At 37.4% G+C, this 72089-nt stretch overlaps 1 pseudogene; it reads right to left on the bottom strand.

Annotated features, from left to right (window-relative positions):
- Positions 1-15071: 15071 nt before the first annotated feature.
- Positions 15072-35057, bottom strand: LOC145713731 (glyceraldehyde-3-phosphate dehydrogenase-like; annotated as a pseudogene).
- Positions 35058-72089: the final 37032 nt, after the last annotated feature.

Genomic DNA, 72089 nt, shown 5'->3' with positions numbered 1-72089 from the left:
CAAGCTCCATGCTGACGGTGCGGAGCCTGCTTGGGATTCCATTACCCTCTCTCTCTGCCCCTCCCCCGATCGTGCTGTCTCTCTCAAAATAAATAAATAAACTTATAAAAAACATATATGGCAAAATTGGTTTCAGGTTTAGATTTTAGTGATTCACCCCTTACATATAGCACCCAGTGCTCATCACAAGTGCCCTCCTTAATACCCATCACCCACTTAGCCCATCCCCCACCCACCTCCCTCCATCAACTCTCAGTTTGTTTGCAATAGTCTCTTATGGTTTGCTTCCTTCTCTCTTTTTTCCCCTTCCCTATGTTCATCTGTTTTGTTTCTTAAATTCCACATGTGACTGAAATCATATGGCATTTGTCTTTCTCTGACTCCTTTGCTTAGCATAATACATTCTAGCTCCATCCACATGGTTGCAAATGTCAAGATTTCATTCTTTTTGATGGCTGAGTAGTATTCCATTGTATATATAAACCACCTCTTCTTTATCCATTCATCAACAGATGGACATTTGGGCTCTTTCCGTAGTTTGGCTACTGTTGATGATGCTGCTCTAAACATCGGAGTGCATGTGCCCCTTCAAATAGGTATTTGTGTATATTTTGGGTGAATACCTAGTAATGCAATTGCTGGGTCGTGGGGTAGTTCTATTTTTAACTTTTTGAGGAACCCATACTGTTCTCCAGAGTGGCTGCACCAGTTTGCATTCCCACCAACAGTGTAAGAGGGTTCCCCTTTCTCCACATCTTCACCAACATCTGTTGTTTCCTGCATTGTTAATTTTAGCCATTCTGACAGGTGTGGTTTGGTTTGTATTTCCCTGATGAGTGATGTTGAACACCTTTTCATGTGTCTGTTAGCCATATGGATGTCTTTTTTGGAAACATGTCTGTTCATGTCAAATAATTTTATTTTTAACAGCTTTTATAATATTTCATCATAAAAGCAAACCAGAAATTTATGTAGCTATGTTACTATTATTGGATTTATAGTGTTATTTCCACCCTAATTTTCCCTTATTATGAGTAATGTTGCAGTGTATAGCTTTGTGATTAAACTTTTGTCTACATTCCTGATCATTCCCCTGGAACACATTTCAAGAAATATATCAAAGAGAACAAACAATTTATATATTTTCTTCCAGAAAATGGAATAATTTATTGTTCCATTAATTTATTATTCCAATAATTAATAATTTGTTGATTTTTTTCTGGTTATAGAAGTAATACATGCTTGTAGAAATTTTCAGGAAGTAGAGAAAAAGTAGGAGAAAGCAAGCAAAAATCACCCCAAATCCCACAACCTGTCCTAGAGATAACCACTTTTAATATCTTGGTATATCCTTCCATGAATGTGCACAAATACAAATAAAGATTTAAAAATGAATCTATTCTTATTACTTACACTTCTTTTTTAATAAATTGAGATATAACTGACATATAACATTGTGTAAGTTTAAGGTGTACAAGGTGTTGATTTGATACATTTATATATTTGCAATATGATTACCACTGTAACATTAGCTAACACCTCCATCATGTCACATAATTATCATTTCCTTTTTTGTGGTGAGAACATTTAAGATGTAGTCTCTTAGCAACTTTAAAATATATAATAGAGTGTTGTTAACTATAATCACAATGCTGTGCATTAGATCTTCAGAACTTACTCATTTTCTAACTGTATAACATACACTTCTTGCTTAACAACCTGCTGAAGACATCTATAAACCACTGTCCAGTAGAAGTTTTTGGAATGATGGAATTGTTACATTAGGCACTATCCAATACAGCAGCTACATACCACATGTGGTATGATAGTTTTACTAAGGAACTGGATTTTAAATTTTATTTAATTTTAATTAATTTAAATTTATGTAGCCACATATGCCTAATGACTACTATATTGGACAGCACAGGTATATAATACCTACATATTCATTTTAATAGTTTGCAGAGTACTTAATTGAATAGATGCACCACAACTTATTTAGCTTATACCTAACTTGTAGACATAAGTTGCTTGCAGTGTTTGCTATTATAAACAACACTGATGAATACTGTAAAGAAAGAGGTATGTTGAAAGGATACTAGTTCACTTTTCTGGTGTATTATCAATTCAAACTCTTTTGTCAGTGCCGTACACAATTTGTTTGATTACTCTTGCAATTCAGTTATGTAAATATTTGATGTACTTGGATAAATGTTTCATAACTAATGTTCTGAGTATTTCCTTTTGGAAATGGTTTTACGTAGCCTTAGAACATGACTGAAATTCTCAGAGAACCAACTTTGTGTGATGCACTTTAACATATTTTTCCTTTGTAGGGTAATAGTTTTACATTTCAAATTTTTCTTAATTTTGAGAATTAGCCTACCTGCAGAAGAGTGTATGGAAAATTATGTGTACAGTTGATGGAAAAGGTAGAAATCAACATCTATATACGTACCGCTCAGTCTAAGAAATAGAATATTACTACACCCCAAAAGCACATGACCCTCTGTCATCATATTTCACTCCCATTTTTCAAGAGGTGAACATCTGAATTTTGTGCTAATCATTCCTTGTTTTCTTTAAAATTTTAACACTTAAATATGTATCTTGAAAAATGCATTGCTTAATTTTGCCCGTTTTTGAACTTCATATACATGAAGTCAAAAGTGTGTATTCTTTTATGTCTGCCCTTCTTCTACTTGAATCATGTTTGTTATTGATGTTTTATACTGAGACATAATATACAGTAAAGTACATAAAGTACACTAATACTTATTATACATCTATTGCTTTTTAGAAATTTATGTATACAATCACATACCCATCACCCTGACCAAAATAAAGTTTTTTTTTTCAGCACCCTGTAAGAGTCCTGTGTGAGCTTTCCCTATCATTAATAGTTAGTTTTGACTGTTTTTTGACTGTTGTTCGTATGAATGCAGTCATACAGTATGTGATCTTTTGGAATCTGGCTTGTTTTGTTTAAAGTTATATGTCTGTGAGTCATTCACGCTGTTTTGATACCATTAGTGTGTCCTTCTGTTGTTATTCAGTAGTATTGCATTGTATGAATATGCCACAATTCTTTGGCAATTTTTTCGATGATGAGTATTTGGGTTGGTTTCAGTTTGGGCTATTATAAATAAAGCTGTTATAGGCAATTTTGTACATGTCTTTTTGTGGATATATATGGATTCATGACACTGGGATTTAGGCCCAGAAGTGAAATTGCCAGGTCATGGATTATAGAGTAAGCATATGATTAGCTTTGGTAAATACTCTGTTTTCCAAAGTGGTTATATAGTTGTGCATTTCCAGAAGGAGTGAATGAGAATTCCATTTCTTTTTTTAATGTTTATTTTTGAGAGAGGTGGCAGGGGAGGGGTAGAGAGGGAGACAGAGGATCCAAAGCAGGCTCCACACTGTCAGCACAGAGCCTTATGCTGGGCTCCAACCCACAAACCGAAATCTTGATTTGAGTGGAAGTTGGACATTTAACCAACTGAGCCACCCAGGCGCCCTGAGAGTTCTCGTTTTTCCACATCTTTGCTAACAATTAGAATTATCAATATTTGTAATTAGAGCCAGTCTGGTGGGTGGTATTTCACTCTGGCATTAATTTGTATTTCACTGAGGACTACTAATGAGCACCTGTTCACATGCTAATTTTCATTTGTGTATCCTTTTTTGTAAAGTGTCTCTTCAAATTTGTTGCCATGTTTTTATTGTTTTCTTGCTTTTATTAATTTGTAGGGTTTAAAAATATACACATTCTGCATGAGTCATTTGTCAGATTTATGCATTGCAAATATCTTTTGCCATCCTCTAGCTTGCTTTTTCATTTTATTAAAGCTATATAGTTTTTAAAGTTTATTTATTTGTTTTGAGAGAGGGGGAGAGTGCAAGAAAGGGAGGGGCAGAGAGAGAGAGAAGAGAGAGAGAGAGAGAGAGAGAGAATCCCAAGCACACTCCGTGCTAGTAGCAATCTGGGGCTCGATTTCACGAACCATGAGATCATGATCTGAGCCAAAATCAGGAGTTGGATGCTTAGCTCACTGAGCCACCCAGGTGCCCCTAAAGCTGTATTTTTATTTTTATTTTTATTTTTTAAATTTTTTTAAATTTTTTATTTTTTCAATATATGAAATTTATTGTCAAATTGGTTTCCATACAACACCCAGTGTAAAGCTGTATTTTTAAATAGCATTACTGAGATATAATTAACAGACCACACAGTTTACTCATTTGAAGTATACAATTCAATAGCTTTTGGAGTTGTGCAACCATTAACACAACACATTTTAGGACATCACCCCAGAAAGAAACCTCTTACTCATTAACAGTCACTTTTCACTGTAGCCCAGTACCCCCAGCCTCTGACAACCACTAATCTGCCTTCTGTCTCTACAAGTTTTCCTATTCCGGAAATTTCATATAAATGGAATCCTATAATTTGTGGTCTTTTGTGACTGGCTCATTTCACATCGAATAATGTTTTCAAGTGCCATCCATATAGTAGGTATCAGTACTTCATTCCTTATTATGATTGAATAAATTCACTTGTATTAATATACCACTTTTGTTATACATTCATCTGTTGATGAACATTTAGGGTGTTTTTTTTTTTTGTTTTTACTATTATGAAGAACACTGTTATGAACACTCACAGTACATGATTTTGCATGGACATATGTTCTAGTTTTTCTTGGGAATCTATCTAGAAGTGAAATTGCTGGGTCATAATTTAACTCTATGTTTGACTGTTTGAGGAATTGCCACACCATTTTCTAAATGGCTGCACCATTTTACATCTCTGTTAACAGTACATGTGTGTTCCAGTTTCTCTATATCCTCACTAGCACTTGTTATTGTCCAGTATTTTTTTGATGATAGCCATCCTCGTGGGTGTGAAATGAAATCTTGTGGTTTTGATTTGCACATGTCTGATAGCTAATGATGTTGAGAATCTTTTCATGTGCTTACTGGCCATTCGTATGTGTTCTTTTTTTAAATTTTTTTTAATGCTTTATTTATTTTTGAGACAGAGAGAGACAGAGCATGAGCAGGGGAGGGGCAGAGAGAGAGGGAGACCCAGAATCTGAAGCAGGCTCCAGGCTCTGAGCTCTCAGCACAGAGCCCGACGCGGGGATCGAACTCACAGACCGTGAGATCATGACCTGAGCTGAAGTCAGACGTTTAACCGATTGAGCCACCCCGGCGCCCCTTGTATGTATTCTTTTAGTATTGGTTTCAGGAGTAGAAACCAGTAATTCATCTCTTACATGTGATACCCAGTGCTCATCCCAAGAAGTGCCCTCCTTAATGCCCATCACCCTTAACCCATCCCGCCACCCACCTCCCCTCCAGCACCCCTCAGTTTGTTCTCTGTATTTAATAGTCTCTTATGGGGCACCTGGGTGGTTCAGTCGGTTAAGTGTCCGACTTCTGCTAGGTCATGATCCTGTGGTTTGTGAGTTTGAGCCCCACGTCAGGCTTTGTGCAGACACCTCGGACCCTGGAGCCTGCTTCAGATTATGTGTCTCCCAATCTCTCTGCCCCTCCCCTGCTCATACTCTATCTCTCTCTGTCTCTCAAAAATAAATAAATGTTAAAAAAATTAAAAAAGAGTCTGTTATGGTTTGTCTCCATATCTGTTTTTATCTTATTCTTCTTTCCCTTCCCCTATGTTCATCTGTTGTGTGTCTCAAATTCCACATAAGAGTGAAATCATATAATATTTGTCTTTCTCTGACTGGTTTATTTCACTTAGCATAATACCTTCTAGTTCCATCCATGTTGTTGCAAATGGCAAGAGTTCATTCTTTTTCATTGCCGAGTAGTATTCCATTGTATGTATGTACATCCATCAGTGGATGGACATTTGGGCTCTTTCCATAATTTGGCTATTGTTGATAGTGCTGCTGTAAACATTTGGGTGCATGTGCCCCTTTGAGTCAGGATTTTTTTATCCTTTGGATAAATACCTAGTAGTGCAATTTCTGGGTCATACAGTAGTTCTATTTTTATTTTTTTATTTCAGGAACCTCCATACTGTTCTCCAGAGTGGCTGCACCAGTTTGCATTTCCACCAACAGTGCAAAAGTGGTCCTCCTTCTCTGCATCCTCACCAACATCCATTGTTTCCTGAGTTGTTAATTTTAGCCACTCTTACTGGTGTGAGGTGGCATCTCATTGTGGTTTTGATTTGTATTTCTCCAGTGATGAGTGATTTGAGCATCTTTTCACGTGTCTGTTAGCCATCTGGATGTCTTCTTTGGAAAGGTGTCTATTATTGTCTTCTGCTCATTTCTTCACTGGATTATTTGTTTTTTGGGTGTTTAGTGTGATATGTTCTTTATAGATTTTGGATACTAACTCTTTATTCAGTATATCATTTGCAAATATCTTCTCCCATTCCATTGGTAATTTCTTCAATTCTGTGGATTGTCTTTTCACTTTCTTTATGGTATCCTTTCATGCACAAAGGTTTTTATTTTTTGTTGATTTTAATAATAGCATTTTGGCAAACAAGACAGTTTTTGGTGTCAAGAAAATCAAGTTCATAATTCTGTAATTATTAGTGTGTTTTGTGTCCTATTTAAGATTTTTTGGGGGTGCTTGGGTGTCTTAGTCAGTTGAGGGTCCGACTCTTGATTTTGGCTCAGGTCATGATCCCAGGGTCATGGGATTGACCCCTGCATCAGATTCTGTGCTGACGTGGAGCTTGTTTAAGATTCTTTCTTTCATTCTCCCCCTCTGCCTCTCTCCCACACTCTCTGTCTCATTAAAAAATTTGAAAAGAGAAATTTTTGTCTATCTAAATGTCATAAAGGTATTCCTTTATGTGTTCTTCTAAAGCTTTTTTGTTACATTTTATATTTAGAAATACCATCCTTTTTGAATAAATTTTTTTCTATGGTGTGAGATAGTCATCAAGGTTGTCTATTTCTGGATTCTATTCTCTTTCATTGATCTTTGTCTATCTTCCTGCCAATACCACTGTCTTAATTATTGTAGTTTTATTGTAAACCTTGAAAACTAGTAGTATAAATCCTCCAATTTTGTTCTTCTTCAAGATTGTCTCAGTTATACTAGAACCTTTGCATTTTTATACAAATTTTAAAATTAGCTTATCAATTTCCACAAAAAATTCTTCCTGGATGCTTTATTTGGATTAAAATGTATTCATAGTTCAATTTGAGGAGAATTGATATCTTAACAACGTTGAGAATTCCAATTCATGAACATCATATAACTCAATTCATTTATGTCTATTCTCAGTAATGCTTTGTAGTTTTCATCTTAAAGCTTTTATACATCTTTTATGAAATGTGATCCCAGCTATTTGAAACTTTTGTTATATAAAATAGAAATAGCATTTAAAAACATTTTTCATCAGTTGATGGACACAGGGGTGCCTGGCTGGCTCAGTCAGTAGAGCATGCGACTCTTTTTATTAAATAGTCTCCATGCCCAGCATGGGGCTTGAACTCATGACCCTGAGATCAAGACCTAAGCTGAGATGGTGTCAGATGCTTAAATGACTGAGCCACCCAGGCGCCCCTGAGCATATGACTCTTGATCTTACAGTTGTGAGTTCGAGCCCCACGTTGGGTGTAGAGAATACTAACAAAATAAAAATTAAAAATAAAGTTTTTTTCAATTGTTTGTTTCCAGTTATAGAAATACAATTAATTTGTGTAGATTACGTGTTCAGCTACCTTGCTCAGCTATATTCTTTATCTTAATGATCTATCTATAACTTCTTTTGCATATTTTTGGTATAGTATATTATCTGTGAATAATGACAGGTTTGTCTCTTCCATTTCAATCCTTATGCATTTTATTTAATTATTATTATTCTTTGCCTATTTATGCAGGCTAGGTTCTTCAGTACAATGGCAAATAGAAATGATAATACTGGGCAGTTTTTATCTTGTTTATGATTTTAAAGGGGATGTCTTCATTTTTTTTATGAACTAGCATCATCTTTTTGCAGGTACCCTTTATCAGGTGAAGAAGCTTTCTCCTACTTTTAATTTTCTAAGAACTTTTCTTACAAATGGGTGTTGAATTTTATCAAGTTCTCTTTACATCCATTGAGATGATCACTTGGTTTTTCTTTTTAAATCTTTGATGTGGTGAATTACATTACAGTAGTTCCCCCTTATCCCAGGGGGTTACATTCCAAGACCAGCAGTGGATGCCTGAAACTGTGGACAGTACCAAATCCTATGTATACTATGTTTTTCCTATACATATTTGCTTACAATAAAGTTGAATTTATAAATCAGGCACAGTAAGAGATTAATAATAATTAATAACAATGGACTCTAATAAAAGTTATATGAATGTGGTCTTTTTCCAAATTTCTTATTATACTGGACTCATGTTTATTCTTGTGACAATGTGAGATGATAAAATGCCTATGTGATGAGGTGAAATGAGATGAATTCTGTAGCCATTGTGGTGTAATGTTAGGCAAACAATGACCTTCTGACGATACATATGCTTCTGGAAAGTGGTTGACCACGGAGAACTGAAAATACAGAGAGTGAAACTGCAGATAAGGAGGTATTACTGTATTTGGTATAAAAATAGTAAATTGTTAATTCTTTGAATAAATACCTTCTTTCCATGATATGCTATTTTTTACACAATTCCAGATTTGATTTGGTAATTTTTAAAAATGATTTTTGTGTCTTGGTTCATGAATGAGATTGACTTTGCCTGGTTTATGTGAGATTGGAATTCTTTGTTCTTTGAATGTGAATTATTGTTCACTGATAAACCTTGTGGAACTAGACTTTTTTTGTATATATATTTTTGAATAATTACTCATTTACCTAAAGGTTATAAAACCATTCAGTTTTTCTATTTCTTTTCTTTCCAGTTCAATTTTTGCAACATATACACACACACACACACACACACACACATACATACACATATAATCTTTCCAGTTCGGTTTTGGTAAGGTATATCTATCTATGGTTTATACAGATTGATACAATTTATTGGCATAATTTTATTATATATTTTATATTTTTTTGTTTCTGCGATATCTATAATTAGGTACCCCATTTCATTCCTAATATTGTTTATTTCTGTCTTTTATCTTATTTTTCCTTGTTCAATCTTGACAGTAATTTCATTAGTTCCATTGGTCTTTTCAAAGAATTGTCTTTTGTTTTCATTAATTCTCTATTGTTTGCTTTTGTCTAGTTCATTAACTTATGCTTTTGTTCATTATTATTTCTTTCTATATTATCTGGGCTTATTTTGCTGTTATTTTATGAACTTAAGAGATATATATTTGAAGCTGTTTGGAAGTACACTGTAGATATAATGACTATTTATCCTTAAATATTTGTATGTATTTTCATACATTACCACACAGCAAATATAAAAATTAGGAAATTAACATTGGCTCATTCTGTAATCTAATCTACAAACCTCTTTCAAATTTTGCCATTTATGCTAATAATGTCATTTATAGAAAAAGATTTTTGTTTTCCGGTCCAGGTTCCAACTCAGGATCACACATCACATTTATTTGTGATGTCTCTTTAGCCTCCTTTAATCTAGAATAGTTCCTTATTCTTTCTTTGTCTTTAATGACCTTGATACTTTTGGAGAGTTTAAGCTAGTTATTTTTGTAGAATACTGTCAAAATATGTTTATTTTTTTTTTCCATGACTAGATTCAGGCTACACGTTTTGGCAGGAGTACCACAGAATTAATATTGTGTCCTTCTAAGGTGAGGTGTCAACAATGCTGGTTTGTCCATTTCTGTTGATATTAATTTTGATTTATTGGATAAGGTAGAATCTACCAAATTTCTCCACTATAAGTTTCCCATTTTTCAATTTAATTTTTTTAATGCTTATTTATTTTTGAGAGAGAGGGAGACAGACAGACAGACAGACACAGAATGCATGTAGGGGAGGGGCAGAGAGAGAGGGAAACAGAATCCAAAGCAGGATTCAGGCTTTGAGCTGTCACCACAGAGCCCAATGTGGGGCTCAAACTCATGAGCTGTGAGATCATGACCTGAGCTGAAGTTGGACGCTTAACCGACTGAGCCACCCAAGTGCCCCTAGCTTCCCATTTTTCAATTTGTAAGTAACAAATATGTTAGAGAGAGAGATTTTGAAATTATGTAAATATCCTACTCCTCCTTAAACTTTCACCCACTTGTTTTAGCATTCCCAGGAAATTCTTACCTGGCCAATTATTACCATGATAGTTTGGCTTCCAAATTTTGATTTTTAAATGCATAATTCCTTCTACATTCATTAATTGGCATTCTAATGTAAAAATATATTTTGCTCTTTATGTATTTATTTACTTATAGTAGTATGCATTCATGTATTCTTATTTTATTTGACAGGTTATAATTTATCACTCTCATTATGTATTTTGATATTTCAACAATCTTAGATTTGGCTAGTGAAAGCCCTTTCATCAGACGCTTATATCCCTTTGCCATGTGCTTATTATTATTTGAGCACTTCCTTGCTTTCTGACTTTATGAGATACTCCAAAATCATTTTTTAATTACCCAGCTCCTGCTCTGGAATGAGCGAGCCATTTCTTCAAGGAGTTCTGTGTTACTATGTGTGTTCATTGCTACTGCAGGTGTCTTTGCTTCCAGGTCCTCTGTATGTATATAGGTCAAGCTACTATATATATAGAAGTACAAAGTACATAAGATGCAAATTTTTTATTTCAATTTATAATGTTATAATATATAGTGGTAAGAAATGAAATATATATGCATGTATTGTATATATAAATTAATTATCTGTATGTATATATAAATTATATGTGTGTGTGTGTGTGTGTGAAAATCCAAGACTTCACACTGAAAGCTTTAATTCTAGTCCAACACCACAGAGCTGATTCTAGCTTTCCCACTTTTCACAGTTGAAACTCCTTTTTCCAACAGTGAGATATCTGGCTCCCATTATCCATAATATAATTACTCATTTGCTCAATCCTAGAATGCAGAGGAAGCAGTTTTATGATTGCCAACCCATTTCACTGTGAAACCACCCCCCCCCCATAACTTATATTCACTATTTGTTTGCAGGTTTTGTTGTTGTTGCTATTGTTGTCATTGTTTTTAGTTTGAGGACATGTAGTCAAAACACTATGTTCAAACATTATTTGAGTTTATTCTGCCCCTTCCTTCAGCTTTGTTATAAGCTAGGTTCATTTGTTTCTATTTTCATTTTATTTTCTGTTTTTCCCCATCCTTTTTTTTAATGTTTATTTTTGAGAGACAGAGTGAGAAGGAGCACAAGTGGGAGAGGGGCAGTAAGAGGGGGACACAGAATCTGGAGCAGGTTCCAGGTTCCCAGCTGTCAGCACAGAGCCCAACGCTGGGCTTTAACTCACAGATCACCAGATTGTGACCTGAGCCCAAGTCCGATGCTTAATTGGCTGAACCACCCAGGTGCCCCCGCCCCATCCTTTTTGAGTTTTTTTTTTTTTTTTTTTTTTAGTATGTGAAACATTGATATGGTTCCCAAAGTCAGAACCATAGAGAAAAGAATACTCAGAAAAGTGTAATTACCTCCATCCTCAATTCCTCTCCCATCCCTTATCCTTTCTGCACCACCTGCACCACCACTTGGCCATAGTACAAATCTCATTATTTCTGCTTTCTATGCTCTATGCTTCCTTTTGCATATATATATATATATATATATATATATATATATATATATATACATATATATATCCTTTTATATTTATATTTATCCTTCTTTCTTACACAAAATATAATTTACAATACACTTTTACACTTTGCTTTTTCCATCTACTTAACAGTATGTCCTGGAACTAATGTTAAGAGATCTTCATTCTTTTCTTAAAATTATAATTAATAGACCTTTTAAGCAATTTTAGGTTTACAGAAAAAGTTTTAGCCAAAGGTGTAGAGAGTTCCTATATGCTCCTCATTTCCCTGCAGTTTCCTTTATCTTTAACATCTTGGATTACAAGGTCCATAGTTGACATTAAGGTTCAGTTTCTGTGTTGTAAATTCTACAGGTTTTGATAAATGTATATTAACATATATCAATTATTAATAGTATCATACAGAAAGTTCACTGCCCTGAAAGCCTCCTGTGCTCCAACTATTCATCTGCCCATCCCCTCCAAATTCCTGGCAACCACTGATCTTTTCACTCTCTCAATAGTTTTGTCTTTTCCAAAATGTCATATAGGTGGGATCACACAATGTATAGCCTTTCAGGTTGGCTTCTTTCAGTTAGCAGTATGCATTTAGGGTTCTTCCATGTCTTTTCATGTCATGATACTTCATTTCTTTTTATCACTGAATAACATTCCATTGTATGGATGCTTTGTTTATTCATTCACCTATTGTTTCCAATTTTGGCAGTTGTGAATACATCTTCTATAAACATTTGTATGCAGGGTTTTTTTTAAGATTTTATTTTTTAAAAATAATCTCTACACCCAATGTGGGACTCAGACTTACAACCCTGAGATCAAGAGTTGCATGCTCTACAGACTGAGCCAGCCAGGCACCCCTGTGTGCAGGTTTTGGTATAGAAATAAGTTTTCAACCAATTTGGGTAAAATACAAAGGAGCACAGTTGCTGGAAAATATGGTAAAATTATGTCTGATTTTGTAAGAAACTGTCAAACTATCTTCCAAAGCAGCTGTACCACTTTGCATTCCCACTAGCAATGAAAGAGAGTTCCTATTGCTCCACATCCTCTCTAGCATTTATTGTTGTCAGTGTTGTGGATTTTGGTCATTTTAATGGGTGTGTAGTGGTATCTCAGTGTTCTAATTTGCATTTCCCTAATGATATATGACTTTGAGCATCTTTTCATAGGCTTCCTGCCATCTGTATATCTTCTTTGGTGAGGTATCTTGTGAGATATTTTGCCCATCTTAAAATTCTGTTTTTTTAATGCTGTTAAATTTTAAGAGCTCTTTATATATTTCGGATACCTGTTCTTTGTCTGATATGTTTTACAGAGATTTTCTCCCAGTCTGTGGCTTGTCTGTTAACAGCAACTACTGTAGAGCAGAAGTTTTTAATTTTAATGAAGTCTAACTTATTAATTTTTTCTTTTATGGATTGCGCTTTTGGTATTGTGTTCTATGAAGTTATTGACAAACCAAAAGCCACATAGATTTTCTCTTGTTATCTTCTAGGAGTTCTATAGTTTTGCATTTTACTTTTAGTTTTATAATCCATTTGGGGTTAATTTTTGTGAAAGGCTTAAAGTTTGCATCTATATGAATATTTTTGCATGTGAGTGTCTAGTTGTTCCAGCACTATTTCTTGAAAAGATTATCTTTTTTACACTGATTGTCTTAGCTCCTTTATCAAAGATCAGTTGACTATAGTTGTGTGGGTCTATTTCTGGTCTCTCTATTCCATTGATCTATTTGTCTATTGTTTTCACCAATATTACACTGTCTTGATTAAAGTAGCTTTATAGTAAGTCTTGAAGCCAGATAGTGTCAGCCTTCTGACTTTATTCTCTTTCAATATTTTGTTCTCTTTGAGAGAGCACATGTGCATGCACACACACAAGCAGGGGAGGGGCAGAGAGAGAGAATCCCATGCTGACAGCATGGAGCCTGGTGTGGGGCTCTATCTCACAGTTTGTGAGATCATGACCTGAGCCAAAACCAAGAGTCAGACACCCAACCAACTGAGCCACTCAGGCGCCCTAACTTTTACATTTTCATATAAACTTTAGGATTAGTTTTTTTGATACACATAAAATAACTGATGGGATTTTCATTGGGATTATATATATATATATATATATAGATCTAATCTATAGATCAAGTTGGAGAGAACTGATATCTTGATAATATTATTTCTTCCTATCTCTGTAGATGGAATATCTTTCTATTTAGATATTCTTTGATTTTTTCTATCAGAGTTTTATAGCTTTCCTCATATAAATCTTGCACATATTTTGTTAGATTTATACCTTGCACATATTTTGTTAGATTTATATCTAAGTATTTCATTTTCTTGGTGCTAAATGCATTGTGTTTAAAACACTTTTTTAGGTTTACTGAGGTTTACTACAAAAAAATTGCACATATTAAATGTATATGTCTAATGAGTTTGGGCATATAAATATATTTGTGATACTTATCACCACAACCAGGGTATTAAGCATAACCATTACCTCCAAACATTTCATTGTGTTCTTTTGCATTTTGTTTTGTTTTGTTAAGGGTACTTAACATGGGATATATCATATTCACATATTTTAAAGTGCATGATACCATATACAACAATGATATTGTTGGTTTTGTTTTTTTTTAAGCAAGTTCTACATACAACACGGGGCTTGAACTCATGACACTGAGATGAGGAGTTGCATGCTCTTCTAACTGAGCCATCCAGGATCCCCATTATTGTTTTTAATTTCAAATTCCAATTTGTGCCTTTTGTGTTTTATCCTTGTAACCTTGCTATAGTTGCTTCTTGGTCAGGAGCCTTTTGGTTGATTCTTTGGGTTTTTCAACACAATCATATCATCTGTGAACAAAGACAGTTTTATTTCTTCCTTCCCGACCTGTATTCCTTTTCTTGCCATATTGCATTATCTAGGACTTTCAGTATGATGTTGAATAGGAATGATGTTGAATGGTGAGATGGGCAGCCTGACTTTGTTTCTGATTTTAGGGGAAAAGCATCTATTTTCTTACCATTAGAGAAGATGTCATCTATTGGCTGTTGGTAGATGTTCTTTATCAGGTCGAAGAAGTTCCTCTTGACTCATACTTTGCTAAGAGTTTCTATAATGAATCGTGTTGGATTTTATCAAATGCTTTTTCTTTTTTTGGCTGGGTACAGTGCACTTTATTGATAGTACACGACAAAGTTGGGCTCCCTAAGTTTGTCCCTTTCTACAGGGGTTCTGAGATTGAAACTTTATTGAGCTTGGGGATTCTCAGTGTGTTGAGGGATGAGTTGGGGCAAGGACTCTTCAGTAGCTGAGAGATTCTCTCTTCCTCTTGTGCTGTCACTGGGGCTGGTAGTTCAGGGGGCTCTTACTCCTTGGAGGCCATGTGGACCATAAGGTCCATCACCTGGTTGCTGTAGCCAAATTCACTGTAGTACCAGGAAATGAGCTAGACTAAGTGGTCATTGAGAGCAATACCAGCCCTAGCATCAGAGGTGTAAGAGTGGGTATCACTGTTAAGGTCACAGGAGACAACTTGGTCCTCATTGTAGCCTAGGATGCCCTCGAGGGGGACCTCTGGTGCCTGCTTCACCACATTTTTTATGTCATTGTATTTGGCAGCTTTCTCCAGGCAGCAGGTCGGATCTATGACTGACACACTGGGGATGGGAACATGTAAGGCCATACCAGTAAGCTTCTGATTCAGCTCAGAAATAACCTTGCTCACAGCCTTGGCAGCACCAGTAGAAGCAGGGATAATGTTGTGGGCAGCCCATCAGCCATCACACCACAGCTTTCCAGAGTGGCCATCCACAACCTTTTGGGTGGTAGTGATAGCATAGACTGTGGCCATGAGTCCCTCCATGATGCTAAAGTTGTCATGGATGACTTTGGCCAGAGGGGCCAAGTAGTTGGTGGTCCAGCTATAATAGTGGATTCATCGATTTCTCCTTGAGGTTCTATCAGTTTTTGCCTTACATATTTAGACACTGTTGTTAGTTGCACACACATTAAGGATTGCTATCTCTTTCTGGAGAGTTGAACTTTTATCATTATGTGATGCCCTTCTTTATCTGTAATAATTTTCCTTGCTCTGAAGTCTGCTTTGTCTGATATTAATAAAGCTACTCTGACTTTCTTTTGTTTACTTTTAGCATGTTGTATCTTTCTCTGTCCCTTTACTTTTAATCTATATATGTCTTCACATTTAAAGTGTCTTTTTGTAGACAATATAGTTGGGTCTTGTTTTTTGATGCATTTTGACAATTTCTGTCTTTAACTGGTATATTTAATCTATTGATTAACAGTGATTATTATTATAGTTGAATTTGCATCAACCACATTTGTTATTGTTTTCTATTACTTGCCCTTGTTCTTTGTTATTTTTTTGGTCTTTCACTCTTTTTCTGTCTTCTCTGGTTTTGAGTATTTTGACTGATTTCCTTTTTTCTCTGTTCTTAGCATATCAATTACATTTCTCTTTTACTTTTTAGTGGTTTTCCATTCTTTTGCAAGATACATTTACAACTAATTCAAGTCTACTTTCAAATAATAGTCTACTACTACATGCAGAGTACAAATACCTTATAACAAAGTATTCCCATTTTCTCCTTCCTGTCCCTCATAGTATTGTTATCATTCATTTCATTTATCTATAAGCTATATCACTGAATATATTGTTGCTAATATTTTGAACAAAGTGTTACTTGTTAGATTGATTAACCATAAGAGAAATAAAAGGTTTTATTTTACCTTTATTCCTAATGCTGCTCTAATGTTTTTCCTTTCTTCACGTAGATCTGAGTTTCTGATTTATATCATTTTTGTTCTTCCTGAAGAACTTTTAAAATCATTTCTTCCAAGGCAGATCTAGTAGCAACAAATTCCCTCAATTTTTGTCTGAGAATGTATTACTCTTTCGCTTTAAAAATTTTTTTAGTGTTTATTTATTTTTGAGAGAGAGATAGAGTGTGAATGGTGGAGGGACAGAGAGAGGGGAAAACACAGAATCTGAAGCAGGCTCCAGGCTGTGAGCTGTCAGCAGAGAGCCTGAGGTGGGGCTCAAACTCACAGACCGTGAGATCATGACCTGAGCTGAAGTCAGATGCTCAACCTACTGAACCACCCAGGCGCTCCGCTGCTGCTGCTGCTGCTTCTTCTTCTTCTTCTTCTTCTTCTTCTTCTTCTTCTTCTTTAACTGTTTATTTATTTACTTTTGAGAGACAGAGCATGAGTAGGGGAGATGCAGAGAGAGAGGGAGACACAGAATCCAAAGCAGGCTCCAGGCTCTGAGCTGTCAGCACAGAGTCCGACGTGGGGCTTGAACTCACGAACTGCGAGATCATGACCTGAGCCAAAGTCAGACACTTAACTGACTGAGCCACCCAGGTGCCCCACTCTTTTGCTTTTTTAAAAAGATTTTATTTTTAAGTAATCTTTGCACCCAACATTGGGCTCGAACTCACAACCCTGAGATCAAGAGTTGCACATTCTACCAACTGAGCCAGCCAGGTGCCGCTACTCTTTCACTTTTGATTAATCATTTCACTGGGCACAGAATCCTGGGTTGATGATTTGTTTCTTTTAGCACTTTAGTATTTAAAACATTTTTAAAAAATGTTTTATTTATTTTTGACAGAGAGAGATAGAGCATTAGCGGGAGAGGGGCAGAGAGAGAGGGAGACACAGAATCCGAAGCAGGGTCCAGGCTCTGAGGTGTCAGCACAGAGCCCAACACAGGGCTCAAACTTACAGACCGCGAGATCATGACCTGAGCCGACTGAGCCACCCAGGCGCCCCTAGCACTTTAGTATTTTAAATCACTTTCTTCTTACTGCATGGTTTCTGAAGGGGAATTTTTATCTCTTCTTATCCCTCCTTCTTTATACATGAGGTGCTTCCCCCCCTCTACATTTTCCTCTATTTTTCCATCATCATTCAGCTCCAAGGCTCCAATAATTCTTATAATTTTTATCCCTCCTTCTTTATACATAAGGTGCTTCCCCCCCCCCTATATTTTCTTCTATTTTTCCATCATCATTCAGCTCCAAGGCTCAAGACAGGAAATATATTCCTTTTGATTATTGAAAAGACAGATTTATTTTTAGATTACTCTTAAATGACCTCAGAAATTGGGGATTCAAGATTTGTATAAGGACCTTTTGTTTAATTCCACACCTGAGGAGGCCCTGGGCTTTGTCTTCTGTTCCCTGTGCCCTTTAAATATGCACAAAATAATGCTTAATTCCACCCAGTTTAGTATTATCAAGATGAAAGCTTCAGCGTTCTACTTAACTTTCTGGGAAGCCATATGTTTTTTAAGTTTTTAAAATTTTAATTCCAGTATAGTTAACATACAGTGCTATATTAATTTCATGTGGACAATATAGTGATTCAACAATTCTATACACAGAAACCATATTTTTTTAATACCTAGCCAAACTATTCCTCACCTTTTGCCAGAGCATAAGAGGCACTGAAAATATTTGATGAATTCTTTTTGTTGTTTTCAGATGGAGGGTCATTCTGGGCACATATTCTGTTTTGTTGCTAAAATGAAACCTTTTGAGAAAACAGAAAAGACCGTAGTTTTATATTTTCGTATATTTTGTGTACAACAAAAATACATTCTACTATTTTTTGGTCTGAACACTTAGTTTCCTTTTAGGGTAGTCATCATTAATAATACAGTTGATCCTGAAGGACTAGAAACAACATGTCAATAATTAAAAGCAAATACATTATCTTATAATCATTACTATCAACTTTATTTCCTTTCTACTTGAAAAAGAGATTACAAAAGATAATTTTTCAACCTTTTGATATTATTCATTGCTTCATTTTTAAAGAGAAAGCCTTTAAAGGCATCTTCTCTTACCACTGTGCTGGAAAATAGGTTATCAAAATCTTCAGTAATATCTTTCTTTATAGCTGTGATAAATCTGAATGAAAGCCATATTACACATCTTGGCAATTTCTATGGATTATAAGGACTCAGTCTTTCAAAAGATGAAGGTGTATTGTGATTAGTGAATGATACCTGTCATATCTTTAGAAATTTCCTTGTCTTTGTGATTAGGGGAGAACTATCTCTCTCTCTCTCTCTCTCTCTCTCTCTCTTTCTCTCTCTCTCTCTCTCTCTCTCTCTCTCTCTCTCAGAGAGACTGTAGAAATATGAAATGGCTTCTGTTTTGCAGTTATCCTGGTGGTATAATATTCTTTAGTGATATGATAATTTGAAAAGCCTGGAGTTTCTGAAGCAAAAGATTAATTTGTCATGAGCTTGTCAAACAAGGCCATAATTTGAAGTGGAAAAAGTCATCCTCAGTTCATCTTCGTAATTTCTGAATTTATGACATTTCCATGCTTTTATATTTATATTGAGTTCCCTAAATCTTAATAAAAGCTTTTATTGTGCCCTTACACTATGGAAAAGTATTTATGTACTATTACAATCTAACATTTCTGCCAATTTATGCTATAAATAAAGAGTTGTTCTCTATAGACAGGTAATAATTTTTTGACATCTGTGGCTAGCTATAATATTAAACAGAAATGGAATCTACTGCACTCACTTAAATGCTATTTTAGACATAAAAGAAATAACTTTAAAAAGAATAATTTAATGTTGTGAATGATCCAAATATCAATGTTAGGATTTCTAAATCTGAAACAGACACTATTATTATATAATATACTTTATACAATGTGAGAGATGAAATAAACTTTATATTTTGTTCTGTCAGCCTCTTTGTATGTACAGTGCTAACTGAGGCTTTTAATATTCCTGAAACCAAAAGTCTAATATTCAGTAATTATGGAATTTGCAAAATATTAGGAATTTGGGGAGAAAAGCCTTATTCAGATTAATATGATCATCTCCAATGTTAAGAACATCATTTTAAATAAACCTTGGAGTTTGAATTCTTCTGCCTCTATGCTAAACCTTTCTTTGTAAGATCTTTTTGAATATGCATGTGTTTTCTTTTCAGTAGTGGGTATAATTCTAACAAATTTCTGATCTTGATTATGACAGAACTTAAAGATGGAGTAGTTAAAAAGATCTATCCTCTATGCAACCAAAACTTAATCACCATTAGTGCCTCTAGTTACATATCTCATCTACTATCTTGATTGTTTTACTTCCCAGCTTAAAGACCTTCACTGTTTTCTCAGTACCCAAAAGATAAAGTTAAATTGTTTACATACATAAAAGACCCTTCAAAGTTAGTCCTTATCTACTCTTCAGCCTCCTTTCTTATCACTTTCTCTCTGTGTCTCTCTCATTTTCCCATGTTCCATCTATATACATCTTGCAATTCCCACATCACATTGTGCCTATAGGCACTTGGGCATGCTATTCCTTCTGCCTGGAATCTCTGTTCCCTTCATTGCCACAAAGAGAACTCATTCATTTCCCAAGGCCCAAGTAATATTCTCAAATATTACTTTGTCATTCTCAAGTAAAACTTTAAGTTTTACTTACTTCCCCAGGCACAGTTAAGGTATTTCTTCCTTTTAGTTATGATATACCAGGCTGCAGTAACAAATAGATTCCAAAATTTTATCACATTAGCACTATATAAATATTTTCTTTCTCTTCTAACAGTTGTGAGAGATTTTTCAGGTTGGTGGTATAGCTCTCCTTTATGTTGTTATTCAAGACTTAGCTGAGAAAGCACAAGAGTCTTCAACACATGGCTTCCATGTTGCCCTGAATGTTGACACCCTTTTACTATCACACATTTAACATAATTATATGTCTCAAGTATTTCCTCTACATACATTCTGGGTTCTCTGTTTTGTTCCATTGATCTATATGTCTATTTTTATGTCAGTACCACACTGTTTTAATTACAGCTTTGTAATATAGTTTGAAATCAAGATGTGTGATGCCTCCAGCTTTGTTTTTTTCTTGATTGCTTTGGCTGTTCAGACTCTGTTGTGGTTTCATGTGAGTTTTAGGGTTGCTTTTTCTATTTCTGTGAAAAATGCCATTGTGATTTTTATAGGGATTGTGTTGAATCTATAGATGGCTTTGGGTAGCATGGACATTTTAACAATATCAGCTATTAACAATTCCAGTCTATGAACATAGATGTCCTTCCACTTATTTTTGTCTTCTTCGATTTCTTTCAACAAAGGATTGTAGTTTTCATTGATTTTTTATCTTTTTAAGTGATTTTAAAAGGTATTCTTGTAGGCTCTTAACTTGTAAAGGTATGTTTAAAAAACAGCAGCATCTACATTTTATCATCACTCTTTCACCTAAAAGTGAATAATTAAGTGATTGATGATTCTAGTTTTCTTGCTTAAGCTAGTATGCAAAACATAATTACTGTTACGCAGTAGTTCCTTTGGATATTTCTGTCCTCTGAAAATCATATTCTTTTATTTACATTCATAGAAACTTCATTATATGAAGTAGCCATTTGTTTTATGCAAATCTCAATTCTATATTTATTCTCAATGAAATGTTTTACAAATTTATTTGTAGATAAGTAAAAACCTCCAAAATTATAACATTGCCTAATTTCTATTTTGGGGGAAAAACTGTGTTTTCTGGTCAAGTTTTCTGTAAAGTAGACATAGGCTACTAACTTGTTAACACATTTTACATTTTTTAAATGATATCTTTGCACTCACAAAAGTTTTAGTGCTCTCTCCTTCAAATATTCTGTTTATTCTATGTATGTTGGCTCTTATACGTATAACAGCATACTTACCTATGAGCCCAAGCTGGACATTTCTGTAGTCTGTGTGTAACTTGGCATTGTAAATGGTTGGTTTTCCTCCTCCTACCAAATTGGTAGTTATATATCCTTATATGCTGGCCCACATTCCAATTCAGCTATTTTCCTTTTAAAGCTTCTAGAAAATGTGTAAAAATATAGGTATGTATATTATGTTCTTGCTTAATTTTAACCACTTCCTATATATGTCAATTGCACATTTAAAAGGTTGGCATCCTAGGTTGCCGTCAATTTTCTTTATACCATTGTCACAGCCCTGACCTATTTTCACACCTGTGTTTAGTTTCTTTTACTCTAGTGAGATCTACATTGGTCTGAATATTATGCTTTTGGCATAGTTTGCCTCATGGTCTTTCCTTTTTCATACAAGATTCTGGTAACATTTTGTTTAAGAGGAGCCTAGCCCTCCTGTGAGGCCTACAACAAGAGTTGTTCTGGGTTCTGGAGAATTTTTAGAATCCACCTTTTTTTTTTTTTTTAAATCTCTGCATGGAACTGATGCTTTTTAGAAAACTAACATAGAGATTTTGGTCTGGAATTTCTTGTCTTGGGCTCTAAGTTTGGCTTTCAAGACTGTATTTTTAATTTTTTAAAAATATTTTTAATGTTTATTTGTTTTTGAGAGAGAGAGAGAGACACAGAGCATGAATGGGGGAGGGGCAGAGAGAGAGGGAGCACAGAATCTGAAGCAGGTTCCAGGCTCTGAGATGTCAGCACAGAGCCTGATGCGGGGCTGGAACTCATGGACCATGAGATCATGACCCAAGCTGAAGTTGGACACTCAACTGACTGAACCACCCAGGCACCCAAGACTATATTTTCTTAAGTCTTCATATTTAGATATGCAGTGACTACAGGCTTTTCCTCCTGCCATCACCTGAAGTCGACTTGGCATAGGTTAGCCATATGGCTAAGATGGTTTTCTATTACATCACCTTCATTATTAGCATAGGCATGGCTGTACATACAGCCTGCAATCTAATCCGGCAGCACCATTTGTTACTAACCTATTTTGGAGGCATACTTTCCATATACAGGACACTGTGTCATCATATTAATGCTTGGATCTTATTGAAGAGTGTTTTCTTATTTAAGCCCACCTTCTCTAAGGCTCTTTTTCTCATGAGCACTACAATAACTGCCCTCATGGAAATGGGAATATTCTACAATAATCTAGAAGCCCATTGATGCTGTCTGTATCTGCTACTTCTCTTTTATTTACTGATAGAAATGGAGGCTGTTCTATGAGGGGCAAGAGTTATTTGAACCTAATGTGTGCCTGCCACAATTTACATGGGTACTATAGATTCCATGCTAATCTTGGCATTTTTAACTGAAGGTAGCAGGCCATACTAAGTGGTGTGGTGTTCAGAGTCCAAGGCCCTAACTTTGAGTCCCATATTCAAATGTATATTCTTGAAAAAATCATTTAAACCCTCTAAGCCTCTGTAAAATGATTCACCTCAGAGTTATTGAAAGGATTAAATTAATTAATGCATCCAAAGTGTTATATAAATTTTTACTATATAACTGTATATAAATATTAATTTATATATAATATTGTATATAATATACTATATATAACATATAAGATATATAATACTGTATATTTTCACAACTTAAATTTTATAGACTAATAAAATGTTAGACCTGGAGATAGCTCTAGAGATCATCTACATATTTTTACATATTTTTACAGATACATAAAAATACATATTTTTACAGATGACTCATCAGTCTCCAAGGAGATTAAGAGTTACTCAGGTTCACAACGGCTAGTGTGGCAGACCTGAAGCTATAACACGAGTGTCCAAATCTTGTCCTCTTTGCTTTTTTTGTTTCTTTCAGTCAGTCACCAGGTACTATAGATCCTGGCTTGAAAAAGTGTTTGAATAATAGCTAACATTTATTGAGTATTACTGTGTGCTACCCACTCTTCCAAGTATTTTACATGTCTGTTCATATTTAATCATAATGATAACCTCAAGATGAGGGTGTTATTTTTGTTCCCATTTTTCAGAGAAAAACTGAGGAGCATACAAAACTAAATAGTTTACCAGAAGATATGTAATCTTCCTAAAATTAAAGTTTCAAACATAATGAAGTTATATGCATAGTTGGATAGAAGTGATATGACTGGTATCCAAAATAAGCTAATGTAGGTTATAAGTAGCAATAGAAGATTTCAAATTCCAACTAGGGCAATCTGCCTCCAGAACTTGTATTCTTAACCAGTATACATTATTGCCTTTCCTATAGCTGTTTCTCTATATTTCCATCATCACCAGGAATGGTGACTTCTATCCAACTATGCGTATCACTTAATTGTATTTGAAACTTTAATCTTAGGAACATTACATATATTTTGGTAAATTACTTAGACTTCTGAGCTCCTCTATTTTCTCATAGGCCAGGTCCTCAATTCCTCCTAAAGGATTTCCCTGCTTTCTTCTTGTTCTTTTTCCTGCAGTCCATTCTTCTCATCTTAGTCTAATCAATATCCCTACGCCACCATTTCATTCACATAATTATCTTTTTTAAAATTTTTAAAATATTTACTTATATTTGAGAAAGAGAGACAGAGCGTGAGTGGGGGAGGGGCAGAGGGAGAGGGAGACACAGAATCCTAAGCAGGCTCCAGGCTCTGAGCTGTCAGCACAGAGCCCGAGGCGGGGCTTGAACCCACAGACTGTGAGATCATGACCTGAGCCGAAGTCGGATGCTTAACCAACCTGGCCACCCAGGTGTTCCCACATAATTATCCTTTTTCAGGAACAAGTTATGGTTCCTAATTGCCCATCAGTAAAGTCCTAAACTGTATCCCTGTTACTTGAGTTTCTTTGGAAACTCCAATATGATTGTCCACTATTCACCAACATGAATCCTTTGCTCTAGTCAGGTGAATGGTTGGACAAAAACTGATCTCATTCAAACAAAGGGAATTTACTAGCTCATATAACTGAAAAATCTAGAGATAATTCTGGCTTCAGGCAAGGATTAATCTAGCATCTTATGATGTTACCAAGGATCCAGGTTTACTCTGAATCTCTTCTATTCTGCTTTCAATGGTGTTCATACTAACCCTCAGGGTCCAGATAGTAGATCTTTGGTAACTATGGCACCTCCCCAGTACACACATATTATTTGTTTTAAATGGCTAGAAGCTTTGAATATTCATAATATACAATCCAGTAGAAGAGAAAATCTGTGTTCCAGCATTCCCAGACAATACACAGAAGTTTCCTCTGATAAGATCTTTCCAGTATCTATTTTAAATTGATTACTGTGCCCAGAGGAATAAGATACAGTAACTCATTTAGGCTTGGGTTACATGCCTGTTCCTAAGGCAGTCACTAGTGCCAAGAGGTTAGAATATCCTGATTGACTTAAGACAATTACGTTGCACACCTGGAACTACAGTCAACTGTGCCTAAAGCACTTGGCTAAGTGTTGCGGATGGAATGGTTTCTAAGCAAAAATTCAGTGTTGTTGCCAGGAGAAAGGAGATAAAGATTTTTTTTTTTTGGAAGCATTCAGCAAAAGTGTGCTACCGTTTCCCTCTCTTTCTCTTCAACAGTTCAAATCTTATCTTTCTTTAATGTTTAACTTAATTTCGTTCACTCTGCCTCATACCAATCTTGAAGCCATATAGCATGTACCATATTTTGTACTCTACATGGGCTATACTGTTTTGGTACTTTATATCTTTAGAACTTGTGACTCCAACAAAATTATAAGTTCGTTTAGGGCCCAAACTGTGTCTTCTAACTGTAGATCCCACAGCATCTAGAACATTTCTGGGCATACAGCCAGTGTATACAAGCACTTGTTCACTTGACTTACTGACTTTTTGAGTTAGGCACAACCACTTTGTTCATTCTGGTCATCCTCGAGATTGATGCTGATTTCTCTGGTTCGCTCAATCATTTGGATCTCCACATCAATCATGAGGATAACCAAAATAAATGGATTGGCTAGGCTTCAGTTAATTCATTGTGTACGTACAGATAGATACAGCCTTGCTGATAAATAGTACTTATCTGTATGTACCCAAATTGTGCTCCATAGTTTTGTGTATGTTTTTGAAGATGTGTATCTTTTTGTTTAGCTATAGCTACTATTAAAACCATTTCTATGGAAAACATTCTCTAATAATTGGTTACATCTGAGTTACTGGTAAGTGCTTTCTATTTTGCAGTGTTTACTTGCATTAACTACTGTACCCTATTTGGTGTGCATCTGCCTTAACCTTTTCCTATTTCATTTTATTATATTTTTCATGTCTCATAATCAAACTTCTGGAAAACAGCATTAGCCATATTGAGTGCAGTTCATCTTGTACAAATAATTCACTATTAGCCGGATTTCCCCCTAAGTGGAACACTGAACTTTTTCCAGATCTATGGCACTTTTATTTTCCTATTGAAAAATTAAGAGGATACCAAATAATTATCTTGTCCTTTCTCTTTAAGATCAAAGTTCCATAAGCTACTGAAAAGATGATGAGTTTAATTAAATGCCAGTGATATGATTGGCATCCAAAACAGGGTAATAGAGGGTATAAGATTTGGAGTCAGAAGACGTGAACTACAGTCTTAATTGTGATATTTAACTATATGATCTTAGTGAGTTCACTTATAATTTTGTAAACTTAGGTTCCCTCCTAAGTAAAATGGAGGGAATGATATCTACCAAACAGGATATGGAAAGATAATGTGTGTGGATAGGCCTTGGAAACTTTCAAGTACTCCCACAAAACCTAGTAGCTATAACTACAGCAAAGGAAGTTTGGGAAAGAGACTTTTTAAAAAGGTACAATTGATTATCTCATCTCCTGCAATAGCTTATTATTGAACTTAAGAGTATTATTATGTCAGATAGGCCCTGTATGACCTGGCTGCAGTCTCTGCATCTGCATTTTCCTCCTCATTCCCTTGCTACAATCTAGCTATCTATATTATTCCTCACTCACTACTGGATCTGAAGCTTTTAATGTTTTTCTTGCTTCTAAAAATGTGCAGAAGCCAGCCATTCCTCTTAAAGTAGTGTTTCCCTCCATTCTCCATCTATTATTACTCCTTCTCATTCTTCTAGTTTCAACTGAAGTTTCACTTTTTCATCAAAGCAGAGATTAAGTCTGTTTTGTTCACTGCTGTATTAAGCATTTGGTAAACGTTATTGACTGCCTGACTGAATGAATGACATATTGTTTACTCCTGTACTTCAATTTGCAGTAAACTGATATAAGTACCATTTTCAAATCAATGCAATTGCTAATTTAGAAACAAATAAGATCATACATATTTATCTGTTAAATAATTTTAAGATTTTGGAGATACCTATTTTAAAGCAAAATGCAGAAATATTCAAGTTAAATAGAGGTAAGGTCGACAATAAAGATCTACACTAAAAACTTCCTGCGCTGAAAATTTTAGGGTAAATTTTAAAACCTTAAGACTTAACTTTGAAAGATTTATATAGGTTAATAAAGAACCTGTAAACACAGAGTAGAAAACCTACTTTCAAAGCTATGACAGAGTAATCTGTTATTTGGGAAGTGTAAGTTAATTAAGAATTATATTTAGTTTTTGTTTCTCCCAAATTTCTAGAGATTTCTGCTTTCTAATTCAGTAGTTTCACCCATCAGGTATTTCTTATCAGTTTTTATTTTTACAAAATAATTTATACAAATATTGCACATTCTGAGCAGAAGACATGAGTAGACATTTTTCCAAAGAAGACATCCAGATGGCCAACTGACACATGAAAAGATGTCCTCAACATCATTCATCATCAGGTAAATACAAATCAAAACCAATACCACCTCACACCTGTCAGAATGGCTAAAATCAACAACACAAGAAACAATGGTATTGGTAAGGATGTGGACAAAAAGGAAGCCTCTTGTGCTATTGGTGGGAATGCAAACTGGTGTAGCCACTGTCAAAAAGAGTATGGAGATTCCTCAAAAATTTTAAACTAGAGTTACCCTATGATCCATCAATTTCACTATAGGTATTTACCCAAAGAATATAAAAATACTAATTCAAAGGGATACATGCACCTCAATGTTTATAGCAGCATTATCTACAATAGCCAAATTATGGAAACAGCCAAAGTGTCCGCCAACTGATGAATGGATAAAGGAGATATGGTGTGTATACACGATGGAATATGACTCAGCCATGAAAAAGAATGAAATCTTGCCATTTGCAACAACAAATGGATCAAGCTAGAGAGTATTATGCTAAGCGAGATAAGTTAGAGAAAGATATATATATAATTTCACTCATGTGGAATTTAAGAAAGCAAATAAGCAAAGGGAAAAAGGGGGGGGGGAGAGAGAGAGAGAGAGAGAGAGAGAAGTCAAGAAACAGACTCTTAACTATAGAGAACACCCTGATGGTTACCAGAGTGGAAGTGGGTGGGGGGATGTGTGAAATAGGTGGTGGGATTAAGGAGTGCACTTGTTGTGATGAACACTAGGTATTGTATAGAAGTGATAGAAGTGTTGCATCACTGTATTGTACACCTGAAACTAATATTACACTGTATGTTAACTAACTGGAATTTAACTTAAAAACTATAGAAATGTAGATAGAAAAGGTAAAATAATATCACCCATAATAAACTACCACCTGATAAAGCACTGATTACATGATGGTGTTTAATCAACTGGGCATTTTAGTGAATATATATGCCTATGGTAGGCACAAAATGGGATCATGTTATACATAATTATTTGCAATCTGCTTTTTAAAATGGTGGTGCAACCATCAGAGCTACTCATTTCCAGTACTCTGTCATCATCCCCAGCAGAAACCCTATACCCATTGAGCAATAGCTCCCCATTCCCCACTCTAAGGAAAATAAAAATGATGGCTTGTAAACATATGGAATTACATCAAACTCACTTATTATAAAGGAAATGCACACTAAAACCACTGTGAGATAACATTTTTCCCCTATCAGAGTGGCAAAGATCAGAAAGTTCACAAATACTCTGTATTGGGAACTGTAAGGGGAATCATGCAGTCTCGTGAATTGCTGGTATGAGTTTAACTTGGTACTCCCTCAGTGAAATAAGTCATATAGAGAAGGAGAGATACTGTATGGTCTCACATATATGTGGAATCCAAAAAAAAATCATACTTAAAGAAACAGAACATATTGGTGGTTACCAGAGGTAGGGATTGGGATAAGGGGGAAATAGGTGAAGGTGTTCAAAGGCACAAACTTCTAGTTATAAGATAAGTAAGTCCTGGGGATGTGATGTATGGCATGGCGACTATAGTTAATAGCACTGTAGTGTGTATTGGAAAGTTGCCAAGATAGTAGATCTTAAAAAGTTCTCATTGCAAGAAAAACATGTAACTATGTGAGGTGATAGCATGTTGTACACTTTAAACTTATATAATGTTATATGTCAATAATATCTTTATAAAACTGGAAAAAATACATTGGAACATCATCAATGGAGGGAATTTTGAAAATAATATATCACAAATTAAAAGGGACAAACCATTTGACTTGGAAATTCCACTCCTAAGTATCCTACAAATATCATATCTGAGCGGAATAATTATTGCAGCCTTGTTTGTACTTGAAAAATTTTGGAAGCAACCATCACAGAGAACTAGTTAAATTATGGTACATCTATATAATGCAACACTATCCAGTTACTAAAAAGGATGTGGCAGCTCAATATGTAGCTATATTGAAAGATATCCGAGATATGTTTTTATTATTTTAACTTTTTAAAATGTTTATTTATTTTTGAGAGAGACAAAGAGCAGAAGCGGGGGGAGGGTCAGAGAGAGGGAGACACAGAACTGGAAGTAGGCTCCAGACTCTGCGTTGTCAGCACAGAGCCCAATGAGGGGCTCAAACTCACGAACTGTGAGATCGTGACCTGAGCTGAAGTCAGAGGCTTAACCAACTGAACCTCCCAGGTGCCCCCAAGATATTTTTCAAATGAAAATGCAAGATGCAGAGCAGAGTGGTGTACTACCATTTATATGGGGAGAAAAGAATCAATAAATATAAAATCTTTGGAAGTACAGAGGTGATCTCTGGCAAGATTCACAAGAAACTGTTATTACTCCAGGGAGGTTGTAGTACACAGAAGAAATGGAGACCTAGTTAGTTATCTCCACATTATTGACTGAATAATCTACCTTTCACTACTGTCTGTGGTTCATGCAAGATACTGCCTTTGTCATATATTAAAGGTTTATATGTACTTGGCTCTGGTCTGGATTTTCTGTTCTATGGATTTACCACTCCAATACCTCACCAGCACAACAGTATTTTAATTATTCATTATTAGATTTTTAACATTAAAAAACACCCACTATGACAAATTTCCCTTGTTTCTTTTTTTTTTCCTCAGAAGTTTCTTCACTATTCTATTATGCTTATTTTTTCCCAAAAGGCTGAATAATCTCTTTGTCAAGAACCCCTTTCTCCCATACTGCTGGGGTTTGATTGAAATGATTTAAAATTTACATATTATTTTCCCTTTATTCATCCATTCTATAAATATTTGAGCACTTACTATGTGCCAGACACTGTTACACGTTCTGGGAATCAGTGAACAAGGCAATGAACAAGTCAAACAAGATTACCGCTCTTCAGAAGCTTACATTGTAGTTAGTAGTGGTGCTGGGGACAAAGGAAATAGGTAGTAAACAAGTAAATCAATACACAAATAGGATAAGTTCTGATAGGAATGAATGCCATGAAAACATTTTAGCAGGGCAATATGATATGAATATCTGTTTCATATGGAGAGGGGTTTTTTAGATCAGGTGGCCTGGGGAGTTGACACTTAAACTGAGACCTGAGTGAGGAGAAGGAGCCTTATGAAGATCTGGAGGATAAATATCCCAAGCTAAAGTTAGAAATCAAGAGTTCTGTTTTGTACTTTTGAAGTCTGATATGCCTAAGCTTGATTCATCAGTGAGACAATGTCAAGTAGGTAGGTGGAAAAAATGACTCTGGCAGTCAGAGGAGATGTCAGGGCTGACGTCATCAGTATATAAATAGTATTTGAAATAACAAGAGAGGGTGAGTCAAGATAGAAGAGAAGATGGTTAAGGACTAACTCCTTCAGAGGTTCCAGGGAGGAGAACTGAAGAAGGGAGACTGAAAAGGATCAGGCAGTAAGGTAGAAACAAAAATAGGAGAGGGTTGTGGCATAAATGCCAAGAGAAGGACGTGTCAAATGCCAAGAGAAGGATGTGTCTCAGGAGGGAAGGAATGGTCACATGTTTACACTATTAAGTCTTCCCATTGAGAAACATGATACATCTCTCCATTCAAGTCTACGTTTGTGTCTTTTCTCTTTCTCAGTAAAGTTTTATGGTTTTATTCACAAAGGTCCTTAACACAGTCAAAAAATATTTAGTTTTACCCTGACTGGAAAAACGACTCGCTTTGGATTTGGTCTGGATTTATTTTGCTAAGAAAATCCAGCTGCAACTTGATATTTACACTTTTGCCACTGATAACTTGAATATCTATGCTATACTTTTCTATATTGTATGTGTGCTTTACATTGATTTTAGCTTTATATTTCTAGTCAAACTTCATTGTGAATGATTTGCTCTTTCACTTGGAATTCAGAAGAGTTTTTCCTGATGTGAATTCTTTTAAGTGGAAAATATTTTTATTATTGATGAAAGTAATTCATGTTCATCGTACCAATACAAGCAGTACAGAAACGTATAAAGTAAAAATGAAACTCCCATGATTCACACCTTCAAAGAGAAAGTTTGTTAATTGTTTTGTGTATATCCTTCTCTATGTTTTTATGCCTACATGAATTTTTTTGAGAGAATTTTTGAGAGAATTAGAGACAGAGTGTGAGGGGCGGGGGAGGGCAGAGAGAGAGAGGGAGACACAGAATCCGAAGCAGGCTCCAGGCTCTGAGCTGTCAGCACAGAGCCCGACGTGGGGCTCAAACCCATGAGCCATGAGATCATAGGTTCTCACTGAGCTGAAGTCGGACGCTCAACTGACTGAACCACCCAGGCACTCCTATATGTATTTTTTCTTTACATAATGGGATACTAGTTATATATTACATTCTGCTTTCCTTCCCTTAAAATATATGGTGAATGTATTTCTATGGCAATATATAGAGTTTTACCTGTTCTCTCTTTTTTTTAGCCAAATAGAAATTCACTGATTATTAACAATTTATTCCACTTACTTTATCATTTGTGCGCGCTCTATTTTTTTCTCTTCCCCTCCATCTGGTACCATTTTGGAATAAGTTGCATCATGGCCCTTTACTCCTAAAAATAATTCACTGCATGTTTCTTAAGAATAGATATAGTCTCTTACATAACAGTACGCTTCCCAACTTCAGTAAATATAACATTGAAACAATGTTTTTTACTAATGGTCCAGCCATATCATATTTGTGTTAATTGACCCCAAATACCCCTTATACCATTTACTCTTCTTCCGCTAGAGGAGCCAGTTTAGGGTCAAGTATTGCAGTTAGCTGTCATACTATTTTTGTCTTTGATGACATTGACAATTTTGAAGAATATAGTCCCCTTCTCTCTTTTTTAATAGGTGGTTTCTCTTTTCTTTTGGTGTTTTCATAGATTAGGTTTATGCATTCCTAGTCAGAATAGTACTTAAGTGATGCTATGTCCAACTTAGGGTAACATATCTGTGGGTATACCTTGTCCGTCTGTTCTTCCTTGGTGATGTCACTTGTGATCCTCTATTCAAGGTATTGTATGATTTTCCATTGTATAATTAGTAATTTTCCCTTGAAAATAATAAGCAATGCATAGGAAGACACTTTCAGAACATGAAAATATCCTCCTAATCAAACCTTTTCCCTAGATTTAGCATCCATTGATGATTCCTGCTTGGACCAATCTTTTTATCATAATGATTACAAAATCATAATTTTCCAATTCCATCACTCCTTTCACATTCACCAGTCGGCACCTAGCATTCTAAGTAATTACAAGACCTCATTCCTCTCTTATTTATCTAATTGTTATCAGTATGGATTCATGGATTCTTACTTTTCAATGTTTTATAATTAATCACTTTTTTTTCTATCCTTAATTTATTCCAGATTTGACCAATGGTATCTCCTTCAAGTTGGCTCCCATGTACTTTTGACATGCTCCCATCATTTCTTTAAAGCTACTTCCTTACTTTATGGCATAATAATGTATCTATAAGCCTCTGTTTGTACAAAACCAGCCCTATCTCTGAAATCAGCCACTTCTGCCTGGTTCCTTTTAGTACCATTTTCTTTTCAAAGGCTGGATATTATTCAACTGTATGAAATTAGCATAATTTATTTAAATTTTTCCCTGTGATTGGACAATTTAGGTTGCTTTCAATTATCTCATTATTATAAATGTAGTTGAGTGTTCTATTTGTCCCTAAAGTGGATTGTAGTTTGTGGAACCAATGTGTGCTACAAAACCAGTGTTTGTCCATCCAAATACCTTTAAGGAAGCTATCTGCATGAGTTAATGTATATGGGGGCATAAAGTCTTCTTTTGTTGTCTGATGAAGGTTTTGTTGTTGTTGTTGTTGTTGACTAGGGTGGAGGCAGGGAGAAAATAACGATAATGGGTAGGTGGATAAATTTGGAAAATGCTGTACATAATTACAGTGCCAAATTGAAGTTATAGTTATAAAATGGTCTGGTCTTTCCTCTTTTTCATATATTGTGTACTTTGAAAGGAAGAAATGGTTCAATAAAATCAAAGCCACTATTTCTTAACTCCATGCCTTCAAATTCTTTTCTTCTATGAACTACACCCTTGGAAGAAACTGAAACCATCCCCTAGATCATACTGTAGGATAAGCAGTTATATTCAGGGCTCACTCCTTCCATGTGCAATAAAGCAGATATTTCAGTCTCTACGCATTGGTTATTTGATGAGTTCCCCAAATCTGAAGGTAGGGAAATGGACTTTGGGAAAAACCCACCTGGCTTTGAGTCCCACCCCTGCCATTCACTAGCTGTATGACCTTTCACAAATTCATTAGCCTATCCATGATATTGTCTCCTCATCTTTGGAATATGAATGAGGATTTACAGTGTGGATAAGATGGCATAGACTTGTCTCTCCCTGATTCTCCCCACTAAGTACCACTTTAAATCCAGGAAATTATGCAAGAAGATAATTCTGATTAGTGGGAAGAGGGAGGGGAATTAGATTGGAGCCTGAGGACTAGAGAAACAACATAGGGGCAGTGCATACAAACCACCCAACAGAAGGTGACCCAGGTGCAGAATTTCCTGACTGCCAGCCTAGCAACAGAAGGCAGTCCAGGTAGGCTTATTTAGTCTCTGATTAAACGGAAGTCCCACCGACAAGACCAGGCAAGCCCAGAAGCAAAGGCAATGAGGATTAACTGATTGACAGTCCTGCTGACAATAAGCAGCCAGGTGAAGTGTTCTTCTTCCTGAGATTGGACCTGAGATTCTACTCTGCCACTGAGAAATACTGGAGTGGCAGGTATCTTCAAGAGGGGCCCACCACTAAAAGTGGACTGGCTTAGGAAGCCTTTTTGTCTCTGCAGAGCAGAGACTTCCTTCTATTACCCAGAGGCACCCGGGCAGATGGATTGCACTAGCAAGAGGGGCCATGCCACAAAATGTGTCCAGGTCTGTACCCCTTTGATCTTTGGCCTTGAGACTCCTCTATCCCTCAGGGGGAGAAAGCTTACTGGATGAGCTCATTAGTAGGGCAGAGATGATAAAAGGTAGACTTGTTGAACTTGAAGATAGATCAATAGAAATTACCTAATACAGGGGCGCCTGGGTGGCTCAGTCGGTTAAGCTTCTGATGTCGGTTCAGGTCATGATCTTGCAGTCTATAAATTTGAGCCTTGCGTCGGGCTCTGTGCTGACAGCTCAGAGCCTGGAGCCTGCTTTGGATTCTGTGTCTCCCTCTCTCTCTGCCCCTCCCCCACTCATGCTCTGTCTCTCCTTCAAAAATAAATAAACATTAAAAAAATTAAAAAATAAATTACCTAATCTGAACAACAGAAGGGAAATAGACTGAAAACAACGACAAAAAGGACAGAACCTCGGGAGCCTGTGGGGCAATAACAAAATATCCAACACTCTTATCGTCAGAGTCCCAGAAGGAAAATAGAAGAAAGGAAGGCTGAGAGAGTATTTGAAAAAATAATGGCCAAAAACTTCCCCTGTTTGGCAAAAGACACAAAACTATAGGTTCAAGAAGCTGAATAAACCCCATCCAGGATGAACCTAAATCAATCCATGTAAAAATACATGATAATTAAACTTCTGAAAACTAAAATGGAGATAATAAATATTGGATCATTATGAAGGTTAATTGGTGTAATTAGTGAAAATGAATTATGTGCCTCAGGCAAGGCCAGGGGTCGAATTATGTGAATTATCATTATATGCTTTTTTCTTTATCATTTCTATTGACATTCAGATATGTTCCTTAAATCTTTAAGAAGGGTATACATACCAATATGTCCAGAAGCAGAGGTTTCTTTCCACATCTTATAGGCTTCATAACTTCCATAATCTGGATGTCTAATTTCTGTTTTGGGGAGGAAGGGCATGGCAGGAAGAAAGCAGGGTGAATAACCTGCAGACCTAGTCAGTGTCTTTGTAGGTGAAAGATGGCGTGTATAAATGGTGTAATTGAGGAAAGTTTATTAAAGGTACTGTTAGTAGAGGTGTGAGCAGGGTTGGGGAAATCCAACAAAGGATGGTACAAGATCCTAGAACTAGGAACAATGGGGAGCCTTTAGGCCCAGAAGAACAAGAGGACTGCATTGTGGCCAGAGTGCATAAAAAGCTGTATGAAAAGGTTACCTGACAGAAGGTATGGACTTTGCTCAATTGACTTAGACAACCTTGAGAAGGAACTTGGAAAGGAACTTGGGAAATAAATATTCTGATGTCACTATGATGTCCTTCAAACATCTGCCAGTATCTCCCATTGGCCAAACCTACTGGGAAGCTAGAGGACAAAATTATTTGTTGACACAGCCCAGAAGGCCCAGTTTTCAGGCCATGGAGCAGGATGAGGGTGGGAATGGATCTGGGTGGACAACAGAAAATAGCTAGCCCAGGAATTTCAAGTCTATAAATCATTCCTACCCTAGTTAATATCAATTATTTTATTCAGTAACCAGGATTATTTCATTTTTGGCTACTCAGCTGAGAAACCAAGATCTTGAGGAGAGGGAAGAGTGAGAGATAGATTATTTTTAGTATAAATCACTTTTTTAAAAGTGTACTTATTTATTTATTTTGAGAGAGAGAGAGAGAGAAAATGGAAGTGGGGGGAGGGGCAGAGAGAGAGAGAGAGAGAGAGAGAATCCCAAGCAGGCTCTGCATTACCAGCGCACAGTGTCTGACACAGGACTCGATCCCACAAACCATGAAACCATGGCCTGAGCAGAGATCAAGATTCAGATGCTTGACTGAGCTATCCAGGCCCTCCTAGTATAGATCACTTCTGAGGGGAGCATCCTGGGTTGCTTTGAACTTAGACAATGGGATAATACAATGGCCCTGGAGAGTGAAAAGAGGCTAACTGGAAGTGAGAGTGGGGATCAGAAAAGATGAGAAGGGTCAAAAACAATTTGGCCAAATCTGCAATTTTGCTGTTAGCCCTAGTGGTCATCCAAATCTCCCTGCCTCATTTCCTCTGGCACGATAACTGATATGCCATGCAAAATGAATAAGGATAGCTGTCTGAACTATGGCTCAAAGATTTCAAAGCTTAGCAGTATCTTAGGAATGACTAATGTTGGAGCCTTATGAATTTTGAAAAGATAGGTTTACATCTGCCAAAGCCACTAAAGGGAATAGATTTACGGTCAACGGTTTTAAGACAGGGATTTCCTCTATACACATATTATCAGAGCTCAGATTTCATTTAATATACCTAAATGCGTTCACTTGAGCACTGATAGTTATCTTAAAATCAAGTGATTAGAACCTTATTGTGGCTATTCAAAAGACAATTTCTCTTATGAATACAAATCATCATTATGTGATTCTGAAGCCACATTTGTAACTGTCATTTACAAAAGAGCCACATGGTTGACTGCTGTATGTCCTATAGTAATATTTGCAATCTAATATTTTAATATAGAAGCTAGAAGCTTTGAAGCATGTGAAAAGGGTACCTGAAATTCAAGGCAGCTTATGAGTTTTTGAGTATTTCTCCTCTAATAGCATATAAAAAGGCACGTTTCTAGCTACTGATAAAAAAAAAAAAAAACATAAATTCTAAACAAATTTGGCTTTCTCCAGGTCTCAGATCTCCTCTCCTGAGAATAATCCCCTTTGGCTCTGTGTGGTTGTAAGAGCAGAGAAAATTATAATTCCACTGTCTCAATATTTATTCTAACTGGCTCATTAATGTTTTACTGAAAATTATGGATAAGGCCACATTGTTAGGTTCATAATTTTAAATAAGAAATAACTGCCCTGTGTTCACTCCCTTTTCTGGAGGTGAAAAGTAATGTCCCCCACCAAGTTCTGTTTTGTATTTTATGGTGGATGCTAGACAAAAAAAAAGACATCAAATGTTTTATGAATTTTGTTATGATAGCACTAGTCAACATGCATAAACTTATATTTCCTAATGGGTAATCAAATGAGAACAACATACCTGTAATGAACAAAAGCTGAAAAGCAGAATGATATATGGAAATTCTAATTCTATTCCTCAGAATAAATATTGACAAGCAGAATGCATTTATATTTCCCAATGTCTGTCCTTTACTGTTTATGAACACAGCTATCCAATAGGAGATAGACTTTTTTATTACTGAAATCTTCAAATCTTTATCAATGGCATACATGATGAAAAAGTCATTTTTATAGCCACTTTAGGGAGCCGTTAGTAGGCATTTACCCAAGGGAAAGGGAAACATATGTCTATACCCAAACTTGTACACAACTATGTATAGCAGCTCTGTTTGTAAGCACCCAAACTGAAAACCCCCCAAATATGCATCAACTAGTGAATGGAGAAACAAACTCTGATTCATCCATGCATACAATGGAATACAAATTCAATAATAACAGGAACAAACTATTGATATATGCAACAATATGGATGAATCTCAAATGTGTATTGCTAAGTGAAAGAAACCAGACTCAAAAGACTACATAATACTTAATTCCATTGATATTACATTATGGAAAAGGAAAAACTATAGGAGTATAAGTCAAACCAATGGCTGGGGGAGGGGGAAGGGTTGACTTCAAAGGGAACTTTTTTTTAGTTTATTCTGAGAGAGAGAGAGAGAGAGAGGCGAGAACGCAGGAGGGGTAGAGAGAGAGAATCCCAAGCAGGCTCTGCACTGTCAGCACAGAGCCTGATGCAGGGCTTGAACTCATGACCCATGAGATCATGACCTGAGCTGAAATTAAGAGCCAGATCCTTAACCAATTGAATTACCCAGGTGTCCCCAAAGGGAACATTTTTTATCATGAATGTAGTTACATGGGTGTATACATTTGTTAAAATTCATAGAATGGTACACTGTAAGGGAAATTTCACTGTATCTTAATAAATCTCCCTTTAAGAAAACACACTGCAGGGGTGCTTGTGATCTCTCTCTCCCTCTCTCTGCCCCTCCCCCTCTGAAATCCATAGCATATCCCTGACTCTCAAAATAAATAAACTTAAAAAAAAGAAAATACACTGTAAGATATGAAATTAACCATTACAGTGAACAATTATTCAAAGATGATTAACCATTTGGTGAAATTTCTAGCTCCTTTGCCCACATTTTGGTTGGTTCCTAGCAGATTCACACCTCTACCAAAGAGAGATGGAGGCTAAAATCAGAATGGGGTAAAACTTAAATCAGTTGATACATATTAATTATGGAAACAATAGAGGTAAATAGAGGAAAACCAAGGTCTAAAATTAGATTTGGGGAGCATGCTATGGACTTCAATGATCTGTCCCCAATTGTTCTGAAACAGGAGAGCCCAAAGAGCTTTTGTTCACGTGAGTTATGTCCATTAATATTTACTGTATTGGAAATTAACACTGAGAAAGTTAAAATATTTATTTCTGAATTCATTTAAAATGAACAATGGTAGACCCATTATATGTTGATATATATAATGGTACATATTTGTAAATAAAAGCCTACATTTTCAAAAACTACAAAGTAACAGTTTAAAGTGAGAAGAATGACATTATTTTACATTTTTTGAAAATCTTTAATATCTTGCTTAATAGAAGACACCTGGGGTCACCTGGGTGGCTCAGTCAGTTAAGCGTCCGATTTTGGCTCAGGTCATGATCTCGCGGTTCGTGAGTTCAAGCCCCGCATTGGGCTCTGTGCTGACAGCTCAGAGCCTGGAGTCTGCTTCAGATTCTGTGACTCCCTCTCTCTCTGCCCCTACCCTGCTCATGCTCTGTCTCTCAAAAAATAAACATTAAAAAAAAAAGACAGCTGGATTCTCACATCTACTTCTGCATTCAAACTATTGTGATACGCCACTCCACTGTAAACTTATAAGAGGATGAGTGTAAAAAAGACAAATGACATTTTAGTATTATTATGAAAATAGTTTTGATCTCATGGGCCCCCTGAAAAGTTGTTGAAGATCCACCAGAATCCCCAGACCACACTAAGAAGAGCAAATCTATGCTATTGGTGTAGGGAAAAAGACACCAGATTTGTGACATACCTACTATGAACCAGGCACTGTGTTTAATACTTTGCATACATTATTTATTATTATCCTCATTTTATAGGTGAGGAGACAGGGTTCTGGGTCATTAAGAGGTGTATAGATCACACAGGTACTGAATGGCAGCATTAGGATTGAAACCTTGGCCTTTTCTGCCTCTAAAGGAGGGGCTTTCATCACTTTATCCCAAACCCATTTTACTGATAATTTAAGTGTGGCCATAAAACCTGCTTCCATCCACTGGCTGAAAGAAGTAGGAGTTTGTATTACTGGAGCGAGTAAAGATTTTATATAATTACTGTTTTATTTCATGTGTTTCTATTTTATTCCTGATACATTGAAAGGGATTAATGACTCTGAGGGAAAACATGCATTAATGCTAGTAGAAGTGCATTCCAAAATCTCCTTTCACAATTCTTCCTTTCCCTGTCTTTTCACATCCAGAACACTAGTACCCTCCAACTACCTTTTTATCCTTTAGTATCTCTTGCAGGGAAGGGATCAATAAAACTAATTCTCACTTAGGTGGTAGGGATTTAAACATACTCCTCTGAGGAGTATTTTTACTACCTGAGGGTGGAGAACGGCTCTTATCCATCTTTGTAACCCCAGAAACCTGTACACTGTCTGGAACAATCAGCGTTCAATAAATATTTGTTGCCTTTATAGACTAATGGAAAGTAAAAAGCCAAAAAGGGAGTTCTTACAACCAAAGAAAAGAGGGTAATCTTAGTCACCCATGGAGGAAATGTGTTTATTGTACCTAAGAAATCACAGCACTCAGAAAACTCCATATCTAACTGTATGGAAAATCATGTGCTTTCACACAAATGCCCTTTATATTCAGTTTTGATTTGATTGTTCTAGAAGCTCTAGAAGGTAATTAATCCTTTAAAATGTTAAGATCAGCTTTTAATTACCAACATTAAGGCTAATCATTTTTTGCTACGCTATTGTTTTTTTATGCTGTTGTTTTTCCTCATGGGTGTTGGAGGTTTGGAGCGAGAGTATAACTCCATTTCAAGTAATAGCGATGTTGTTAATTACTTCTCCCATCAACGGTTTGCCTTTATTGTAGATTCTGTAGTAATCAAAAGGCAGCTCCTAGTCATCTTTTCCATTTGTTCCATTTGGAAATTTGATGTAATCTAAGAGGCAAGAGGCCTGGTCATTGTGGAGAGGATCAAAATCAGGGCATGGCACATAATATGTGTGTTCCACTATAAACTACTCTCTCTGTCTGGTATCAATATCAGTTTTGTCTCTAGCTATGTTTACACTGCATGCAATTTTTTAAACCTACTGAGGAATAATGCAAATGATAATTGTGTGCAGTGCTTAAGAAAATATATTTTAATTTAAAGTTTGAACATAACCATGTTAAAAGTAATAGCTTCCAGCCAGAACTCATCCTAAAAATGCTGATGGAGATTGGTTCATAATTCATGCAATATTATTAAACCTTTGTTGTGTTGTTTGAAATTCTTTCTAACACCCCATTTCATAATTCTAAGCCCAATACTGAGTTTGTCCATCTATGAAAAGTGATTGATAGACAAAGTTATTAAGTTTTGTCTTGTTGATGTGGATGCTCTCTTAGAATAATGAAAAATATTAATTTCCTATCCAGCTTTAGGATAGATGACTGTTATAAAATTCAAGGGACAACTTGCCCTACTCATGTGCTTGTCAGTAAAGGATCAGTCTCAGAGGAATTTAGCTATTAACTATACAAGTTTCTTAGATATTTGGAATCCATTATCACTGGTAGCCACTTTGTATGCATACTTATGTTTTATTTCCACTCTGGGCCTTGGATCTCTTATTAAGATGGACGAAAGTAGTCATCATGTATGTGCTAAAATTACCCTCAGCAAGGTGTATTCTATATCAAAGAGAATATTTAAATGTGATCAGGACTTTCTTTTCATTACTGTAGTGTATAATTCTGAATTACTGCACTAATTGGATTCAGATAAGTAATTGTAGGTTGAAGTGATAGCACACTGTGGATCTTACTAAGAGTGTTTCTCATACAGCACAAATGGCTAACTACTAATTTTGTACCTAAAAGCCCACTTTGGAGTAAAGGGGAATGTGAAATGCTTGTTATTTACTCCAGATGTTTCCTATCATGTAGAGAGATGGCCATCACTGTGATGTACTTGTCCTCTCTCCATTTTTTACTACTCCTCTCCATGAGAGGTGAGGTGACACAGTTGATGAGTTTGAGAGCAACAATTGGATTTGAACAGACTCTCCCCTCCTTCTTGAAAGTGAGCTACGTCCTCTTTTGTTCTTCTTTAGCTCTTATGAAAGAAGAACTCTCCACATACCCAGGTGGGCGGAGGGGAGCGGCCTAATTCCATACAGTATTGCCTGTGTCTAGGTGGCTATCTCTGTGAATTCTGGAATTCAGTATCAAGAAGCCCTCTAGAACAATATTATAAGCTACATCTTCCTGCCTATCTCTTACCAGTAATAAAAGCTCAATTGTTCTGTCTTATTTCACAATAGATACAGAATTCATGCAGGAAAAGGGTGACCTTTCTAAGATGCCAAAACTCATCTGCATCATCTACCTCTTGAACCATTGTTTCCAGTGGTAACCGTTCTTCCATTTACCTGTCCATTCATCTTCATTCTTGTTCTATTGACCTTCACACCACACCATATTCCATCTGAAACAACTGAAGTTATCACTATGTTTACTGCTAAGTGGTGTAGCCTAGAATCATAGCCGGAAAGAACTCAACATCCTAGCAACTAAATAGAAAATCAATAATGAACTTCAGTCAGGCTTGTCCTTCTAGCACTGTGAATTTAAAATTGTCTGGTCTCCTTGCACAAGGGAATAGGTAGTGAGGGAGAAGAAGTGATTCCCTTCATGAGCACTAAAATTATTTGAGACTTTTAAACAAACAAACAAACAAACAAAAAATTAATCTCATAAAATCTTGTTACTTCCAGTGTAAAGTACTTGGGCTACTCCTCCTCACTTCCAACATATTTCCTTTTAATTTTATTTCCTTCATTGAAAGTTATCTCCAATGTACATTGGAATCTTATTTTACACTAAGTAGGTTTAAGAATATGGTGTGATTTCTTTCATGACTTTCTCCACTGTGTGACTCTGGGTTCATGCCACCCTAAAGAATGCCATGATAGAGGAGCACGTGCTTGTAAATTGCCGAGGCCACTGGATATGACCCGGCCAGAGTGTCATTACCATGCTACCATGAATTTCAGGGATGGCAGAAAGCAGGTATTCTGTGACAACTTTGGATCTGAAAATTCAGATACAGTAAGCATTCATCTGTTCTTACCATGTGCGTGAGTATACTAAATATAGTGGGGAATATGAAGATGCAGCCTGTCTAGGAGCAGTGTATTCAATTGCACAGTCCTGAAATTATCTTAACACTACCCTAGAGTTCAGAACGTGTAGCAGGGGTGCCAGGAAGACATTTGAAACATATGCAGAGGGCCTCCAGGGCCTAGGACTTTGGCTCTGGGTCATATAGCATGAGGTATACCTTTTGAGGATTGGTTTTTGAACATGAAACCTTAGAGTGGGAAGAACCTTAGAGACTAGCTAGATTAGCTTCCAACTCAGTGTAGAAATCCCCACTATAATACCCCTTATGGATAGTCATGCAGCCTCAATTTCAGTATCCCCACTATTCCCAGTAATTCCTAGCTCAGCAAGGCAGCTAGTTATGTGTGCTTATAAAACTTTTGTATACAATTGCATGTTGCTTATGTATTTATGTATGTGATTTACATATTTATTTCAAAAAAATTTTTTTGAAGGACAACTGGCTGGCTCAGTCGGTTGAGTGTCCAACTCTTGATTTCAGCTCAGGTCATGATCCCAAGGTCATGGGATTGAGCCCCACATTGGGCTCCATGCTCAGCATGGAGCCTGCTTTAAATTCTGCACCTTTCTCCCTCTGCCCATCTCCCCTGCTCATGCTCTCTAAAAGTAAAATATACATATATACTTTTTTTTTTCTCCAAAGTACTGAGCAGAAGCTCATATTACCAGGGCAACAGAAAATGTGGCATATTATGGTTGTTGAATGAGTTGGTTACCAATGGTGCCCATAAAAGATGGCAATCAAAAAGAATGCAATCTTGCCATTTGCAACTATGTGGATGGAACTAGAAGGTATTAATTATGCTAAGCAAAATTAGTCAGAGAAAGACAAATATCATATGACTTCACTCATATGAGGACTTTAAGACATAGAACAGATGAACACGACGGAAGGGAAGCAAAAATAGTATAAAAACAGGGAGGGGGACCAAACATAAGAGACTCTTAAATATGGAGAACAAACAGAGGGTTACTGGAGGGGTTGTGGGATGGGGGATGGGTGAAATGGGTAAGAAGCATTAAGGAATCTACTCCTGAAATCATTGTTACACTAGTTGTCATGTTTGTGGACTAGGTGAAAGTTGTACAGAACATCCCTCTGGAGTTCATATTATCAGGGAAGGTGAAAAACATCCACAACAATTGAAGCAATATTAATAAGGGTAAACAAGGAAATTTCAGATCCTAATAACATAGAAAGAACTCAAAGCTTAGGCAAGATTGCCAGCCTTTCTAATTTTAGCAACTATTTATATCTACTGCCCCCCAAACAGTGGCCTGCTCATAGTTGAATTTTAGTTGAATGTTTCACAGATGAGGAAAAGAAGGGGGAATAACACCCCCCTGACCCAGTGAGGTATATAACATGTCCAGTAGGTATAAAGCCCTTTACCCAGAGAACAAAGATTAATTTTTTAAAGAAGCAGCAGCATCTCAGGATCCATAGGTCAAAGATGTCATGGATAAAGGTATCAAAGATTGAGTCATGGGGGAGCAGTGGGAAAAAGGTTCACAGGAACGGAAGAGAAGGAGAGGAATCTCTGTGCCGCTATAAATAGATATGGACACAAATATGTATAAAATATAATAATAGATATGTGACTGTAATCACAGTGGAGTGAACAGGACCATCTTGAAAAGCATAAATTACATGAAGGATTCCTTAGCACTATTCGAAGCAAGGGAATGTGCTTCAAACCTTCAGGGTCTTACTCATTGGGATTTTTATTGAAGGTACAGTGGAAGTTGAGAGTAACTCAAATATGGGAGAGTGAGCCATCTCCCAGGACCACTTATCTGGGATGTGCCATAGAGACTGCAAGGGAATTAGCAAAGCTGTTGATTATTACCCATTCCTGTCAATTCTTTGACAACATCAGAAGATCGGGGAGGTATCTTTAAAGATTGTGGAATTTGAGGTAGTGAATTGAAGGGCCTGGGAACCGAGGAACACAGATTCTTTTTTGTTTGTTTTTTCTATTTCTTCTTTTGAAAGGTTAGGCCTTTGGAAAAAGTGTAAACAGGATCTGGAAAGCAACTGCCTGGTGATACAGATTGTGTCCAGTAACAGAAATATACCCAGAAACACTTCTAAGTCCAGGTATAGTGGAGAATGGCAGGTATGACAGGAAAGGAAAACAGATATTTAGGAGTTACCTGGTAATTAACGTGAGAAAGCAGCTGGGGAGAGGGCAAATCACAGAACTTGTGTCTACAAATGTTTGTATGCTAATGTCCAAACACAGTATGTGTAATAAAGTGAAATTTGTATTAGAAAGAATGACACCAATCATGAGATCATTAGTATCATGCAGACCTGATGGAATAGAACTTCTGGCTGGAAATTGGACCTGAAAGCTCACCAGAAGACCAACTCTGAGAGGACACGGAGCACAGTTACATCAATACTGTGTACACCTGTCTGAAAATCTGTGCATCGTGCTGTCAAAAGGGAGAGCTTGCTGGCATTCTCTGGTCAGTTCTGGTCATTCTTTTTTTTTTTTTCTCATTCTGTTTGTTTTTTAATTTTTATTTTAATTCCAGTTAGCATTCCACCAGTCATTCTTTTTTTTTAATGCTTATTATTTTTGAGAGAGAGAGAGAAAGAGAGAGAGAGAGAGACAGAGAGCAAGCAGGGAAGGGGCAGAGAGAGAGGGAGACACAGAATCAGAAGCAGGCTCCAGGCTCTGAGCTGTCAGCACAGAGCCTGATGCGGGGCTCGAACTCACAGACTGCGAGATCATGACCTGAGCTGTAGTCGGCCGTCCAATCGACTGAGCCACCCACGTGCCCCCCCCCACCCCAGTCATTCTTAAAATAGATACAGACCTGTGTTAGAGGAGAGTTATCAGGATGAGGGGACTTTAGATGAGTGTCTTATGAAGATCAGATGAGTGAACTACCAATGTGGGAATAACACAAAGAACAACAGGCTTTGGCCTTGGAAGTTGAATTTCAGCTCTACCACTTACTGGCTGTGTGACTTGGGTGCTGAGCCTCACTCATTCAAATCAATGAATGTTTATTGAACTTCTGCCATGTGTCAGGCACTAGGCTAAGCACTGGGTCTGTGACAGGAACATCAACAAGCCCAGTCCTCGCCTTTATAGAGTTTTAGTTTCTTCACCAGTAAAATGGGGTTAATAATAGCACCTGCCTTATAAAAGTATCATGAGGATTAAATAGGGTGGTGCATGATGCACGTGGGGAGTTTGGCTCAGCACACAGTGCTGGGGCTTAGTAGGTGTGGAATAAGTGGCACCTGTATGTATACATAAGGATGCACATAAGGATTTCTCTTCAAATATTCGAATGAATGTCTTGTAGAAGATGGGATGAGCTTTTCTGTATGTTAGAACTAGGGGCCAGTGGGTAGAAGCCTTGGGGCGGGGCAAGTTACTGCCTAGTAATGGAAGATGTTTCTAATAGAACTGACCAAAGATGGAATGAGTTGCCTCGGCAGCTTAAGAGTTCTCCAGTGTGGGAAGCAATAAAACAGGGTAAATAATATCCCGACAAAATGTGCCCTGTCTTAATTCTTGGTTGTGTGGTCCAAGTGTTTTGTTAAAGTTCCTTTGCTTGTGCAAGCTGCGTACTACAATCAGATGCAGGCGAGGCAATGGACCTTTTTTTTTTTTTTTTTGGTTTTTCCACTCCAGATGTGGCCTCCTGCAGTTTGCTTTTTCGACCAAAATACGGGGCCAAGAATAGGATGAGACAAGACAGGCACTCAGGGTGCAAACTTTAGGGAGGCACTCATTCGCAGAATCATGGGGGAACATGGTTGGCAACTACATGACCCCGAGAGCGAATGCCTCCTTAACTTCTTCGCCTTTGGTGTTTCTTTTGCCTCACCCTACTGCTGTGACCTGTTGAGCTATCAAGACAGTAAAGAGTGGGTTTGGTTGGGAGTTCTTTCAAACAATAGTGACATCAGCTTTCTCAGGTTCAAATGTCTTGCTGGCCAGTGATGGTCCCCCCCCAAATCTGTTTTTCCCCAGGGATTAATGAGCTAGGGGCACCTCTTACTCCCAGGTGACTCCAGCTTGTTCCTCGGCTGCTCAAATGCCAGTGCTGACAGGACATGGAGCATTCTGCACCTGGCGAAAACTCTTAGTACTGAGGAAGTCTCCAGGGGAACACTCCCTGAAATACATAACTTTAAAAAAGACATGTTTATGGCTTTTCTCTCACCCCACAAGTATGTGCACATCTGTCTCTGTCACCAGAGATGCTTCTAATCTAGGGCTTCACAGTTTTCATCTCCTCATCCATCTCTAAATGCATCTCTAAATCCATCTCCCTTCTTCCCCACCCCTTTTGCTTAACCTGAGGCTGAAGATGCAGTATTGTATTCTTGGGCTCCCTTGCCTGGCTGCCTGGGATCCGGGATAAGGGTTCTGGGGCTCTGAAAGGGCCCTACCCACAACACCTTTGTTAGCACTCAAGGCAACTAGGGAGCTAGGTTGAGGAAACTCCCCAGGAAGCAAGAATCCTGAAGATAGAGGTATTGGGGCAAAGCAGCTGGAAAACTCTATTATGTGTAGCTTGGCATACCTCAGTATCTCTGGTGTGCCACCCACACAGTTTAGAGTGCTTGGCATGTGGAAGCATGCTCCATCCTGGGAACCGAGTCTTGGGGTTACTCAGTTGTCCTATTTAGACTACCCTGCACTTCCTTATTTGCCCTGTGCCTGTTTGGAAGGTTTACAGGGATTCCCAAAAGGAATATAATGAGGGCCTGGGTTGGCATGCAGAGAGGGACGCAGGTACTCATGTCATACCCCCATCCCTACTTCCCTCATGATGAACTGTTGTTAGCCACCTAGTAGTATCAGGAATACCAGACCTTTTTGAGGTCAATGGTGAAGAGGATTTGGGGACCAATGGTCAGGCTATAAGACAACTAAATTAATACTGCAGATCAAAGAGAGGACAAAATGGTGTCTCCTACTTACCACCTTTTGGGGAAGGGTGTGATGGTGTCAAGAGTGAGAAAGGAGGGACGCCTGGGTGGCTCAGTTAGTTAAGTATCTGACTCTTGGTTTCAGTTCAAGTCATGAACTCAGTTTGTGAGTTCAAGCCCTGCATCGGGCTCTGCACTGGTAGTGCGGAGCCTGCTTGGGATTCTCTCTCCCTCTCTCTGCCCCTTCTGCACTCATTCTCTCTCTCTCTCTCTCTCTCTCTCTCTCTCTCTCTCTCTCTGTCTCTCAAAATAAATAAAAAATAAACATTAAACGAAAGAGTGAGGAAGAATTTTACCCAGAGGTGGGTGAGTATTGAGAGCTCTGGAGTACATCCTGGATCAGTTTTTCGTCTTCTGGAAGAGCACTTCTGAGTAAGACATAAAGTAAGTAAATACATAAAATATGGTCCACCTCAGCTCTTGACAGCTCATCCCAAGGCATTAAGCAGAGGGGACCAGGAGCTCAAAGAACCAGATTACCCTTTAGGAGCCTGAGGAGAAGTTGCAAATATTGGTGAGGTGAGTCGCTGTCTCCACCTCAGTCCAGGAGCAAAAAGAGTAGATTCGGTTTGCTGCCTAGCTCAGCTGCCTCTACATGGACCCCAAGGATAGGCCACATTTTCAAGCAGCTCCACAGCTGGGCCCTGACACACCCACAAGCTGCCTATACAGCAGCTGCTGCTGCTGTGAGGCCAGGGTGGGGTTGGGTGTCATCTGGCTACTTCAGAGGATGGAGCTCGGGAAAGAATTTGGAGGGAAGGTTGCAGGGGGGTTGTGGGAGAGAAATGAAGAGAAAACAAATCAATCAGCGGGGTTGTGCCTAAGCAATCGCTGTGATGTTGGGAAATGAAAGTGGGGCTGACAGGGTCATAGGCAACTGTGCCACGGTTTTAAGTCTCCTCGAAGCCGCGCAGTGACGGCAGACTCTCTCAAGAAGAGGTGGGGCAGTGTTTGTGTGCTGTATTTATGTGCACAGTGGGTCTAGGACAAAATTGTGAGAGAGGCACAGTTTAGCTTTGGTCTACATACAAATTTGAGTAAATGTGTGTGTGTGTGTGTGTGTGTGTGTGTGTGTGCATGTGCATGTGTGTGTGCATGTGTGTGTGTGTGTGTGTGTGTGTGTGTGTAAAATTCCTAGAGGCGCATAGTATTTAGCACGCAGACTGGCTTTGAATGTCCTCCATTGCTGCCTTCCCAAACCTCTCCTTGCAGCCCGTGTTCATACTTCTCCTACTGGGTTTCCCGATTGCCTCCTCCCTGCCCCCTTTCTGGTGCCCTGCTTCCCTGGGCTTCAGGCCCTCAGCACTTTCCCTCTCAGCTTCTTCCTCCCTGCTGCTCTCCCTTCTAGTGTCACGTTTTCCACACTCCCCTTCTCTGTACCCCTCTCTCCTGCTCTCCTCCCTTTCCTCTTAATCCCCCTCCTGTTTTTCTTCCTTCTGATCCATCTGCTAAGACCTCCCGGATCACTCCCCTTCGGGGCCTCAGTGTTGACGTTCTGCTCTCTCCCTCACTTCCTTCTAGTACAAGACAGAAAAGGATAAAAACCTTAAGTCTTTACATACACTGAAACCCCTCTAATTCATCCCAATTGTCAAGGGGAGACTAGGGGTGGGAGAAAGGGCAGAGTTAAGGTCAGTCGGAATTAATGAAAAATCTAAGTTAGTAGAACATTTTGAAAGAAATGGAATTGTATTACTTTCAAGTACATCCAGTAATACTGCTAACTGGAACAGAATCTAAGGGAGTCATGTAAGTGCTTTAACAAAGAGGTATGCATCATGTAAAATTAGCATTATTATGCAGCTGTTAAGGTCCTCACTCTTAAACAGGCTAGCTCCCTTATTTGTAGGAGATCTCTATTAGTAGACCTCTTTTCGTAGCTATAGGTAAAATCCTATTACAAAAGTTCTTTATAGCCCTGATTCCCATGTCACTGCAGACGGTCCATTATAACAGTGCTTTGTTGATCTGGTTACCAAAACTCACTGACAATAATGTACAACAAATGCTTTTCTTGGTTCTATCTATTTAATAGTCATCCTCTTATAAAGATGGCGAGCTCTTTCCCATTGCAGATGCTAAACAGGAGAGGGAAGTGGAGATGAGTTGTTGTGAAGCCGAGCCATGTGGATGTGGGGATTTGTGTCTGTGTGCGCACATCCAAGACTATTCATGAGCACTTATACAAAGGAGAAGGACTTAAGAGGATGCTATGTAGTAGCCTACGTGAGGGAGTCTGGCTATGCGTCTGTGTGGATAAAGGCATGGTGGACACCTGGATGTGTGTTTAGGTCACTAAGTATATAGGTAATCAGGATGTGCATGTCTAAGATCTGAGTTTTTTTATGGATATGGGCATGTATGAGATAATCTGTATAAACAACTGTGTGAAGGGTAGAGAGTCTGTGTAAATTGTAATTTGACTCTGTGTGTGATTTGTATGTGTGTATGTGAGGAAAAGAAAGAATATGTGCTCTGTACATTAGCAGTTCTCAAAACCACTAATGTGAAACCCTTCTTAAGCCTCACTCCTCTCCTAATACAGATCTTCGAATTCTCTCCTACCATGTTTCCCTTTCATTTTGTCTGTCCCTTCTCTTTTCTTCCTTCCTCCTCCTCCTCCTCCACCTCCTCTTCTTCCTCCTCCTCCTTCCCCTCCTCCTCCTCCTCTTTTATTTTCTTTCCAATGTCAAAGCAAAATCTCCTCCTCCCTCAGCCAGTTATTCCTATCTTTATCCTGTCTTTTGTTCTTCATCCATAGCCTTGTCCATTTTTGTCTCCAGGAATATCCACCCACGATTAAGTCAAAACACCTTTTGGAGGTGTGCCCAGCACCCTACTAGGTGCTGAAGAAGAGTCGGTGAAGGAACCCTGAGGAAAAAGCCTTGTAAGGGTGACAGTAAGAAAGAGAGTAATCTTTGGTAAGTCCACCAATTTGAGGATATAAAATTCTTCAGGTAGTTCTCAAAGTGTTTCCCCGGTGCCCCTGAAAACACCCCGACACCACAGTGACCTTGGCTTCCTTACTCCCAGTGTTCCTCCTCACTGCTACCTCAGCAACCTCAAGGAAGTCCAAACCTTTAGGATTTGTTGCCACTCACAGCTCTTCTACTTCTGTGAATTTCCTAAACTCTGAATTTTTGTCTCTCTTACTATAACCTTCTATTCATTCATGTATTCATTCACTCACGCAACAAATAGTCAGTGATGGATATTCATGTGTCAGATACTGTTTGTTCCACGCATGTGGGATATATCAGTGAACAAAAGGGACAAAAATGCCTGCCGTGAGGTCATATTCTAATGTGGGGAGACAGATAACCAGCAGCTTAAAGAAAAAAACATAAAAAGCATGTACATGACATACTATGTTAGAAGGTGATAACGTAGGACAAAGTATTAGAGACTGGGAATATATATGCTCCAGTGTCGAGATGGGTGTCAAAAATTGCAGTTTTAGGGGCACCTGGGTGGCTCAGTTGATTAAGGCTTCCAACTTCGGCTCAGGTCATGATCTCATGGCTCTTGAGTTCGAGCCCCGCATCGGGCTCCGTGCTGACAGCTCGAAGCCTGGAGCCCAGTTTGGATTCTGTGTCTCCCCCTCTCTCTGCCCCTCCCCTGCTCATGCTCTGTCTCTCTCGGTCTCTCAAAAATAAATAAACATTAAAAAAAATTGTGGTTTTAAGTGGGGTAGTCTGACTTGCCCTTACAAAGGAGGTGGCATTTGAGCCCAAACTTGAAGAATTGGAGAGAGTAAATGCAGCTTTGGGGTGGGGGGGAAGAGCTTTGTTGCACGTAGAATAGCTTAGTGCAAAGGTTCTGTGGAAGGGGCATGCCTGGCATTTTTTAAGGCCCAGGGGAGATGCCCAGGGGCTGGAACAGAGTGAGCCATTATCAGGAAATGTGATCTAGAAAGGAAATGGTGAAAGGTGGAGAGAAGATTTATCCATACACTTCTTGTCATCTACTTCATTGTGACTACCTCCTCTATAAAATTCTTAATAAATAGGGCCCTAAGGATTTAAAGAGAAAGCATGCATAAGGAGCTTGGAACATTACAGGCTCTTGTGGAATGTTTCCTCAGTTCCTTCCGACTTTCCTCTAGTACCTCCCATGCTGGACTTCTTACCAAGAGTGTAAAGAGATTCAGTGAGACTCCCATAATTTCTATTTCAAAGTCTTTTACTGCCTCCTCTCTGACTTGCTATATTCCATCTTTAAGAAAAACTTTTTTCTCAGGGTGCCTGGGTGGCTCAGTCGGTTAGGCGTCCAACTTCGGCTCGGGTCACGAACTTGTGGTTGGTGGGTTTGAGCCCCACATAGGGCTGTGTGCTGACAGCTGGGAGCCTGGAGCTTGCTTCAGATTCTGTGTCTCCATCTCTCTCTCTCTCTCTGCCCCTCCTCTGCTCACGCTCTGTCTTTCTCTCTCAAAAACAAATAAACATTAAAAAAAAAGGGGGCGCCTGGGTGGCTCAGTCAGTTAAATGTCTGACTTCGGCTCAGGTCATGATCTCACTGTTTGTGGGTTCTAGCTCGGCATCTGGCTCTGTGCTGACAGCTTGGAGCCTAGATCCTGCTTTGGATTCTGTGTCTCCCTCCCTCTCTGGCCCTCCCTCACTCACACTCTGTCTCTCTCTCAAAAATAAACATTGAGGGAGAGGGAAGATGGTGGCGTAGGAGGACGCTGGGCTCACCGCGCGTCCTGCTGATCACTTAGATTCCACCTACACCTGCCTAAATAACCCAGAAAACCGCTAGAGGATTAGCAGAATGGAGTCTCCGGAGCCAAGCGCAGACGAGAGGCTCACGGAAGAGGGTAGGAAGGGCGGCGAGGCGGTGCGTGCTCCACGGACTGGCGGGAGGGAGCCGGGGTGGAGGGGCGGCTTGCCGGCCAAGCAGAGCCCCCGAGTCTGGCTGGCAAAAAGCGGAGGGGCCTGACGGACTGTGTTCCGACAGCAAGCGCGACTTAGCGTCTGGGAGGTCATAAGTTAACAGCTCTGCTCAGAAAGCGGGAAGGCTGGAGGACAAAGGGAGGGAGAGCTGCTGAGCTCCCGGACGACAGAGCTCAGTTTGGTGGGGAACAAAGGCGCTCGCCAGCGCCATCTCCCCCGCCCATCACCCAGCCAAAATCCCAAAGGGAACCAGTTCCTGCCAGGGAACTTGCTCGCTCCGTGCAAACACCCAACTCTGTGCTTCTGGGGAGCCAAACCTCCGGCAGCGGATCTGACTCCCTCCCACGGCCACAGGGCCCCTCCTGAAGTGGATCACCTAAGGAGAAGCGAGCTAAGCCTGCCCCTCCTGCCCCCGTGCACCTTGCTTACCCACCGCAGCTAATACGCCAGATCCCCAGCACCACAAGCCTGGCAGTGTGCAAGTAGCCCAGACGGGCCACGCCAACCCACAGGGAATCCCGCCCCTAGGAGAGGGGAAGAGAAGGCACACACCAGTCTGACTGTGGCCCCAGCAGTGGGCTGGGGGCAGACATCAGGTCGGACTGCGGCCCCGCCCACCAACTCCAGTTATACACCACAGCACAGGGGAAGTGCCCTGCAGGTCCTCACCACGCCAGGGACTCTCCAAAATGACCAAACGGAAGAATTCCCCTCAGAAGAATCTCCAGGAAATAACAACAGCTAATGAACTGATCAAAAAGGATTTAAATAATATAACAGAAAGTGAATTTAGAATAATAGTCATAAAATTAATCGCTGGGCTTGAAAACAGTATAGAGGACAGCAGAGAATCTCTTGCCACAGAGATCAAGGGACTAAGGAACAGTCACGAGGAGCTGAAAAGCGCTTTAAACGAAATGCAAAACAAAATGGAAACGACGACAGCTTGGATTGAAGAGGCAGAGGAGAGAATAGGTGAACTAGAAGATAAAGTTATGGAAAAAGAGGAAGCTGAGAGAAAGAGAGACAAAAAAATCCAGGAGTATGAGGGGAAAATTAGAGAACTAAGTGATACACTAAAAAGAAATAATATACGCATAATTGGTATCCCAGAGGAGGAAGAGAGAGGGAAAGGTGCTGAAGGGGTACTTGAAGAAATTATAGCTGAGAACTTCCCTGAACTGGGGAAGGAAAAAGGCATTGAAATCCAAGAGGCACAGAGAACTCCCTTCAGACGTCACTTGAATCGATCTTCTGCACGACATATCATAGTGAAACTGGCAAAATACAAGGATAAGGAGAAAATTCTGAAAGCAGCAAGGGATAAACGTGCCCTCACACATAAAGGGAGACCTATAAGACTCGTGACTCATCTCTCTTTTGAAACTTGGCAGGCCAGAAAGGCTTGGCACGATATCTTCAGTGTGCTAAACAGAAAAAATATGCAGCCGAGAATCCTTTATCCAGCAAGTCTGTCATTTAGAATAGAAGGAGAGATAAAGGTCTTCCCAAACAAACAAAAACTGAAGGAATTTGTCACCACGAAACCAGCCCTACAAGAGATCCTAAGGGGGATCCTGTGAGACAAAGTACCAGAGACATCGCTACAAGCATAAAACATACAGACATCACAATGACTCTAAACTCGTATCTTTCCATAATAACACTGAATGTAAATGGATTAAATGCGCCAACCAAAAGACATAGGCTATCAGAATGGATAAAAAAAACAAGACCCATCTATTTGCTGTCTACAAGAGACTCATTTGAGATCTGAGGACACCTTTAGATTGAGAGTGAGGGGATGGAGAACTATTTATCATGCTACTGGAAGCCAAAAGAAAGCTGGAGTAGCCATACTTATATCAGACAAACTAGACTTTAAATTAAAGGCTGTAACAAGAGATGAAGAAGGGCATTATATAATAATTACAGGGTCTATCCATCAGGAAGAGCTAACAATTATAAATGTCTATGCGCCGAATACAGGAGCCCCCAAATATATAAAACAATTACTCATAAACATAAGCAACCTTATTGATAAGAATGTGGTAATTGCAGGGGACTTTAACACCCCACTTACAGAAATGGATAGATCATCTAGACAAACGGTCAATAAAGAAACAAGGGCCCTGAATGATACATTGGATCAGATGGACTTGACAGATATATTTAGAACTCTGCATCCCAAAGCAACAGAATATACTTTCTTCTCGAGGGCACATGGAACATTCTCCAAGATAGATCATATACTGGGTCACAAAACAGCCCTTCATAAGTTTACAAGAATTGAAATTATACCATGCATACTTTCAGACCACAATGCTATGAAGCTTGAAATCGACCACAGGAAAAAGTCTGGAAAACCTCCAAAAGCATGGAGGTTAAAGAACACCCTACTAATGAATGAGTGGGTCAACCAGGCAATTAGAGAAGAAATTAAAAACTATATGGAAACAAATGAAAATGAAAATACAACAATCCAAACGCTTTGGGACGCAGCGAAGGCAGTCCTGAGAGGAAAATACATTGCAATCCAGGCCTATCTCAAGAAACAAGAAAAATCCCAAATACAAAATCTAACAGCACACCTAAAGGAAATAGAAGCAGAACAGCAAAGGCAGCCTAAACCCAGCAGAAGAAGAGAAATAATAAAGATCATAGCAGAAATAAACAATATAGAATCTAAAAAAATGGTAGAGCAGATCAACGAAACCAAGAGTTGCTTTTTTGAAAAAATAAACAAAATTGACAAACCTCTAGCCAGGCTTCTCAAAAAGAAAAGGGAGATGACCCAAACAGATAAAATCATGAATGAAAATGGAATTATTACAACCAATCCCTCAGAGATACAAAAAATTATCAGGGAATACTATGAAAAATTATATGCCAACAAATTGGACAACCTGGAAGAAATGGACAAATTCCTAAACACCCACACTCTTCCAAAACTCAATCAGGAGGAAATAGAAAGCTTCAACAGACCCCTAACCAGCGAAGAAATTGAATCGGTTATCAAAAATCTCCCAACAAATAAGAGTCCAGGACCAGATGGCTTCCCAGGGGTGTTCTACCAGACATTTAAAGCAGAGATAATACCTATCCTTCTCAAGCTATTCCAAGAAATAGAAAGGGAAGGAAAACTTCCAGACTCATTCTATGAAGCCAGTATTACTTTGCTTCCTAAACCAGACAGAGACCCAGTAAAAAAAGAGAACTACAGGCCAATATCCCTGATGAATATGGATGCAAAAATTCTCAATAAGATACTAGCAAATCGAATTCAACGGCATATAAAAAGAATTATTCACCATGATCAAGTGGGATTCATTCCTGGGATGCAGGGCTGGTTCAACATTCGCAAATCAATCAACGTGATACATCACATTAACAAAAAAAAAAGAGAAGAACCATATGATCCTGTCAATCGATGCAGAAAAGGCCTTTGACAAAATCCAGCACCCTTTCTTAATAAAAACCCTTGAGAAAGTCGGGATAGAAGGAACATACTTACACATCATAAAAGCCATTTATGGAAAGCCCACAGCTAACATCATCCTCAACGGGGAAAAACTGAGAGCTTTTTCCCTGAGATCAGGAACACGACAGGGATGCCCACTCTCACCGCTGTTGTTTAACATAGTGTTGGAAGTTCTAGCATCAGCAATCAGACAACAAAAGGAAATCAAAGGCATCAAAATTGGCAAAGATGAAGTCAAGCTTTCGCTTTTTGCAGATGACATGATATTATACATGGAAAATCCGATAGACTCCACCAAAAGTCTGCTAGAACTGATACATGCATTCAGCAAAGTTGCAGGATACAAAATCAATGTACAGAAATCAGTTGCATTCTTATACACTAACAATGAAGCAACAGAAAGACAAATAAAGAAACTGATTCCATTCACAATTGCACCAAGAAGCATAAAATACCTAGGAATAAATCTAACCAAAGATGTAAAAGATCTGTATGCTGAAAACTATAGAAAGCTTATGAAGGTAATTGAAGAAGATATAAAGAAATGGAAAGACATTCCCTGCTCATGGATTGGAAGAATAAATATTGTCAAAATGTCAATACTACCCAAAGCTATCTACACATTCAATGCAACCCCAATCAAAATTGCACCAGCATTCTTCTCGAAACTAGAACAAGCAATCCTAAAATTCATATGGAACCACAAAAGGCCCCGAATAGCCAAAGTAATTTTGAAGAAGAAGACCAAAGCAGGAGGCATCACAATCCCAGACTTTAGCCTCTACTACAAAGCTGTCATCATCAAGACAGCATGGTATTGGCACAAAAACAGACACATAGACCAATGGAATAGAATAGAAACCCCAGAGCTAGACCCACAAACGTATGGCCAACTCATCTTTGACAAAGCAGGAAAGAACATCCAATGGAAAAAAGACAGTCTCTTTAACAAATGGTGCTGGGAGAACTGGACAGCAACATGCAGAAGGTTGAAACTAGACCACTTTCTCACACCATTCACAAAAATAAACTCAAAATGGATAAAGGACCTGAATGTGAGACAGGAAACCATCAAAACCTTAGAGGAGAAAGCAGGAAAAGACCTCTCTGACCTCAGCCGTAGCAATCTCTTACTCGGCACATCCCCAAAGGCAAGGGAATTAAAAGCAAAAGTGAATTACTGGGACCTTATGAAGATAAAAAGCTTCTGCACTGCAAAGGAAACAACCAACAAAACTAAAAGTCAACCAACGGAATGGGAAAAGATATTTGCAAATGACATATCGGACAAAGGGCTCGTATCCAAAATCTATAAAGAGCTGACCAAACTCCACACCTGAAAAACAAATAACCCAGTGAAGAAATGGGCAGAAAACATGAATAGACACTTCTCTAAAGAAGACATCCGGATGGCCAACAGGCACATGAAAAGATGTTCAACGTTGCTCCTTATCAGGGAAATACAAATCAAAACCACACTCAGATATCACCTCACGCCAGTCAGAGTGGCCAAAATGAACAAATCAGGAGACTATAGATGCTGGAGAGGATGTGGAGAAACGGGAACCCTCTTGCACTGTTGGTGGGAATGCAAATAGGTGCAGCCGCTCTGGAAAGCAGTGTGGAGGTTCCTCAGAAAATTAAAAATAGACCTACCCTATGACCCAGCAATAGCACTGCTAGGAATTTACCCAAAGGATACAGGAGTACTGATGCATAAGGGCACTTGTACCCCAATGTTTCTAGCAGCACTCTCAACAATAGCAAATTATGGAAAGAGCCTAAATGTCCATCAACTGATGAATGGATAAAGAAATTGTGGTTTATATACACAATGGAATACTACGTGGCAATGAGAAAGAATGAAATGTGGCCTTTTGTAGCAACGTGGATGGAACTGGAGAGTGTGATGCTAAGTGAAATAAGCCATACAGAGAAAGACAGATACCATATGGTTTCACTCTTATGTGGATCCTGAGAAACGTAACAGAAACCCATGGGGGAGGGGACGGGAAAAAAAAAAAAAAGAGGTTAGAGTGGGAGAGAGCCAAAGCATAAGAGACTGTTGAAGACTGAGAACAAACTGAGGGTTGATGGGGGGTGGGAGGGAGGGGAGGGTGGGTGATGGGTATTGAGGAGGGCACCTTTTGGGATGAGCACTGGGTGTTTTATGGAAACCAATTTGACAGTAAATTTCATATATTAAAAAATAAATAAATAAATAAATAAATAAATAAATAAATAAATAAATATAAAAAAAATAAACATTGAAAAATACGTAAACATTAAGTTTTTAAAAAAATTTTTTAAAAAGAAAAACTTATTTCTCTTATCTTGCCAAAGCTGACTCCTCTCTACTTGTGCTTTTTATTCCTATGTATTACCCTCCTTATCCCCTTTCTTGCATGCATTTTCAAACCCTTCCTTTCAGCTGGTTCCTTCTCTTCTGGAGACAAGTATACACAGGCCTCCCTTACCATAAAATACCTTCCTTTAACCCTACTACATACTCAAGCAACAGCTTCATGTCTCTTCCCTTTCAAATTTCATAAAAGAGCTGTGTTGCTTATTCTGTTTCAACCCATGTGCAGTTTGACTTCTAATTTCTTTCTGTGCAAAACTGAACTCAGGATGCTTGCTAATATCCTCTTTGTCACCAGATCCAAAAGCGTATTTGTAATCCTCCTAATTCTTGGCTCCTTTATAATGGGCCTTAATGAAAAGGGCACAGATTTTGGATCAAAACCAATGTGGATTTGAATTAAAACTCTCACCCTGCCACTGTGTACCTTTCTAAAAATTTGAGCCACAGTTGTTTTTATTTTTTATCTCTAAACAGAGGTTGATAATATCTACCTTTCCAGGAGTTGATGAGGTTTAGAGACAATGGATGTAAAGTATACAGTAGGGGCTAATTAAGTCATTTCCCCCCACCTTCTGTGATTGAGTTTTAAAATCACTTTTGCTGAGTTTTCCTCCCTTTGCTTTCTTAAAAAGTCTTGCTTGCCCAAGATTTTGCCTTTGAATTACTTCTCCCATCATACTGTACCTCCTTAGTGTCTTACCTACCACCATCTGTTCAACTAATACAGATATTTGGATACCTGACACCTAGATGTAGGTCCCTAGAAACCTCTCCTAAATGCCTGACATGGATTTGCATCTTAAAGATACATGTAATCACTTTCTGTGATTCTACATTGGGGAGGAATGAAAGCAGAGTTTGGAGGGACACAGACAGAGTTGAGGTAAAGTACTAAAGTCAAAGCTGAAGAGTTTAACTTGACAAAGTTACCAGGCTAAAGGGATTCTGAGAAGAGGAATAACATGATTTGAATTTAGCATCTGAGAAGGATGCACTAGAGCAAAAAGAAGCTGGGTCAGAGAAGCCATATCAGGATAATTATGATAATCCAGATATTATGTGATGTGATTCTAGAATGAAAAATGAAGCTAAAATCCAATGAATTTTGCAGAGACAGGATTAGAAAGCCTTGGCAGCATATTGGATATAGTATAAAGATTTGAGAGGAATCAAAAACATTCCACAGTTTCAAGGATGAGACACTGAAAAATGAGCCCACTGTCAGGCTCTGGGCTGACAGCTCAGAGCCTGGAGCCTGCTTTGGAGTCTGTGTCTCCCACTCTCTCTGCCCGTCCCCAGCTCGTGCTCTTTTCTCTCTCTCTGTCTCTCTGTCTCTCTCTCTCAAAAATAAACGTTAAAAATTTTTTAAAAGGGTCAGGACAGTGAGAAAGGAGAATAATTAGCATTTTTATGCATTAAGTTTCAGAGGACAGTAGGAAACCCAAGGGAAAAATATCTTTTGGGTAACTGAAACTAGAATATAAAAAAGAAAATAAGAAACTAGAATTAGTCAGTGCTGGTGCTGGACATATTACATTCATTTGTATACAAGGAGTAGCCAAAATTGGGAGAATAGATGAACTCTAAAGGAGTGAGTACAAAGGGGAATGGGTGGGGGGTAAGAATTGGATTTGGGGAGACAGCCAGAGGGAATAAGTGGGAGGAAAAAGGAAAGCTGGAGGAGCCAGAGACAGAGAATTCAAAACATAAAAGGAGAAACAGTGTGAGAGAAGCCTACTGACTTTTGTACTAATTCATAGGTCCCTAACTGACTTTTTCGTTATGTACTCACTCTTTCACTCCCCCACCTGGTCCCATGCTTTTCTTTCCATCCATTGTTTAGATGGGCCTCCTGGGCCTCAGAGCCTAATTATTATTCCTACTGTCTAAATCACTTTCAATTCATGCTTCCCTGAATCCATCAGCTATTAATCCTTCCTTCCTAGGTAGTTAATATAGTCAAGCATACTCATTTACAAAAAGCATACCTTTCTTTGCTAATTGGGTAAGTGATGCCAAAGAGATAAGATACAATAGTTGAGAATTTTAGAAACAACAAATAAAATATCACACCAACACATTCTTACTAAGTCCCTATTGTGTATCCAGCTGTCCCACATCAATGACAATACTGTGAATAAATTAATACGTAACATGCATAATAAGGACAGTGATATCTTGTAGACTTATGCACATTCTTTTCCTACTTTTAAAAACACCTTTTCCTCAACATACATCTTGTCTCCATTTCCCCATTTTTTCTTTTGTTACGTTCAGTCATATCTCTTTCCTTTCACACACTCACATTGTACATGCATCCATACATACTCTCAAAGACTCGGGAATCATCTACATTACACTAACTTGCATTCAAAGCCTACCATTCATGTTTTTATACTATTCTCCAGCTTGAATATTCAGCCAATTCAATGAAACAATGTAACCAACAATCTAAAATAAGAATTAAGCTATTTATGTATTTCTGTCATTGTATCTTTAATAACATTTTGCTAATAGAGTGTGTAACATAGACACCTAATATTACCTTTGATTCAAAAACATGTATTTTCTCTGTGGTTTATATTTAACTTTATTATGGTTCTAAAAAACAGGGGTGCCTGGGTGGCTCAGTCAGTTAAGCGTCCAACTTCTGCTCAGGTCATGATCTCACAGCTTGTGAATTTGAGCCCCATGTCAGGCTCTGTGCTGACAGCTCAGAGCCTGGAACCTGCTTCGGATTCTGTGTCTCCCTCTCTCTCTGCCCCATCCCCGCTCACACTCTGTCTCTTTCTCTGAAAAATAAATAATAAAACATTAAAAAATGTTTAAATAAAAAAATGCCTTTATTCTTTCTTCTGGTTATTGTAGCAATAATAAAATATTAAAAATTTAGAAAACTATAGGTAATAGCCGGATATCTTCTGCATCATGGTAGAGTAACTGGCAGTGGATTTGCCTTCTGCTGTAAACAGCAATGAAACTGGAAAAAATATTTGAGGACACTATTTTCAGGAATTGGACAACAGACAGTAGAGAAATATGAACTCTGAGAGAAAGAAGAAAAATGAGGTAAGCCTAACATTCTCCCATCTATCTGCCTGGAAACAATTTTCCAACAATGACACAGAGACCAAAGTTTGCTGAAGGATTTCCTTCAGTTATTTGGCTGAGGTCTGAACTGCACAGTTGCAGAATAATTTCCATGAGACCTAGCATAATGTGGCTGTTAGAGGTTGTGAGTAGAATGGAGATACTAGAGGTCACACAATGTAGGGAAATATTGGAAATCTGTTCCAGCCAGAGGGGAGAGACCTTGTTAAAATCTAGGCACACAGAATAGGCATCAGAAAGGGCATTACTTAAGAATAAAGACCATTCCCTAGAGGTAGGGCTACTCTAGACACATCCCAACAAAGCTTAAAACCAAGCCTCCACAGATTAGAGAAGAACCACTATTAAATAAACTGCATAACAGAACAAAAGTCATCACTCTAACATAAGAAAAATCCAGACTCCTTAAAATGTATCATTCACTATAACTGGCATACAAAAAAATCACTAGACATATGAAAAATCAGGAAAATATCACCAAAATGAAGACAATATATGCTGTCAATGGAAAAAAACCTCTGTGATGATCCAGATATTATAATGATCAAAGACTTTAAATCAATACCTTAAATATATTCAAAGATACAGAAGAAAAAATCTTAAAGAACATAAAGATGAATCATAGCAGAATGGAAATTCTAGAAAAAAAGTACAAAAATATAAAAAACAACCTAGATGAACCTAACAGCAAACTGAAAATACCAGAAGGAAGAGGCAGTGAATTTGAAGACAAAGCCATAGAAGTGACACAATCTGAAGAACAGAGAGAACAAAGATTGAGAAAAAAAAGAACAGAGTTGCAGTGATTGGTTGGAATCCAAGATAGGAGAGAGAGAGAAAGAAGCAGAAAAAATATTTGAAGAAATAATGGTTGAAAATTCCTAAAATTTGTGGATATTCAGCAACCTACAGATCCATGAAGCTAAGTGAATGCAAAGAAAAAAAGTACAAAGAAATCCACACCTTGTTTCATCACAGTCAACCTGTCCAAAATAAAAAAAGAGAAATTCCATACAAAGGAAAAACAATATAAATAAGGGCTGATATATCACTAGAAACCATGCAGGCCCAAAGTATATGAGAGAAACAAACAAAAAGGCTGTCATCCAGAATTTGACATCCACTAAAAAGAATCTTCAGACATGACAGTTTAAAAAAAGACATTTTTTACAGAGGTTATTTGTCTCCAGTAGATCTTCTCTATAAGAAGTATTAAAAGAAATTCTTCAGGCAGAAAGGAAATGATAAAATGTAATATTGTATTGGGCATTTGTATTTCTTCTTGCAAATTGTTCATGTCCTTGCTCATTTTTTTTTACCAAAGGGCTATCATTCTTATTTATCTTATTTATTATTTATCTTATTTATATAATAATATCATGTGATAATCTAAATAGATGCAGAAAAAGCATATGAGAAAATTTAACATCCTTCCATTATAAAAACTCTCAACAAATTAGGAGCAGAAGGAAATTACCCCAGTTTCATAAAGGCCATATATGACAAACCCACAGCTAACAGCATATTCAACAGTGAAAGGTTGAAATCTTTCCCTCTATATCAGGAAAAAGATAGGTATGTCCACTCTCACCACTCTTTTTTTAAAATATTTATTTATTTTGAAAGAGAGAAAGACACCATATCAGGGGAGGGGAAAAGAGATAGAGAGAGAGAGAATCCCAAGCAGGCTCCATGCTGTGAGTGCACAGTCCAATGCCAGGCTCAATCTCACAAACTGTGAGATGATGACCTGAGCTGAAATCAAAAGTCAGCCTCTTAAGTGACTGAGCCACCTAGGCGCCCCATCACCACTCCTATTCATCATAGTCCTGGAAGTTCTAGCCAAAACAATGAGGTAAGTAAAAGACAATAAAAGGTATCCAAATCAGAAAAAAAGAATTAAAATTATCTCTATTTGTTGATGACATAATTATATATATAGAAAATCCTAAAGTTTCCACCAAAAAAACTGTTGAAACTAATTAAAAATGTAGTAACATTGTAGGATACAAATTAAATACACAAAACTTAGTTGGGTTCCTATATGCTAAAAATGAACTATCCAAAAGAGAAATAAAGAAAACAATCTCATTTACAATGCCATAACAATTATTAAGATACTTAGGAATAAATTTAACCGAGGAAGTGAAAGATATGTACACCAATACATATAATATATATATACTGTACATACTGTACAATAATAAATACTATTTAAACCAAGAACCATAAGAAACTGATGAAAGACATTGAAGAAGGAAAAAATAAATGGAAAGTTATTCTGTGGTCATGTTATTGGAGGTATTACTATTATTAAAATATTCATACTACCCAAAGCCATATATAAATTCAGTGCAATCCCTATCAAAATTCCAATGGCATTTTCCACAGAAATAGAAAAAGTATCCTAAAATTTGTATGGAACCACAAAGGACTATAAATAGTCAAAGAAATACTGAGAAAAAACAACATTGGAGGAATCATACTTCCTGATTTCAAACTATATAAATTCCATAGTAATTAAAACAGTGTGGTACTGGCATAAAAACAGACACATAGACCAATGGAACAGAGTTAAGAACGCAGAAATAAACCCATGCATATGTAGTCAACTAATATTTGACAATATATTTGACAACTAATATTTGACTAATATTTGAACCAAGAATGCTCAGCGAAGAAAGGATAGACTGCAATAAATGGTTCTGGGAAAACTTATCATTCAAATGCAAAAGAATGAAATTAGACCCCTATTTTCTAACAGAAAAATTCACTTGAAATGGAGTAAAGACTTAACTTTAAGACATGAAACACATAAAACTCCTAGAAGAAAACATATATATATATATATATATATATATATATATATATATATGTGAAGTTGTGATATATATATAATATGTAATATCTTATATATCAAATAATGCTGAAAAATTCAAGAAGATCTAATGTAAAGAAAGATTTAACACATCCATATTTCTTACAACACAAAAATTATGACTAAAAAATGGATAAATTTAACTTTCTCAAAATTGAAAACTTCTGTTTTTCAAAGGACATTGTTAATAGAATACAAATACAAGCCAAAGATTGGGAGAGAATATTTGCAAAACATATACCTGATAAAGGACTTGTATGTAGAGTATATAAAGAATTCTCAAAACCCCAAAATAAGAAAACAACCAGATATATAAAAAGAGCAAAGGAATTTTTTAATGACTTAGAACATTTTATTTTTCCCAGCTTTATTGAGATATAATTGACATGTCACATTGTATAAGTTTAAGGTATATAAATATAATCTATAAATTGCAAATTGATTACCACCATAGCATTAGTCATCAACTCCATTCTGTCACATAATATCCATTTCTTTTTTGTGGTGTGAATGTTTAAAATGTACTCTGTTAGCAACACTCAAGTATATAATAAAGCATTTTTAGCTATAATCACCATGCTGTACATTAGATCCCTGAACTTCTTAATCTTGTAACTGGGAGTTTATATCCTTTGAGCTATACCTCCTCATTTTCCCCACCCCTACACCCCTAGTAACCACCACTGTACCCTGTTTCTCTGAGTTTGTCCTTTTTATATTCCACATGTAAGTGATATCATATAATATTTGTCTTTCTCTGTCTGACTTATTTCACTTAGTGTACTGCCCTCAAGTTCCATCCAAGTTGTCCCAATTGGCAAGAGTTCCTTTTTCCTCATGGCTGAATAATATTCCTGTGTGTGTGTGTGTGTGTGTGTGTGTGTGTGTGTGCACGTGTGCCTGTACACGTGTGTGTATAATCAATCACATCTTTATCCATTCATCCATAGGTGGACACTCAGCTTGTTTCCATATCTTGGCAATTGTGAATAATGCTTCAATAAACACAGGAATGCACATATCTCTTTGATATCCTATTTTCATTTCCTGTGGATATATACCCAGAATTGGGATTGTTGGACTATATGATAGTTCTATATTTAATCTTTTGAGAGAACTCCTTTCTGTTTTCCATAGTGGCTGTGCCAATTTACATTCCCACTAACAGTGCACAAGCATTCTCTTTGTCTCCACATCCTTGCCCACACTTGTTATTTTTTGTGTTGTTTTTTAATTTTTTTTTAATTTTTAATTTTTACTTTTTTAAAATTTACACCCAAATTAGTTAGCGTATAGTGAAACAATGATTTCAGGAGTAGATTCCTTAATGCCCCTTACCCATTTAGCCCATCCCCCCTCCCACAACCCCTCCAGCAACCCTCAGTTTGTTCTCCATATTTATGAGTCTCTTCTGTTTTGTCCCCCTCCCTGCTTTTATATTATTTTTGTTTCCTTTCCCTTATATTCATCTGTTCTGTCTCTTAAAGTCCTCATATTAGTGAAGTCATATGACTTTTGTCTTTCTCTGACTGACTAATTTCACTTAGCATAATACCCTCCAGTTCCATCCACATAGTTGCAAATGGCAAGATTTCATTCTTTTTGATTGCCGAGTAATACTCCATCCACATTTTCTTTATCCATTCATCCATCGATGGACATTTGGGCTCTTTCCATACTTTGGCTATTGTTGATAGTGCTGCTGTAAACATTGGGGTGCATGTGTCGCTTCAAAACAGCACACCTGTATCCCGTGGATAAATGCCTAGTAGTGCAATTGCCCTACTAAGCATCTTTTGTGTTTTGATGCTAGTCACTGTAACAGGTGTGGGGTGATAACTGTTTATGGTTTTGATTTGTATTTTCCTGATGATTAGTGATGTCGAGCATCTTTTCATGTACTTGTTGACCATTTGTATGTCTTCTTTGGAAAACTGTCTGTTCGGGGCGCCTGGTTGGCTTGGTCGGTTAAGCGTCTGACCTTGGCTCAGGTCAGGATCTTGCTGTTCGTGGGTTTGAGCTCAGACCCTGGAGCCTGCTTCCAATTCTGTGTCTCCCTCTCTCTATGTCCTTCCCCCTCTTTCACTCTGTCTCTCTCGCAAGAATAAATAAAAGTTAAATACATATGTATATATTTAAATTTATAATATTATATAAAAATATACATATATGAAAGAAAGCTGTCTGTTCAGTTCCTCAAAATGGGCAAGGGATTTAAACAGACACTTCATCAAGAGACCTATATGGATGGTAAATAAGCCAATGAAAACATGTTCAATATCATGAGTCACTAGGAAGAATTGGAAATTAAAACCACAGTGATGTGTCACTACATATGCCCTAGGATGGCTAAAATGAAAACCACTAAGTATATCAAGTGTTAGTGAAGATGGAGGAAACTGGAAATCTCAGATATTGCTAGTGGTATTGTAAAATAGCACAAGCACTTGAAAAACAGTTTGATAGTTTCTTAAAAAGGTAAATATCTCACTTACCATATGGACCTAGCTATTCCTCTCTGAGATGTTTATCTAAGAGAAAAGAAAGGATATGTCCCTATAAATTCTCATATGCAAATATTCATAGCAGCATTATTTGTAATAGGTAAAAACTGGAAAAGACCAAATGTGCATCGACAGAGAAATGGATAAACAAATGGTAGTTTGTCTATAGAAGGAAATACTAGTCAGAAAAAATGGAATGATAGCACAATAGCATAGATGAATCTCAGATAATTATTCTTAGTCAAAGAAGGCAGACAAGAATACATTTAATATATATAAAATTCTAGAAAATCTGATCCATGGTGACATAAAGCCAGGTCATAGTTGCTGGGATGGGGGTAGCATGGTGGTAGAGGTTGGATGAGTTGATTAAAATGAAGCACTGGGGAAACTTTTGGGGGGTAATGGGTGTGATCATTATCTCGTTTGTGGTGATAGTTTCATGGGTGTATAAGTATGTCCAAACTTAACCTATACAATTTAAAAATGTGCAGTTTATTGTATATTCAGTATACCCCAGTAAAGCCGCTTTGAAAAGGAATTTAAGAACTCCTTGAACTTTTACTTAAAATCTGTATATTTTATCTTAAGAAAATTATACTTTAATTAAGTTCATTTAATTTAAAAAATAGAAAAAAAGGATGATAACCATGGCTGCCATTTTGGTATATACCTTCTTTTGTGTTTTCTGTACACATGCCTAAAGATGGACATGTATTTTACAGGCATATAATACATACTATTTTAATGTTTTCTTTTTAATTTTTTTTTTGAAGGAGAGAGAGAGAGAGAGACAGAGCATGAGCGGGGGAGGAGCAGAGAGAGAGGGAGACAGAATTTGAAGCAGGCTCCAGGCTCTATGCTGTCAGCACAGAGCCCGACGCTGGGCTTGAACTCACAAACCGTGAGATCATGACCTGAGCCGAAGTCAGATGTTCAACAGACTGAGCCACACAGGCGCCCCAATACATACTATTTTAAATTTGATTTTTGGTTCATTCATTGATAATAGCTATCTATGTCAATAAATATAATTTGACAAAATATTTTAATGGATATATAATATTCTATTGTGTATATATATATATATATATATATATACTATATTGTATTCAGTGGGTCCCCTATTATAGCATTTATTTATAATATTTCAGTATTACATACAAAACTGGCATGAATGTCCTTCTATATATATCCTTGCACATTTTTATATTCTTTTCTTAAATTTTTTTCAATGTTTATTTATTTTTGAGAGGGAGGGAGAGAGATCACGAGCAGGGGAGGGGCAGATAGAGACACAGAATATGAAGCAGGCTCCAGGCTCCGAGTTGTCAGCACGAAGCCCGATTCGGGGCTTGAACCCACAAACTGTGAGATCATTATCTGAGCTGAAGTCATATGCTTACCCCAGGCGCCCCTATTATTTTCTCGTGATAAATTATTATAGTTGATTTCTATGTCAAGGAATTCTTTTTCTTTTTCTTTTTTTCTTTTTTGGTGCATATTGTCAAATAGCCATCCATAAAAGGTTACAGCAACTTACACTCCTGCCAAAAATATATGAGAGTGCCTATTTCTCCACACTCGGTCATCACTGAGTCTATTTTTTCTTCTTGGTAAATCTGATATGTGACAAGTGGCTATCTCATAACTATATTATATCTCTTTGAATATTATTGAGAATGTATATACTTTTAATATTTTATTAAGCCTTTGTATTTCTTCTTTTGCAAATTATCCGTGTTCTTGTCCATTTCTTCATTAAGGTATTATTTTTCTTATTTGTTTGAAAGAACTATTTTGCTTATTAAGGATATTAACCTTTGCCTGTCATGCATGTTTCAAATATTTTTCCTCATTGGTTGTTCCCTTCATCTTTTAAGTTGTCTTTTACTATTTGGAATCTTTTACTTTTATATTCTATTTACAATTTATACTATGCATGCTAAAATTTGTCTTGAAAAAACAGTAGTTATCTTTTATCATCTTGTGTACTTCACCATACATTGTGTTGTATTTATTTGACATTCATAAAATATAAGAGAACCTGACACTATACATGTAGAACGCTAGGAACAATACAGAGCATATGGTAAGTGCTCAATAAAGTTTAGTCACTACTATTGTTACCATTATTAAGTTAATAATTGAGTCTGATGATCTGGGAAAAGAAATAGTTATAATACATACAAAAATAAGACTCCATTGTGTGGCTTCCACTTAGAAAGGGATCTAAAATTGACTTCATCCAAATATCAAACTATGACTTTTTCCTTTTACTCACTTTACATGAAGATTGAATGGCTTGATCTTTGGGGCTGATTTAAATGACCCAGAAAATTGAGTTGTCCTTTCTCTATGCTTAAAAATCTACCCCACTCTGGATGTAACAGTTTCAATGGAATATTTTGATAAAGCAAAGATTTCTTAATAGTGAGTGTGAGGAGAAAACGTTCGAGCATCCTATCTTTCCAGCTCCTGTAGCTGCAGGCATCATTCAGAATGAGAGTAGACAAAGATGGTGATGCCATGAACAGGGATCTGCAGAAATTGCCAAGCAGCTGATGAAATCTGAGACTAGAGTGATGCTGGTTGGAAGGAAGTTGTCTGATATAAGGAATTACCATGTGATTGGGGTAAGTGATTGGGGTAAGTGGGGTAAGTGAAAGATGTTTATAGCTGGCCATCTCTCTCCAGAAGGCAAATGGTGGGTAGAGATAAGTCCTTATCATGGTTATATTTGTACATTAGCCAACTTATATACAGATGCTCAGGGCATCTACAGTACATGAAGTTGGAGTGTGGTATAATGAATATAACATATTAGTAGTCAATTTATTCATTCTATAAATGAAAATTGGGTAAAAGTAATGTTGATAATGGATGCCGGACCTAATATAGCATTGCAGCATTTAATTATAATCAGAAACTAAGACTCACCTGGCTCAATAAGAAAAAGAAATTGGAGCAAACCATGAAAGACTAATGAAGTTTGCATGAAAATTGAGACATGTACTTAATTGCGCCTAATAATGATGCTTTTTAGTGGGTTGTACAACGAGAGAAAAATAATCGCATAGGAATCTCTTCTAAAGATATCATCTAGTGGTCAGATACACCCTGTGGTTTATCACAAAATCCATCCTGGTGAACACTGAGTTACAATGCTCCCATACCCTCATGCCTGAAATGGTAGTGTCATGCTTTGCACATGTGGCCTCTCTTAATAGATTTTGGGGATCTCTCAGAGGTTTCTACATCTGATTTCAGCAGCAGCTGTCTCTGCTGGTTTGGTTGAGAAGCATAATAGTGCCTCACCATGAAAAGCTTGGAGAAAGTTGGATTTAGACTAAATGAAATGACCTGCAAATGATCTTTAAATCATTTTTTAATTTTCTCTGATTTCTTTTCCTTTTAGTAAAGACAAAACTGATCAGGAAGTTTGAAGAGGACACATGATACTTCAGGGGCCTCTTGGACTCTATTATCCTTGTCCTCTAGTTGCCTATAATTTTTCCTGTAGATCACTATCTCCTTTTTGAAATGTTATTCTTTTGGTTTCTATGACACCATATACTGCACTGTTCCTGTCCCACCTCTCTCACCACCACTTCCTCCTTTTTCTATCTTCCTTACTGATCTCCTTCATAATCTTATTTCCCAAATATGTATTTCAGTTCAGTCTTTGGCTCTCTGAATATACACAGTCTCATCCTGTTTCACATGACACCAAAATGTCCATGACTCCCAAAACTTTCTCCAGGCCCTAATATTTCTTCAAGCTCTGTTCATGTTCAAATCCCTGCTGGGTACTTACCCTTGCTTGTTTCACCTAAACTCAATATATCTTGAAATAAGTTCACTACCTTTGCTATGGGTGTGTTGCATCTGGATTCTCTATTCTATTCCACTGATCTAGATGTGTCTTCCTAAATCAATACCATATAGTCTTGATTATTGTAGCTATAGAGTCCTAAAATCAGGTAGAGTGGTTCCTCTACTTTATTCTTCTTTTCCAAAATTGTTTTAGTTTGCTAGTCCTCTTTCTTTTCCATACAAATTTTTGAATAATCTTGGCTATATCTACAAAAAAATTACTTTTTGTGAGATCTTTATGGGAATTTATCCTATGAATAAATTTGGAAAAAATTGACATCTTTACTATGCTTGGTCTTTCAACCCATTAACACAGTATTCATCTCCATTTATTTAAATGTTTACAAAAGTTCTTTCATCCATGTTTTACATTTTTTAGCATACAAATCCTGAACATGTTTTTTAATATTTATACACAAATAATTTTTTGAGTGTTATAAATGGTAGTCTATTTTTTCTTACCTTTTTTCTTAATGTTTTATTTATTTTTGAGAGAGAGAGAGACAGAGCATGAGCGGGGCAGGGGCAGAGAGAGGAGACACAGAATCTGAAGCAGGCTCCAGGGTCTGATCTGTCAGCACAGAGCCCAATGCAGGGCTCAAACCCACGAACTGTGAGATCATGACCTGAGCTGAAGTCAGACACTTAACTGACTGAGTCACTCAGGTGCCCCTATTTTTTCTTACTTTTTAAAACATTTAGTTATAATTGATAAATAATATAATATTAATTTCAGATGTACAACATGATTTATTATTTCTATAAGCTATGAAAAAATCACAATAAATCCAGTTACTATCCATCAAAATGGTACTATATTTAAAATTTCAGTAACCATCTGTGTGTCCATTGCTAATATAGAAATATTATTGATTTTTTGTATGTCTATTTTGTATACTTTAACCTTGCTGTAGCTATTTATTAGAAATTGGAGATTTTTTTGGAGCAGATTTCTTGGTTATTTTCTACAAACATCGTTGTGTGATTTGCAAATAAGGACAGTTTTATTTCTTCTCTATTCTGTATTCCTTTCATTTCCATTTCTGGTCTTACTATAAACTGCCTAGAATGTAAAGTGTGGTAAGAGTGATGAGGGTGAGATTCCTAGCTTTGTTTCTTAGGGGAAGAGCATTTCACCATTAAGAATTAAAATTTTAGGGGCGCCTGGGTGGCTCAGTCAGTTGAGCATCCAACTTCGGCTCAGGTCAGGATTTCACAGTTTGTGAGTTCCAGCCCCGCGTCGAGCTCTGTGCTGACAGCTCAGAGCCTGGAGCCTGCTTCATATTCTGTGTCTCACTCTCTCTGCCCCTTCCCTGCTCATGCTCTTTCTCTGTCTCTCAAAAACGAATAAACGTTAAAAATTTTTAGAAAAAAAAAGAATTAAAATTTTAGCTTCAGTTTTTATTTGGATGGTCTTTATTAACTGGTGCAAATTCTCTTTTTTTCTGAGAGTGTTTCTTTTA

Source organism: Panthera onca, chromosome X, assembly GCF_046562875.1.
Source record: "Panthera onca isolate mPanOnc1 chromosome X, mPanOnc1 haplotype 2, whole genome shotgun sequence".
Lineage (NCBI taxonomy): Eukaryota > Metazoa > Chordata > Mammalia > Carnivora > Felidae > Panthera > Panthera onca.
Note: the sequence above shows the minus strand (reverse complement) of the source record. Positions and strands in the feature narration are given on the sequence as shown.